At 41.0% G+C, this 60948-nt stretch overlaps 1 protein-coding gene, 3 long non-coding RNA genes and 1 other non-coding gene across 7 annotated transcripts; 2 read left to right on the top strand and 3 right to left on the bottom strand.

Annotated features, from left to right (window-relative positions):
- Nucleotides 1–5121: 5121 nt before the first annotated feature.
- On the top strand, nt 5122–29160 carry LOC114090506 (ferroportin-like). The gene is made up of 10 exons (XM_027932739.2): nt 5122–5326; nt 5924–6035; nt 10984–11051; nt 14357–14516; nt 15758–15873; nt 16285–16411; nt 18050–18304; nt 20185–20895; nt 24865–25163; nt 28652–29160. Exons 2-9 carry the CDS (start codon nt 5936–5938, stop codon nt 25158–25160), a joined length of 1833 nt encoding a protein of 610 aa, XP_027788540.2. The 5' UTR covers nt 5122–5326; nt 5924–5935; the 3' UTR covers nt 25161–25163; nt 28652–29160.
- Nucleotides 16785–18111, bottom strand: LOC114090507 (uncharacterized). The gene is made up of 2 exons (XR_003582363.3): nt 18025–18111; nt 16785–16843 (listed from the first exon to the last, which is right to left on the bottom strand). It is a non-coding gene; the product is annotated as an uncharacterized lncRNA (long non-coding RNA).
- Nucleotides 29161–30973: 1813 nt separating the features above from the next.
- Nucleotides 30974–35007, bottom strand: LOC139706084 (uncharacterized). Of its 2 annotated transcripts, none has more exons than XR_011707803.1 (3): nt 34924–35007; nt 32332–32365; nt 30974–31782 (listed from the first exon to the last, which is right to left on the bottom strand). It is a non-coding gene; the product is annotated as an uncharacterized lncRNA (long non-coding RNA). The 2 variants fall into 2 exon arrangements; XR_011707804.1 differs by lacking the exon at nt 34924–35007 and adding an exon at nt 34588–34664.
- Nucleotides 32205–32278, bottom strand: LOC139702954 (small nucleolar RNA SNORD93). Its single transcript, XR_011705524.1, has one exon. It is a non-coding gene; the product is annotated as a small nucleolar RNA SNORD93 (small nucleolar RNA).
- Nucleotides 35008–35101: 94 nt separating the features above from the next.
- Nucleotides 35102–46743, top strand: LOC114090521 (uncharacterized). Of its 2 annotated transcripts, XR_003582366.2 has the most exons (3): nt 35102–35281; nt 35410–35695; nt 46603–46743. It is a non-coding gene; the product is annotated as an uncharacterized lncRNA (long non-coding RNA). The 2 variants fall into 2 exon arrangements; XR_011707806.1 differs by lacking the exon at nt 46603–46743 and adding an exon at nt 42503–42943 and having other exon boundaries at nt 35102–35695.
- Nucleotides 46744–60948: the final 14205 nt, after the last annotated feature.

The following is a 60948-nucleotide window of genomic DNA, read 5'->3' as shown; positions in this document are numbered from 1 at the left end:
CTTTTCTCCTTTGGTATCACTAATGATAATATTTTTATATTCCAAAAATGATGATAAAAGTAATACAATGATTATTGTTAATCCCTTTCCTCCCTTACTGATTAAACATTAATAGTGACTTCAGTGAGGAAACTCATTAATAAGACACACCAACAAGCATCTTTCCAAGGCCTCATCAGAATGTTCCAACAGCAAATAAATACCTTGGTGATAGGTTGAGAAGCAGGAGAACCACTCCATAATGCAGACACCCTGTGGGTGGAAGACAAGCGATGGGTAGCATTTGGGAAGCCAATAATGATCTTTTTTTTTTTATTTTAATATTCCAATCTCTGGATGAAGTAGGTGCTCAAGAAATGTTGAACAAATGACTATGCATTCCATTCCCTCCCTGTTAGCACTTACTTTCTTCCCCAAATTTGCCATCCCCCAAACACTGTCCCTAATAAATAATCCAGCTGCAATTACTTTCAACCACGTTCTATCAGAAGAATTTGAGTATGTGGGACTACTTAAAAATATCTTGACTCATGCTGTCAAATAAAGCCCACGTATTATTGAATATGATGCATACATTAAAAGAATGAGGTAATGACTGTCTAAAGGACCTAACTTTGTGGGTAGCAATATTCTGATTATTAAAAAGGAACTTCTCGGAAACCACCAGCTTTTGCCCACTCACACAACTTCCCTCCTTCTGACATTTGGAAAAAATAACTTTCTCTGTCTTTGAACTCAAAACACTGATTATCATAGTTGTGTGGGAATTTAGAAACCATATAATCTAATTCTCTCATTTAATAAATAAGGATATAAAGATTGGAGTAGCTTAATAATTAGCTCAAGATCTCACTTCTAGTTAGAATTACTAGAGCCAAAGGACAATGACCAGTATCTCAGACTGGTGATACTTCTCCCACAGAGTACTGAATTTTTTTGTAGGAGATCAGGGATGAATATTCACCAGATCTATGGAAGCAACCTATTATGGTTATTAGGAGTAGGCACAAATGGAAAAGAATGAATGAAATAGAACTATTTATATATAATAACTTGGAAACACCTCCAGAGACTATTGAATGAAGAAAGTAGCTGCAAAACAGTGCACAGGGTAGGAATCCATTTATGTGAATAAAAATGGGGAGAGCAGATTTTCTCCAGACAAGGTATGGAAGGATGGATTCCTCCCAGAAAAGAGTGCAGAGACCTAAGGAAAGTTTGCCCTCATCTGCATTGTTTGAATTTTTGCAAGGAGAATCCATGTATTAATTGTTTAAGAATTAATTTCAAAGAGCAAAATATTATATATTTTATTTTGCTCCATGTCACTCTAATCAATGGCTTTGTTCTTACCTCTGTGGATCATACTTAGCCTTTTGTATTTTTTTTTTAATTTTAATTTTTGTATTTGTAGCCTTTTGTCTTCATTTAGTAGAATGTAGTAGAATTCATCTCATGGCTCTAGGGGTCATGGTCAGACAGAAATGGAAAGGAGAGGGAGAGAGTATTTGGAGCTTATTTTTTCAAAAAAACATCCATTGCCCTCTCCTTCGCCTTGATTGCCATTTTATACATCTAACATAATAGTAATGAAAATGATAATACTTGAATGTGTAAATATTATTACTAAAAGTGTCAATAGATAAGCTCTTCTGAGCACTTCTACCCAAAGGGGCTCCTAAGTGCCTTCATGCATATCCTTCTCATCTAATCTCATGAGCACTCAGTGAGGTGAGTACTGTTATTATCCCCACTGAAGAGATGAAAAACTGAGAGTCATCATGAAACCAAGAAACCTTGTGGCCTTGTTGTGACTGGCAGGTGGAGGACCCTGGATTTGAACCGAGTCAGTTTGACTGTAGAGTCTGTGCCTGGGCTTGGGGGTGGGTAATTCTTATTGAAACACTGACCAGCAGTGTCTGTTGGAGGAAAGTACAGATTGGAAAACAGAATTTGATCCAAACCAGAAATCTCAGGACTTCTGAGAATCCTTCTGTCTGAGCACCTTCCCCCTTGCTTCTTCCCTGGACTCCTCTGAGCCTTTTCACTTAAGATTTCAATTGCCCTGGGTTACTAAGTCAAGCACATAATTCTATCAGGCAATGTGTAGCGAAGGGGAAAATATTCTCCTCTGGAGAGTGAAACCCCATCTACTGTCATGACAAGCCTAGCAACAATTTCTCAGTCACCAGTTTATTTTATTTAAAACAAGCACAGTAAATCAAAACAGCAAATGTCTTTTAAATGGGATAAGGGTTGGTCTGCCTGGAGCCAGTGAATAATTCCTTTTCTAATATTTGATTTGGATGTCTGTGTTATTCCTTAAAGGTATGGAAAGAATAAAGTGACAAATTTTGAAATTATTTTTATAGCTTATATAGGCAGGTACTTTTCAAGAAACTGATCATCTTATGCTAAATAACACCTTTCTCCCTGATTCCCACCTCTGTCCAAATTTCAGGAATTTATTTTACTATTCCTCTATTCATGACCAAAGCATCTCTGATTCATCACTGAAAGTTTGAGTAAGAACACAGAAACTGTTAAGTATATAAATGTATGCTTAGGTATTTATGTATATTATACATGTATATTTATTTATATATTCATTTCTGTAAGTTTATCTGTTGATAAAAGAAAAATTCTGAGATATCCTAAATTTAATCACAAGGGCTGGAGAAGGGAAGAGAGAAGACATAAGGGAAGTTAATCAGTTAACAGCTATGGGGCAAACCACCAAAGTATAGTTTCATATTCCCAAATGTAGTTTGCACCCTTGACTTATATCTCCAGGCATCAACCACCAGGCTCCCCTGGTCAGGCTTATCAATGGACCTTCTGATCTCTTAACCCCAAACAGTCTTTAAGAAAGAAACACATCTCCTTAAGAACTGTCCCTTTCTTCTCATTATCCCAACCCTCTTATCTATAGCCAAAGTAGTCTCAATATAGACAATTTATACTTTCCTCCTCCACATATTCATTATGGAAACATTGCTGGTTCTTAGGTCAGGCAGACATATTCCTAACCACTATCCAGCCCTGCTGCTGATTGCTGCGGCACTTGTTCCAGAATCAAGTCCTTTTCTTGCTAGCATCTGTAAACAGCTCAATAAATCCTTTTGTTTCAGAGACCCCTCCATCTTAAGAGTTTAGTTAAATTATCTATCTATCTATCTATACATATATACACACACACACACACACACACACACATATATATATATATATATCTTTAATTGGGAAATTTTGCATAATTTGGGAGCCATTTGATAAAGTATATCTATATCTATATCTATCTATCTATATATGTGTATATATACATATATATATATAATATATATACATGTGTATGTGTATGTAGACACACACAGTCATGCATTACTTATGAGGGGGACATGTTCTAAGATATGCCTGGTTAGGTAACTTGTCTGTCATTGTGGAAACAGTATACAGTATCCTTATACAACTAAGGTTGCTATGACATTACTAGGCAATAAGAGTTTTTCAGCTGCAGTAAAATCTTATGGAGCTGCCATTGTACACATGGTCCATGGTTGACTGAAATGTTCAGTAAACGTGTATTTGATGTGCACACACATATATGTGTGTTTGCATTTTGCTCTAATTGGAAAATTTTTTTTTGCTTTAACTTGGGAACTATTTGATGAGCTATTCTACAATGCTTCTCCTGCCCCCCTAGACAATCACATTTTTGCCTAGTGTGCTGAACTGATTTTTTTTCACTCCTGCTGACTCCTGCCTAGAGAAACCACCAGTAGTTTCAAAATTGCACTAATTTTTCCAAATATCTTGTTAATATTTTCCTTTTTGAGAGAACAACTCTGCTTTCTCCTTTTTTCTACCATGTGGTGTGGCACATGTGTGCATCAAAGATGAAGCTGAAACGTGTCTCTCTCTTTTTTTTCTTAGCTCCTCTATTTCTACACTTGTAAATATAGTAAGTGGGTCTCTTTCCCTGAGTGCCTGCTCGGTGCTCACTCTGTGCCTGGGCCCCAAGATAGGAGGGTGATTTAGCGGATGTGAGCCCCACCATCATGGAGTTTCTGGCACACCCTGCCAGCCTGCAGGACTCTCGGCTCTGCTGAGCTCCCTGGTTACCAGGACTACAGCACTTCCACATGGATGAGGAGTTTTGACAAATGTGTGGTACCCATTCCTGCAAACAAAGCCATTTATTTTAGGCTGAAGCATTTGCAGGAAAATTTAAATAATTTATCTAGAATGTGTCAAATTGAATGCTTTCATTAAATCTTCTTGGATTTCTTCTTTGGAACATTTATAAACTGAAAGCCTTGTTATCTTAAGTTTCTCAACTTACTCTCTGCCTTTGACTGCAAACAGGATGTTCGGACTAAACATTCTGAGCCTGAGAGAAATGTCTTAGGTCATCACTGAAGTGAGTAAGGGCCCCACTCAATACTGAATGCTTGGGACAAATAAGAGATTTTTTTTTTTTTTGAGCCACAACCACTGCTAAATGGTTATGAGCCAAAGACCAGGAGACATCCCCAAACCCATTCTTCTCCAAAATACTGTATTTCATGAAAATACGTGTTCCTGAAAATCCCAATAAAAAAATGGAATCCTCTTGGAAGGAAGGCCAATCGACCCAGGAGGACCAGCCCCAAACTTGTGCTTGCATTGACTTTTAGTAGGATTCCTCTGTTTGGGGACTGGCCAGCACAGGTGACCTAGGGATGAGACACTGCCCTTGATAGTCAGAACTTCAGAGGGGGAAGGAAGGAAAGGGAGAAGTGCTGGGCAAACTTCCCCTGGAAAGTTCTGGAAAGTCAAGGCCTAAGGGAACTCTCTCTAAACATGGAGGGGACATGTTATCTACTTTACTCTGCAGAGGGTCAGCTCCTGTTTGCCTCTAAGCAATTTATGACACATTTCAAAGTACAAATAGAACTTTTCCCTTCAAGAGTCTTGATGAATGTTTCTGCATGTGACCAGGGTTTAATGTGGCAAGGATATTTTGAAGGTGTCTCATCCTTACTGGGGCCTTCAGGACTGGTTGCACTTCATGTCCCCTTCTCCCAGTGCACTGACCTACCATCCCAGAAGGGCCCCTGCCAGAGCATATTGTGCTGGGCGGTCACGGGTGGCAGAAACTGCTGGCCTCTCTTTCGATAACCCACAGGACACATTTGCACCTCCAGCACTTTCCGCACAAAGCGGTGCGTGTAGCAACCCCCATGTGTGGTTCAGAAGCCGTTGGCTACGCTGCTTTATAATTCATCTTTCTCTTCGGCTTCTGGAGAGTCCAGTGAGAGATCCAGACCCTCCTGCTGTCTGTTCGGTGAGCAAACTATTACAGTTTTGGGAATTCTTCATTTTCACTCTTTTTAGAAGTAAAATAGTCATTAACAGAAATAAACCTTGGCTTCACCAGGATATATGTTAGTGAAAATCCAAGGAAGATTTTAGTTATCACTTGAATTAGTTATAAGCATAATAAATTTACCCTGTTGAAAAATTAAAGTTGGAAAAATAACATATTAATGGAGGACAAATTACTTACACCAGTGTTCCCAGGTTGAATGGCAATAGACAATTTAGTCAAAATATATCTTTACCCTTTTTGTGTGTCTGATTAATCTGCTGAATCTCTGATTATAGTGAGCTGATGTTTCCCCCAAAATAATTGGTTTTGAGAATTGATAATAGGCCTCTATTTGTCTATAGCACTTGCTATGACTTATTCACGTGCAATAAAGCCCTTCAAATGGATTACACAATTCATTTTATGTAGTTGAAATAAGTACAATATAAGTGGGCTCAGAAGAATCCAATTGGAAGTAAGTCAATTGAGCACATTGACTTATTCCTGTTTTTGACCATAAGTATGGGAGTTGTTTGAATGTATTTTTCATTATTTGAAACCTTTCTTTCCCAGCATGTAGTTATTATGGTGGGAGAATTGAATGACATTGAAAATCCTGGAAATGAGGAGAAGCAAACTAAAACAGCAAGCACCAAGCACATGAAGGAAGAGACGAGTTCTTTAGGTAAGTCTCTGGTTAGGCATCATTGTAGGCTCTCCTTGAGAAAAGGGAGCACATTACCTTTGGAGGGGCAATACTGCTGCATTCACAGTGCTCTGGAGTTGCACAATTCCTCTGAGCACAGTGGCTTTAATTAAGTAAAATGGGAGGTTAAGAAAAAATAAGCAAAGATAATCAAACAACACTTGTCTTTTTTAGGTAGCAATGTTCTAGAAAAAAATCTCAACTGATTTTACCAATTTAAATGGCACAAGGCATTTATCTTTGTTTTCTCATCTCTCTTTTCCAGAGTTTGGGTGCATCCTAACTTTTCTTGATTATACTCACAAAAAATGTTGACTATTATATATACACAGTTAATATTATAATTACCACGACTATCATCTCCTGTGTTCATTTTCTCACGCTGTTTCTTATAAATCATGGAGTGGGATGCATGGGGCTATTTGTGGGAGGAGGGATCAAGCTAGAACCACAAGTCAAGAGTCCTGCCTCACTGAGTGGGCCCCTGACTCCACATTAGATGTTCAGGGTCCTTTGCCTCGCTGTCTAATTGAGAAGAGCATTAGTATAGCAGAAGCTCCATCCCAAATAAGTTTCCAAATGGGAATTTTTGCAACATTCTTGAAAGATATGTGCATGAGGCTCACAGGTTATTTGTTGCAGTTGTAACACTAAAGCTTTATTCCAGTCTTTCCCGGCATTTCAACAGTGCTCAGAAGCCATCATGAGCTGGAAAATGAAGCTTGGTTGTCACAGGTCAATCTTCCTTTTTGAGTAAAAGAAGAATAATAAGTGAAAATACCCCAAACTCCCACTTGTCCTGTTTAAATGGCAAATTTCTCTAACCACAAAAACATATTTGGAGAATAATAGAGAAGATAAATATGGAGCAGCTCTTAGATGCTCTTAGAATTAGTAGTATTGGAGGGAAAGATAATGACACTGTAGTTATGAAAGAAAATCTCCTTATTTTTAGGAGTTGTGTGCTGACAAGAGTGACGTTTCATGATGTCTACAATTTATTTTCCAAGTACGCTGAAATTATAAATACAGAGATAAAGCAAATATGGTAAATATTAAAAATATTAAATTTAGATACTGGGTGTATAGGCAGTCACTGAACTAATAATTAAAGAAATATTCCTGGATACTAATAAAACTCAGCTGTCAAGGGCTTCAACTTTGAAAACATTCACTCTTTTTTAAAAATATTTTTTAGTTGTAGTTGACATAATACCTTTATTTTATTTATATGTGGTGCTGAGGATCAAACCCAGGGCCTTGCATGTGCCAGGCGAGTGCTCTACTGCTGAGCCACAACCCCAGCCCAAGAACATTCACTCTAGTAAACAAGAATTTCAGTAGCTATCCAGTTTAGAGCCATTCAGAGATGCCTTCAGAACCCAGCTTGTTCTGCCCATCTGCCTTGGCATCCTTGGTGGCTGGTTGTAGACACTGTCTGTTCATGATTGCAAGGTAACTGCTGTGCTCTAGGTATCATAGCCATGTTCAAAGGCAGGCTGTAGGTGGGAAGAGCAAGGCAGGCTGTCTTCTTATCAGAAAGCACATCTTTCCCAGAAGCCCCCGAAAGAATTCCATGGAACCTCATGAGTAGAAGAACAGTCCTGTGGCCAATCCTAGCCACGGGGGAGGCTGAAAATAGAACCACCTTCAAAGATTGACATCCACTGTGATTCATCCCCTGGGATATGGGTGCATTGTCACCCTGCACAAAATCATTATGCTGTCAAGGGGGAAAAGGGAGAAATATCAGTGACTGGTCATTTGCCAAACAGATGCTCTTTCCTCTAGAAAGGAAATTGTTCTGTTTCATTAGGTACAGAGGTGATGTTAAACGAAACTTAAAACTCAAACTCATTCTGCTCTGTATCATGTTGAAGTTTAACTGAAGATAAATGGTGTCCAAAAGGACACTTTAGGTTTCTCTTTTTGTGTACACACAATCTCTTTTGCTTAAGGAAAGGTGAACTTTGTACCATTCATGAAAACTATCTTTTTGCTTCACTCTCAATTTTAGTAACACATTTCAATATACAGTTTACTTGCAAAGATTGTTCTGTACAGCAGAATGGAATAGATGCTCCTGCCTGTCATATTATTAGCCATGGTGTGTTGAGTGTCTTCTAAATGCAAGTTCTAATATGTGGGTTTCGTGTCCCCTCATTTATGCAAGAAGGAAATGCTTAGCTGTTACAAAAAGACTTAAATTAAACCTGAGTCATCGGACTTAATAAAGAAAGAGAAAACTGGAAGTCTTCAACAACATTTTAGTTTCTATTTCCTTTGCAGCCTGTGTGAGACCACTACAAAAGAATACTCTTGACATCCAGGTTTTTAAAGTGGAAACCCATCTATTGATCATAATGAATAATAGGTACAATGAAACTTTTCTAGAGTCTTCCTGTTCCTTTCACTGTCCATTGGTTACAAAATAGGCTTTCTTTTACAAAAGGTGAGATACCCTCAAGGTACGTGGATTGGAATAAATCCTCCGACTAGTAATAGCCACCTAAACATCACTGGGGGTCATAGTTGTGTATCCTGGGAAGACACAGCAGGAGATGGACTACACTCAGAGGTCTTGGTGCATAAGTCCTTCATCCCTATTAGTGCACTTGTCTGATGATCTGGCATATGGGGTTGATGGTTGAGGTCTAACTTATTATACTATGATTGACAGCTGAGAGCAGCTGTGAGGTGCTGTGCTTTTCTCTGGAGGCTTAGTACAGAGAAGCATAAGCTGACAGCACTCTAGGGCTGTGACATTCTTCTAGGCCATTTATTGTCTCAGGAAAATCTAATTGAAAAGAAACTCAGCAGAGCCAAGGGTGGTTGAGATGAGCCAATATGAAGAGACTAGAAGTTAGAGGTCAAGGTGAAGGTGGTGAGTATGCCATTGGGGAACTAGAACAAAGTGTACGAATGGATGGACAGGTCAGTGAAAAGGGCAGGGACATCAGGCAAGGAAATGAGATTTGGAGTAAGTCAGCAAAATAGCAGAGAGCAGATCCAGACCATGGCCAGAGGAGAACTTTAGGTTCTTTTATTGCACCTCTATTTGTTCACTTAACAAATATTTTTCAAGTGTCTACCATGAGCTGGGAACTGTCCTCAGTGCTAGGAAGATGGTAGTGAATAAGAAAAAAATTTTCTCCCTCAATGGAGCTTAACTTTTAGCAGGAAGAGCAAATTATAAACAGGGAAAAAATAAATTATAACTAAATTATATAGTATGTCAGGGACGAAGAATAAGGGGAAAATCAGCAAAAGAACTGAGAAATACAAGTACATAGTTGCTGCACTTATAAATCATAGCCATGAGCCTGGTGTGGCTATTAAATTAGTTAAAATTCAAAATTCACTTCCTAAGTCTCACATTTCCTGTCCTAGGTAGATAGTGGGTATCCTGTTGACAGTGAGGTTATGTTCCCATTATTGAAGAAAGTTCTATTGGTTAGCACTAGTTGGTCTAGACAATACACAAATTTTATTTCTATATGTTTACTTTTTAAATGTTGAGATGTGGTGTTACTACATTTCCCAGGCTGGTCTCAAACTCCTGGACTCCAGCCATCCTCCTGTTTCAGCCTCCAAATAGCTGGGACTACAGGCATGCACCGCTGTGCCCAGCTCCAGTATGCTATTTTTACATTGAATAGAAAGAGAAGGTGCCAATGAAGAGAGAACTTTTGATGGTTGATGGGGTAAGTCCACGTGCATGCCTGGAGGAGGAGTATTCCAGACAGAGGGAACAGCCAGTGCAAAGATTCAGAGATGAGAATTAGGCTCATGAGGCTGGAACATAATTCATGGGGATAGAGTAGTAAAAGATGAGGTAAGAGAAATAAATGGAGGGGAAAGGATCCTGTAGGAGCCACTGTAAGGACTTTGGATTTTGTTGAGTAGATGTGGCCACTGTTTGAGGTTTTAAGCAGAGGAGTTAATAATCTGATTGAGGTTTTCTATAGGACCACTCTTGCTGCTATGATCAAAATAGACTGAAAGTGGGGCACGGTAGAAGTTGGAGATTAGTTAAGGGACTATTGAAATAATCCAGGTGTAAGATGGTGAAATGGAGGTGGGGAAAGTAATTGGATTCAGGAATTGTGTATATATTTTAAGATTCAGGCAACATGATGAGTGTAAAAGAGAGAATACAAAGTTTTCTGGTCTGAGCAGCAGGAAGGATGAGGAGGAGGCACCCTGTAGCTGGAAATCCATGGGGGAGACAGTGACTTTGAGGATCTCCCTCTTTCCTGTTTCTTCTAGGTAAGGAGGCGTTTCCCTGTGGACTTGCTTCCTGCCCTTTATTTCTTCTTATCTTTCTCCACCTTTTTTACCCAACCTCCAGATTTTATTGTTAGATGTTTTACTTTTTCTTTTATTCAATCTTCATATCATAGGTCTCCTGACCTAGAGAGCAATGTCCATCTCAATTCTCATCAGTAGCTTATCTCCCTTGTGACCCTCTGACTTTGCCCAGGGGTCACTTCTACTGAAAGCCTTCATCCTGCATTTTCAGTTTGGGACAACTGACTCTTGTGTGTTTTTTCCATCACACTCTGGGCTTCTTCCTTTAATGCTTCTTTTAAGCCTTTAGTAATGGCTTGCTTGCTTCTCTATCTCTAGACTTGAGAAAAGGGACCTAGCTGAATATTTCCCCAGTGGTCACTTGGTGACAATGAGTGACGAGGGCTTCAAGTCAAAGAAAAACAAACCGAAAACTGAGAATTCCCTGGCTTGTTGGGCAAACCATATACTTTTCTGTTTCTGGCATTTCTACTTAGCATTTAACTACTTTCTGAAGCATATTCATGCTAAACAGCATTTTACTTTCTCTGCATTAGTGGCAAAATTTGCTTTAAATAAATCTTTAGATGTATTTTACTATTTACTAACATCTATGATTTGTGTATGTGTGTTTTAGGAGCAATTTTGATCTACCTCATGGGCCCAAGATTTTTGATTTATGTAAGCTGTGCCTTATCAATATGGGTAAGATGAATCAAAATGAAATTAATATTTTTGAATGGTTAAGAGAACTGAAATGTTAAGGACATTAGAATGTCTCAAAATATTGAATGCAAAGCATGTGCATATTTTTGTTTAAAGATGTTTTGAATTACCAAATATAGGACAAATAGAGGAAAAGGCATAATGTTTATAAAAGATGATAATGAATAATTACAAAATGAATATCATTTAAGCCATCTCAATGGAGACCTATGATGTTGCCAGCACCTAGGACGTCCCTCATGGGTCTTTCCCAGTCACATCCACTTCCTTACCAATGGGAAGTGGCTATGAGCCTAACATTATGGAATTTATTTCCTTGTTTTTCTTTAGTTTTACCACTAGTGTAGTCATCCCTAAATGATATTTAGCTTACTCTTTGAACTTTACATAAAATAAATCCTACCATATATATTCTATCCTGCCTTACTTTTTGCTCAAGATTATGTTTTTTAATATCCCTGTTTTTGTAAAAGTCCTGGCTTGGTACTTTCCATTGCTGTATTGTATTCATTACACAATATACCACAACTTACATTATTAGTCCTTCCAAAGACTCAGCTTTGGGCTTTACAAGCCTTTTTTGTGTGTCTTCATTTTTCCAGTTGATTAATTTATGATCTTAACTTTTATTATTGCCTTTTTCCTACTTTCTTTGGGTTTCATTTGCTGTTCCTTTTTAAGCTCCTCCTCCCCCTCCCCCTCCCCCCTCCCCCTCCCTCCTCCCCCTCCCCCTCCCCCTCCCCCTCCCCCTCCTCTTCCCTCCTCCCCCCCCCTCTTCCCTCCTCCCCCTCCCCCTCCCCCTCCTCCTCCTCCTCCTCCTCCTCCTCCTCCGGATTGAACTCAGGGGCATTAAACCACTGAACCACATCACCAGCCCTATTTAGTATTTTATTTAGAGACAAGTTCTCATTGAGTTGTTTAGTACCTTGCTTTTGCTGAGGCTGGCTTTGTAACTACAATCTTCCTGCCTCAGCCTTCTGAGACGCAGGAATTACACGTGTGCGCTACAGCACCCAGCCCTTTTTTAACTTCATAATAAAGATACTTGGCTCATTAAATTTACCCTTTCATTTCTAATATATTAATTTAAGATTAAAAATTTTTCTAGCAGTGCATAGGCTGCATGTGGCAAGTTTTGATATACTTAGTTAAATATATTTTATAATGTCCTTCGTGATTGCTGGCTTATGACCTATGGATTATTTAAAAATTTATTCCTTAACTTACAAATAAATAAGGGGTTTTTGATTTTTGTTTTTGTTTATTTGGAGGCTTAACTGTCTTGAGTTCAGAGAACATCCTCTCTCAATATACTGAAATTATGATTTTTCTCTATAATCCATTATATGGCTCATTTCTACAAATATTTCATGTGCTTAAAATAATACGCGTTCTGAAGTTTGATGGGTACAGTGTTTTGCTGTGACCTTTAGGTTGAATGAACACACACAAACACACATGCATTTAACATATTTATATACGTATATTTTAGCTTTTTCATCAATTATGGAGAAAAAGGTGGTGACTTAAAAATCTCCCACAGGGATTATCTACTTCTCATTTTAATTCTACACTTTTTTGTGTCATATATTTGAGCCCTTATTATTAAGTGCATATAAATCAGAATTTTTATATCTTTCTGGAAAATTGAACTTTTATCATTATAAAGTGACCCTCTTTATTTCGAGTAAGGCTTTTTGCTTTAGAGTATTTTCCTTGATATTAAATTAGTGATGTGCATTCATTTTGATTGGAATTTACATGATATCATTATCCATCTTCTTATGTCTGCTCTTTTTTATTCTTTTGCTTTAATATTTTTGTTTAAACAGTATATAATTATATTTTAAAATCCAATTTGTCAATCTTTATGCTTTAACTAAAATAGTTAATTTGTAATTAATGATATGTTTAAGCTAAGTCTACCATGTTACTTTGTGTTTTCTATTGGTTTGGCCTATTATATTTCTTTTTCTCCTCTTTCACCTTCTTGTCATCCTTCCCCTTATTTTGTCTTTCTCTGTTTTATCGTTAGTTGTTTCTTCAGACATATCTAAAATTAACTGAATTTTTTATGTTTAATCTACTATGGAACCAAGCAATTGAATTTTTAATTTTAGTTTCTATTGTTGTATTTTGCAGTCCTAGAATTTTTATTTAGCCTTTTTCTAAACTTGCCATGTCACTCTTTTTTTTAGTTGTCGATGAACCTTTAGTATTTATTTATTTATATGCAGTGCTGAGAATCGAACCCCATGCCTCACACATGCCACTGAACTACAACCCCAGCCCAAACTTGATTTTTTTTAGATTTAGTAAGCATAATTGTTTTATAGCCTATGTCTAATAATCTAAATACACGAACTCTTAGTAGGTCTGTTGTGCTGACTGCTCTTTATTGTAGATTTTGCTCTATTGCCATATGCTGGTTGCCCTTGACCATGGGCTGGGCATTATACTTGAAGATTTACTACTAAGATGATGGCATCTGACTTTAGGGAGGGTTTAACTGCCTTCCCTAGGGTACCTAGTGGGCATTGGCCATTTGTCTCTGACTTAAGCCAGCAATTGGTGATGGAAATGATAGTGCTGGTTAGCATAGGGATTTAACCCAAGTTCAAGGCTTGAGATTTTCTGGAATATGCAGATGAGGTACAGCTGAACAATGAGCCCAGGCAAGTGGGATTTACTTCCAGTTTGCCCTCCTTACCCTAAGGGTATAGCTGACTATGTGGGCTCTTGGCTTAAAGTGGTACCCATCTTTGGTAGACTTCTGTCACCTAGCTTTCTGAGTCCAGCAGAGCTACAATTCTATGTCACAGTTGTTGCTTCTGATCAGCGATGTGCTCTTAGAGTTCTCATCTTCTCCCAAGTGTATGCTTGATTTTTCTCTAGATTATTGGCTCTTTTTTTTTTTTAAAAAAAAATTGTTTTTAGTTGTCAATGGATTTTTTTTAACTTTATTTATTTATTTATTGTGGTACTGAGGATCGAACCCAGGGTCCTACACATGCCAGGCAAGCGCTCTACCACTGAGCCACAACCCCAGTCCTAGATTATTGGTTCTTTAATGCTTTAGAAATTTGTGAAAATATTCTGTCTGGCTTTTTAAAGTTGTAAGTATATAGAATAAAGTTATAGTTCTTCACAAAAGTGTAATTTGATTATTCTGTTTTCAAAGTTTGCACATAGCATATCCTTTGGGAGAAATGTGCCTTTCTGGATTTTAACTATTCTGTCTTTCAGTCAATGACTACAATATGCTTTGCCCTACTGCCTTGCAGGGAGATCGAATGTGGCACTTTGCCATGTCTGTGTTCCTGATAGAATTATATGGACATAATCTTCTTCTAACAGCAGTGTTTGGCTTAGTGGTGGCTGGATCTGTACTAATATTTGGGGTCTTGATTGGTGACTGGATTGACAGGAAGCCAAGAAATAAAGGTAATGCTTTTATTTATTTCACATATGATTATATTGTTCATCATGGATTTACTAGATTTTTTTTGTTTATTTAGTGAAACAAAATTATAGATCTGAGCTGACTAAGAGTGGAACATAACTTGAAAACTCTAAAAGAAAGCCTTATATAACTTTGTGTCATATTCTTTGGTGCTACATTTAAAATACTTTAATGTGGTTTTTATTTATTTACTTTTTTGTGGGGCTGGCGATTAAACCCAGAGCCTATGCCCACTCAGCAAATCCTCTCCCATTAAGCCATATTCCCAGCCTTTTAATGGTTTTTAGAATCTTAGTAATTACACCTTTTTAATATTAAATTATTGAAAAACATGCTTGTTTTCTTTCTTTCTTTCTTTTTAATTTTTAATTTTTTTATTAGTTGCTCAAAACATTACAATGTCTCTTTCTTTCTTTTTTCTTGTGGTGTTGGGGATTGAACCCAGGGCCTTGTTCATACAAGGCAAGGACTCTACCAACTGAGCTATATCCCCAGATATAGCTTTTTAATATTCTGGTATTACCTATGCATAATAAAACTTGTGCTATTTTTGGTAAAAGCAATTTCTATGTGTGAAAAATATCTTTTATATGAGGTAATCCATCTAAGCGAGGAATCAACGTGGATACTTATTTCTTCAAACATAGATGTTCTTTTTAACTTTAAACTTTTGCCTATAATACCTTCTTAGGTCTCTTTGCCCAATAAAAATGTTGGGTCTCCCAAGTTGTCCTGTTCTTTTGATGACTAGTCAACATGATTATTTTCATTATCTCTTGGAAAATTGGAAATGAGTTTGCAAAAACTACACTAATGTGTTTAAGCCTGATTTACTTAAAATCTGTAGTGTTGCTCCTTAGATCCATTGGATAGCTTCAACCATAAGTGAAATCCAAGAGAGTCAAATGAAGCAATAGAAAAAATCAAGCTTCTTAATTTATCTGGAATCTGGCTTTTCATATCACCTTTCTCTCAAAGTATGTTTCATTCACTTGCAAAGCTCGGCTTTTTGTCTTTTGGTCACAAAGGCTTTGATTGTCCTGAGCACTGAGCCTGCTCTTTGCTTCCTACCCAAGCCTGCAATTGCTGATGGAAATTACAAGCCTGGTTGGCCCAGGGATTTGGTCAGATGTAATTGCTCTGCATTACATGGTGACATAGCTGTGACTTGCGTCCTAATGCCAAAAGTAAACCTTGGGCCCCCGGGCATTTCCCTTCACAGTTGCTCATGCCTCGCTCTTCATTCAGAATGCCTCTGTCACCGCCTGCTGTGTGCTCCTCATGCTCCTGTTCTCCTACCGAAGGGAGATGGAACAAATCTGGCACGGCTGGTTCACTGTGAGTGTCTCTCCCTCCTAAGCCATAAGAGCGAATGTCATAATCATAGACAAGGATGTCCATTAGGGAGTCGTCTCTGCACATCCCTGCTTACTGGTTTGAGATCTAGACCATCTTTCCATCAGTGCTCTCCTTGCCCCTAATTTGTGAATCAAGCCCAAATCTCACAGACAGGAAGCAATATAACAGCAGAGTCTGTCTGCAAGGTACAAATTAGCATCTGATCTGTAACGGGCTGAGAAAATGCTTAGCGTTAGCACACATTTGGCTTCCAACTTGCATTGAGCCTCTTTCTCCCACAGGTCTCTTTGCTCGTTTAGATGATCCTCAAGCTGCCAGATAAATAACTTCTGTGTATGGCTGTGGGTTGGAAAAGTATTCTTGAGCTCTGAAGTCCCCTTCCTCCCACAGGTGGCCTGCTACACAGTGCTGATCACCCTGGCAGCTGTGGCGAACCTGGCTGGCACAGCACTGACCATCACCATTCAGAGGGACTGGATTGTGAGCCTCACAGGTGGCAACGGAAGCCAGCTGGCTGGTGAGCAATCCCATCCTACGCCTTACCAGTCTTCTGATCTTCTGAAAAATGGAATTGGAGAGCTATTTGGGGTTCTGAGAGAGGCAGAATGATAGCCTGTAAGAGAATGGTATTTGGAGCCCACAGAGGTGGGTTCAAATTCAGCTAAAACCAGGTATGCCTCTTCCCAGCTAGCTGCCTCCCCTGGAGCAAGTTTCTGCACTTCTCTAGTCTTGACTTTCCTCATCTGTAGGATGTGGGACACACACACACACACATACACGGAGCATTCTGGAGGACACAGGGTTTGAAAAGCACTTAACCCTGTATCTGCATGTAGGAAGCCCCTAAGAAATGGTTGATATCGTTATTGTTGAAAGAAATAGACTGTGCCTTCAGGAAAGAAGTCTTCCATTTGCAAGTTCATCACCAAGTTCCTTGACAATTTTAGACCTGGAAAATAAATGAATGAAAAGATTTCTTAATTCCATCTAGTGATAAGCGGACAACAAGACAAACAGTATCTGCCAGTGTGATTGTTGGTCAGCATTGATATTCCAGTGAAGGAATTCAATAGGATAATTGGATGCCTTCTTTGTTTTTTCCCCATTTACAAAAATTGGGTCCCTCACATTGTGATATATTCTAATTGCCGACTTCAAGCTGAAGACCTCAGTCTACCCTGTATTTGTGCAGTTGAAACTCCCTGCTAGGAAATGTGTACAAGTGCTGATGGCCAAGATAAAGAAAGCTATTAAGGAGGAGTCGATTCAAATGTATGCCTCATGCAGAGTAGAAGCCCCTTATAATCATGTTTTCCTTTAAACTGCACTTCTTTGGATGTACTGTGGCTTAAATAACAACACCCAAAATAAAACAGCCAGGCGAGTGGAACTGGGTGACATCGTGTTGAGGTGTCCTCCATCTCTGGGTAAAGAAAATCTCCCTGTTCTCTGTTAATTAATTTTAAGGAAATCTAAGAAAAGCATGGATTCTGGTTCAAGTTCATTACAATTATTAAAATGAACTCTTCAGTGATAGCAGAAGAGGGAAGAGAATAAGCTTTGCAGTCGGACTGCCTGGGTTTGAGTCTCAGCTCCATCATTTTCCTCCTGTGTCCTTGAGCAAATATATTCACCTCTGTGTGTCTCAGTTTCCTAATTTGCAAAAGAGAAATACAGTTACCTCCTAGAGTTGTGATGAGGGTGGAATGAGATAAATACAGGTAGAAGGTGTGGAACTATTTTTGTGGCACAGAGTAAATATTCAACTCATTCCTCCTTCTGTCCTCCTTCGATTACCACTCTTCCCTGTCACCACATTAGCTGTGACAGTGGCTATTAATATTATTGTTGTTAAGATAGTGGGGTATGATGGGAAAGTATGCTGAGATGGGGGATAGAATAACTAGCTCCAAGTAACCTAGTCTCTCTAGTCCTGATTTTATTAATTGTTAACTGCTCAAGTTCCAATAGAACTGATCTTAACATTTTTTTTCAGGTTGAGAATCGTATTGCTATAGTTCAGCCAAAGGGATCTTTTCCTGCTGTTAATATCATCCACCCAGGGCGTGGCTGGCAACTCCAGCAAGTGCGTGTGGTCAATTGACTGGAAAGAAGGAGTCATCCACTGACCTGCCATATTTCCTTCCTCTCACAGGGATGAATGCAGCAGTCCGGCGGCTGGACCAGATCATCAATATATTTGCTCCCCTGTCTGTGGGCCAGGTGATGACATGGGCATCTCATGTGATCGGTTGTGGTTTCATTCTTGGATGGAACTTGGTTTCACTTCTTGTAGAGTTTCTATTTCTGTCTAGGGTTTATCAACTAGTTCCCCAATTGGCTGTAAAACCCCAGCAACAAACAGGGAAGCCCTTCCTAGAAAAGCAACAGGAGGCTGTGAATGTTCAAGGTAATGCAAACTCAGAGAGAGCTCTTGTTCTTTTCCCCCTCTCTTGGTGTTTCACTTCTTCTTTTCAGAACTTAATGTCTGATCCTAATCTTGACATTTTCTTGGCAAATGTGCCAAACAGTGATAAATGAGCAGTCTCCAGCTGTGCCATTGGTTGTATAGTTCACTTGGCTGATCTTATTGGTTGGGACAGGCAGGGCTGCTTTATACAGTTATACAAGTTGTGTACTGCATAACACCAGGGCTCCATTCAGAGAGACTGCATTGTAAGTAGCACCCCCATGGGACTGTACAGTGTAAAAACTGTACAACCTATCCCAAGGTCCCAGAGGGCAAATTACTCCTTCTCATCTCACTCATGCACATCTTCCCCAGGGATGTTAAATTGAAAAAGGCAAATGTGTCAAAAACTATGGGTTAATCTTTGGTAAGGATAATATGATAAACTGTCAATCCTGCTCCCATAGTTTTTTTTTTTTTTTAATTAGAAATTCCCCAACAGTATGATGAGAATGAAAGGAAGGAAAACCTACCAGTAGATATGACCTCATTCTCCCAAAGTGAGAGCCATCCCTGCCTGTTGACAAGGTTGTCCATCTGCCTGGTACAAGGCAGTTTAGTAATGGCTTCTGACCGAAGTTCTTCTTTCTTAATTATCATTAATTAATTATCGTTAATTCTCTTTTCTCTCAAGTTGTTTTGTACCTAAATCTCACCAATCCCATTACATGAGTAAAATGTATATATTTGAAGAGATAGATGGATGTACATACTTAAATGATGAATGGATGGGTATGTGAGTAGCTAGACAGGTAGATACAAATCGATAGAACTACATCCTTTTCATCTCCCGTGTATTACCTGTGTGACTTTGCAAGTTTAATTTATTCATATTCTTTGTCTTGTTATCTATAAAGCAAGGACAATAATAAAACTTATTTGATAGGATGTTGTACAATTAAATAGATGCAAAGCATTATTAAACTCACTGGCATATAGGAGAACTTCAGTCAATTTAGCTATGTTTTCATTGTTCTTGTTATTTTGTCATCTTTAAAAATAAAACTGCCTTGGCAAAAAATTCCATTCTGTGAGGAAAAGACTCACTTTCCCTTGAGTCTTGATCTGGAATAGACTTGGCTCACCTGCCCCTTGTCCCCTCAGAGCCCTACTGGGCCCCTCCAGCCCTATGCAGGACTGGTCAGTCTCTCACCAATAGTTTAATCTGCTTATATCATTGTCTGATATATCCTGGAAGACCAAAAGGTAATATATATATATATATTTTTTTTTCCCATCATAAGTACCTGTTTCTTCAGAAAAGTAATCAAAGGAGGTACCTATCACTTTTTCTGGAGCTCATTACCAAGTTTCAAGCAAGTGAAATTTGCTCTCCCACCCTCCCCTATACCCACTGTCCCCATCAATGCCTGCCTTCCTAATGGGATAGTGTGTCTTGTGGGTTTCTTTCAAGTGCCTCTTGAGACAGATTTGGAGTAGAGAGTCATCTCTTTGGAATGTGACCTCCGGAAGGATGCTGAGGGGTGGGAAGTAAGACAGGAAGGGGAAAGGAGGCTCCCAGAGATTACTACTGAGAGATTTGGGCTCAGTCCAACTGGGGAACAAGGAATGTTCCTTCAAATTGTCCCAGCAAAGGCAAGGAAGCTGGGGTATCCCTCACCGGCTGAGAGCTGTCCCCAGAGCACTTACAGCCTATCCCTCCTGTTCCAGTGGCTGGAGAGAGGTCTTCAGGCAGAGACACAGGTGGTTGGGGACAGGAAGCCACCAGTGTGCACAGGAAGTATCCAATAAAAAGCAGAGGTTGGGATGGGCTGAGGGGACACAGGTATTGACTTTAAGTTATATGAATTTTATTTTAGGTGAAATAGACTCTTGGGAAACCACTGATGGATTTATCCACAAGCCTGGAACTTCAAAAGAACCAAAAGACTGCAGGTCTCACCTTGAAGGACAATGGGTCACAACTAAAAGATTTCTTCTTTGCCTTCGAAACACTCAGAGGCTGCTGCACACGTGCAGGGAGGGCTGGGAAACCTACTGCCGGCAGACCATCTTCCTGCCTGGCCTGGGCCTGGCCTTCCTCTACATGACCGTGCTGGGGTTTGACTGCATCACCACAGGCTATGCCTACACCCAAGGCATCGGAGGGTTCCTGCTCAGCATCCTCACGGCCCTTTCGGCTTTATCTGGCCTGATGGGCACAATTCTCTTCACCTGGCTCCGGGGGCATTATGGCTTGGTCACCACAGGAGTCATATCCAGCTGGCTCCACGTAGGTTGTCTAACGCTCTGCGTGTTTTCTGTCTTCGCTCCTGGAAGTCCCTTTGATACAGCTGTTTCCTCACTTCCATTGAGCAAGAACTCTTCTTCAAGTCCCAAGTTACTAAAAGATGACCAAGTGCACATTTACCCTTTTGAAAGAAACCTGAACCAACCCATCCTCCCGGACCGTTCTTCCATTCATTGGACCAACAGCACTGTTCTGTTCGACGGGCAGCAGGACCTTGAGCAGCCAGAGTCTTACGTCTCCATTATCTTGCTCTTCTCTGGTGTGATCCTGGCCAGAATTGGTGAGTAGTGGGTCATGCATGGTGTGGGTTTCTGCAGGCTGGGATGTTGCCAGATAATCTTAGAAGTGTGCGATTGTCCCATCTCTATGCTTCTGTAAGTCTTCATCATCCATTCATTAAGAATGAGTTCTAGTGATAAGAACTGGACCAGAATGCGGAGGCGGAGGGGGGGAAAACCAAGAATGATTTAATCAGACAGTGCTTTAGTCATGGTGCTTACAGCCTGGGTGAGGGAACAGTAAGCAGCCAAGGATAGGCAATGAGATAGAGGTAGGGAAGGACAGACAGATTGAGAGCAATAGGAGGAACACCAAAACTGGTCTTGAGAGCTGGGGAAGCCATCCTACAGGGAGGCACAACTGAAGATCTCAGATGAGCAAGCAAGACATGTCCAGAGAGGGATGCCTGCTCCAGGTTGGGGCATGGTGGTGCTGAGACAAGGCTGAAAGTTGAAAACTTGGAGATAGAGATTTGGAGAAGCGAAAATATTATAATTATTTCCTGGGTGTCAAACATGTAAATGCCATAGATAGTGTCCGCATGATTGTAGTGTTTGGACCTGGATCCTTTCTTTGTGGAGGGGATGAGGAAAGAGGAAAGATGGCAATTTCTTGGGACAAAGGCATTCCTTAGCTGTCTGGGGAGGGCAGTATAATCCTTTCCCAAAGATGGGGTGTCTGAGTTTGAGTGCCTACAGGTTTGTCTGCCACAAGTACTTCATCTCTGAGCTCTGTCACTACCATATCTCTACCATATGTGATTTCTACCATATGCCATTCTTATCTAGTAGTGAAAACATGGCTAGAGTGTTTATTAAAACATTTTTTAAAAAATTGTCATTTGATGCCTGACAACCCCAAAAATGACCTGCTGGGGATCAGTTGTGATGGCAGCAGAAACTTCTTAACAGCACACTGGCTCTTGTGATCAGTCAGACCTGCAGATTCTCATCTGGGAAGAATCTGGGACCTTGTTCTTCATCTCAAAATTCCCATGATTGGTTTTCTACCTGGAAAGCACCACTTCTTGCTCAAGCCCAATTTGCTCCAAATTCAAATGTACGCCTTTGAGGCCCCACCCTGGCTGCACAGCTCAGAGCCAGGGGAAAGTGTGATGGCAAGTGATGGATGTTATGGATCAAAAACCAAGCATGTCTTCCCCATTCATCCAACCACCCTTCCCACGCTACATTCACCACTGCAGCCACTGTGCCAAAGCAAGGTCTTTGCCCTCTTGGGCCTCAGAGCATCATGTGCTCACCTCTGAGGGGTAGGATCATGTAATTGAGAGGATGTACCATGGATACCTAGAATCTCTTGAGTTTTTGTTTTGTACTGGGGATTGAACCCAGGGGTGGCTGACCACTGAGCAACATACCCAGTCCTTTTTATTTTTTCTTTTGAGACAGGATCTCACTAAGTTGTTTAGGGCCTTACTAAATTGTTGAAGCTGACCTTGAACTTGGCAATCCTCCTGCCTCAGCCCCCCGAATTTCTGGGATACTTGCGTGTACTATCATATTCAGCACTTGTTGCTTTATAAAAGTGTGGACAAGAGGAAATGAGGATTCCGAAGGCCCAATTCAAGAGACTATAAGATCACAGGCTAGTCTCGGAATCTCATTTCTGATGTAATGTATTTACAGGAGAAAGACATGTTCCTAGTTCCAAATAACTGATTTAGAAGCCCATTCTTTCATGTAGAGATTGCCTGAGCTCTAAAATATTTAAACGAAGTACCTGATGAGTGGATTGTCTTTCATTAGTGTGTTTGATTTGCACATCTACCCTTTCATTGCACAAATAACTGAGAGTAGATTGGCCCCTTAAGCTTTGTGTCATTAATATTATATTATGATTGTTTACTTCAAAAGGATCCTGTCTACCAGGATCACTGGGCTTTCCTGATACAAAGGAAATGATCACATTTGGAAAACATGAAACTGCTTCAGAGGAGCCTGCCATCTGGACACACGTCCTGTGTGAGAGAACCTTGGCCTTTTTCCTATGCCAATAGCAAGTCTATTTGTTGTACCCCAGATGAGGATTGCAGAGACACAGAACCCTCTTGGCACTCATGAGCAATACAGCTCAGGACCTGGAGCCAGGCTGCCTGATGATGTTGGCAAGACACCTAAGTTCCCAATGTCACTGTTTCCTGATCTCAAGATGGGATGATAATAATAATATTTCCCCATGAGAAAGGTTCTGAGCAAGTGCTGAAGAATCCCTGTAGGCAATGTGGTTAGCACAAAGTTTTCACAACTGTGGGAGCTACCTGCTGGAAATGAACATTAATTGTCATCTTGGGTCGTCGTCATCATCGTATTTTAGCTATAATTTTGGTGCCTTTCTGAATGTTGCTGTGTGAGGCTGAGGTGTGGGTGGGCAGCGAGACACAGGCAATTGCAGTGCTAGGTGATGTGGATGCTTCTCAACTCCTGCACATGCAATGTCAGCAAGGACCCTTTACATTCATTCCTATTGGGGTCACACTTAACCTTGGGGTTGATGGTGTGGTATCAAAACTTCAGACATTAAGAGCACCAGTGCCCCAAAGGATATATTGTGCCTTTGTTAATGCAGTTGGGCCTGGGGCTATGATGACTGGTCCTCTCACTGGGAGCAGTGGCCTGTGGCCTGACACAATAAGTATCCAACATGTATCACCAAGCTTAGGGCTCATCTTAGGTGTGTGTTCAGTAGATACTTGTTTCTACTCTGATGGAAACTAACTTGCAGAACTATGCCTACAATAAGATTTGGCACATTGCTTAAAAGTCACTTTGCTTTTTAAAATCTAAGAACTGTAACTCTTTATGCCCTCAATTTAGAAATAATTCTCAATGCATAATTAGCCCTCGCTTCCTTGAGCACTTCTCATAGTACCACTGCAGCATTTTACAGATACTTTCTAACTTTGTAAGTGCTGCTGGCAAAGGACCAGCAGGTGTGGAGATATTACAGGTAAGCTCTGGGTCAGAGTCCCCTGCAGGATGGGGTTCTTGGCAGGAAAGCCTGGAGAGAAATTGAGGCATTTGGGGTGGTAAGAACACCCCAAGAGGATGGGGGACTGGTCAGGGCCTGTGGGTGGTGGCCACAGCAGGGTGGCTAGGGCAGCCCAGGAAGACAGAGGTCCAGACAGTGCTCTGCAAAGGCAGGCACCGGAGGACATAGTACATTACCTCCAAATAATTATTGAGTTCAGAGCTAAGTCCATGGATTGGGACAGTGGCACCAGGAGGCCTCTGCAGAGCCAATGCTGAATCCTGGGAGAACCCAGAAGGCTAGTTGGCTGGAAAACCAACTGAACAGGAAGAAGTTGGGTTCAGGGCCCACTGGGACAGGCACTAGAACCCCTAGGGGAGATATTGCCACTGAAGAACAGCACTGTCCTCAGCACTGCTGGCTTCTGCCCTTGCTGATGGTTACACAGCAGATCCTGGAGCTGCTTCTGAAACAAATTCAAATGTGTCCTCTTTAGGTGTTTGAGAGTGGTGGGCAGGGTGAAGAGTGGAGCCCAATTCTTTCTCAGCTAAGCCAGGTGTGAAGAGGGAAAATCTGGAATTGGAAGTAGATTTGAAGCTCAAGATTTTGCTCTCTGCCTTAAACATGTTTTTGCAATGAGGAGGGGACACAAATAAATACATCCAAAATGAAGTTATTGTGCATCTGATGACAATGGTAGTGATGGTGATTCAAAAAGATAATTATAACACCATAACTTATGACAGTAACTGCCATGCACAGGTGGTCAGGCACAGCACTACATTTTATTGTACAAGTTCATGGAATTCTCCAATGAGCCATTAGTGCCTTTAATATTCCCATTTCACAGATAAGGAAACTGAGCAGCAGGAAGTTGCATTTATCCAAGGCAACAATGCTCATCAATTCCAGAGCCAGAATCTCACAGAGGTCCTCTGACATCTGTTCATGTTTATTCTCTCCCTACATTGCTGTCCTGCAGGGCTCTGGTCCTTTGACCTCACTGTGACCCAGCTTCTCCAGGAGAACATTCCGGAAGCAGAGCGAGGGGCCGTCAACGGTGTGCAGTGCTCCCTGAACTATCTTATGGACCTCATCCACTTCATCCTCGTCATGCTGGCCCCGCAGCCACAGCAGTTTGGCATGCTAGTCTTCATTTCCATGCTGTTTGTAACCACAGGCCATGTGCTGTATTTTTTTTATGCAAGAAAGTGTAAGATTGAAAATTCCCAGGTGAATGAGACAATAAAGAAGGGCACTTGGACACCTTTAAGCTGAGAGGTAGGCAGTACTTCCCAGAGCAACTCTGGCCCCATCTCCACTGAGTGTGTCCACTGACTTCCCTCATGGCTACCGTGTCTGCCAGTGCCAATGCTACACTCCAGAGCAACAGTGACATCACCTCTTGCCAACAGCACCATCTGCTTACGTGTGTCTTGGCCCTGGTGGTACCATCAGCGCAGGAAAGGGGGATGACTCCAAGTCAGAGAGCCCCCCCAGACAACTTGAAGAGGCTTGTTTTAATTTTGCCAGTATAGTAACTCAGTGTTTTATTGTTCTTCGGGATTTAAAATGAGTCAGAATCTTCTGGTTAGTGTTAAAATTAGAGAGGTGGAGAGTGGTCAGTAATGTCTGGTTCAATTCTTCAGTGTGAGTTTACTTTTTTTGTTCTTCTGCTAGTTGGTGACTGTTCTTTGGTTGAGCTGAATACTCCTAGTGAGGACTGAAGCTATTGATTGGAGAAACAGATCATGAGAATAACCTGGGTGTGGCTTATGGACTCTGCAGCCAGACCACAGATACGGTGGTCCTTTGGCGAGTGTGGACAAGCTTCGCCTCATGAACACTCTAAGAACATACTTGTTTGTGATGAGCAAATGGGGAGTTGCTGGTCACTTATGAACAATTAACACTAAAACTAGTTTTATATGTTGACTTAAGACTAATAATCAATTATTATTTTATAAGTGCTGTGATGTGTAAGTTTCACCTGGAAATGAAAAACAATGGTACTAGCAATAAAATCCCCTTAAGACCCATGGTCTAGAGAAGCTTTCTATGTCACATTTGGGAAACAGCCAATAGCATACTCAGGAACACCTTAACAGGTAGGTCTTGAAGAAATGACATTCTTTTCTTTTCTTTCTTTCTTAGGTATAGATGGACACAATACCTTTGTTTTATTTATTTATTTTTATGTGGTGCTGAGGATGGGACTCAGTGCCTCACTTATGATAGGCAAGTTCTCTACCACTGAGCTTCAACCCCAGCCCCAGAAATGACATTTTCTAAGACAGTGATTCCCAATTTTGTACTACGGACACTCTGGGTCAACATTCTTTGTTGCAGGGGCAGTCCTTTGCATTGTAGTATATTTTGTAGCATCTCTGGTCTCTACCTACTAGAAGCTGGCGGCATAGCCCCATCAACCTAGTTGTGACAATCAAGAGTCTCCAGACACTAACAAATGTCCCCTAATTAAGAACCATTATTTAAGAGAAATGTGAAAACTACAGGAGGAATTCACTTATTCTTAAAAATAAAATGACAGAGGCTGGGAGAGCAGTGGTAGAGCACTCGCCTAGCATGCGTGAGGGCCTGGGTTTGATCCTCAGCACTTCACAGAAAGAAACAAAATGACAAAAAGTCATTATTAGTAGCAAGAAAATGACACACTGGGATTTTACATGGATCTGCTTTTTTAGAGCAAACAGTTAAGTGAAAACAAGGGAAGGAGAGAATTCTGTGGAACATTTTGCCTAACATAAGGTAGTTTCAAAAAAGAGTACTTTATACAAGTTCTAGTGATATTTGTGATGCCACCTCCTCCAATCTCTCCCCTTCCATTACTACATTACTACTACTACTCTACTACTACACACACACACACACACACACACACACACCAGCAGAAGAATTGGTCAGGAGACCAAACCTTTCTTCATCTGGATTCTTTACTAGGAAGTCATATTTGACTAGATGTAGCCTACCAAACCCTCCAGCCCTTGATTACTCCAATGAACACACAAATGTTTGTGCAGGGCAGGTGGAGAACAGAAGGAGCATTTAATAAATACATTCTGAAGTCTTTTTCCTTTAAAATCTCTAGCGCGAGACTAGACTCTATGTGGAGTCTTCTGAGTAGCATGAGCTCCCTACCTCTGCAACTTCTGTCCTTAGGAGGGAAAATAGCTGCTTCCTGGTAAATTCTTCACTGTGAGTGCTAATTTTACTCTTCCTTTTCCTCAAGGTTCTGTATAGTATAGCAACATCTTCCTATTACATTGTAGGTTGCGATTTGCATGTTTCCATGATGATTTTGATTCATGTTTCACACCCATCCTGTCCAATAGAAATATAATGCAAATCATATTAATATCACTTGAAGTGTATTTAATTCAACCCAGTCAATTATTGTGGAACTTAAAATCATTATAAAATTGAAAATTTTATATATTCTTTTTTAAAAGTTTTTTTTTTTTTTTTTGAGTCATGGATGGACCTTTATTTTATTTAGATGTGGTGCTGAGAATCAAACCCAGTGCCTCACAAATGCTAGGCAAGTGCTCTACCACTGAGCCACAACCCCAGCCCAAATTTTTATATATTCTTTACATCTGAACTTTTCACACCTACAGCACATCAGTTTGGACTAGTCACATGTGACTGGTGGCTGCTGTATTGGAGAGCAGTTGTAGACAATTATTCCCTAAGTCCCACATATTTCTTCACTAGGAGAGGCCTGTGACACATAGGTTATACCTACCTGAGAGTATGGTAACAAGTCAGGAAACTTGTCCAATGTTAATGGTATTAGGTTTCATTCATCAGCTATAATATCCTGCTACTCCCCAAAACAAATCAAGGTGACATGCATCAAACTAATTTGACAGTTTACCTCTTATCTCTGAAACTGACTGGTATGGAGGTTCATGTGGCAATAGTGGAGGGTTCAAGATAATTGGCCCCTTGTAGTATAGATAAACTCCACTAGAGGGCCTTCTAGTCACAGTTGCCTAATTCCATATTGTGATAAACTACAATTTTATAATAAAATATTGGAAGCAGAAATTTTAAGTTTATAAATACAAAGTAAATTTTGGAAAGGCAATCTTTATTATGAGTACAAAATAAATATAAGACTTTCGAACACACGTCTGGCTATTTATCCATGCATACAACCTGGAAGTAGCTTCTCATTTTACCTCTGACTTTGGCTGGCCAATCAGCTGAGCAGGCCCAGACTTCGGAGTGGGCAGCTAACAACTCACCTTCCTGCTCTAGAGCCAAATGCATCAGTCTCCACTTTTTCTAGATCCTCCTTTTATCTAGATGCCTTTCTGTTCTACTTTCTTCAAAGTACTTGAGATCAGGAGGGAAAAAGAGCCTGTTCTCATTTGGGTTCAGGATTCCTCAAATGTGAAGGACTGCTCCCCTCCTCCATTTTGAAGTGATATTCAACGGCTAATTTGTCAGTTGTCTCTTTTCTCTGCCCTTAGGAAGCTCAAGAGCCAAACTGGCTGGAGCAGAAAACATAAAGGCCAATGGCTTACTTTTGTACTCCTGCTCTCTTCTTACTGGGCTTTTATTCTCTCTTATGGATTACTGTATTATTTAAGATGCTTTTAAATGACCCTGAATCATTTTGGGAAATGTGGTATTGGGGGGTATAATAAGATATAATAGTTTCTTCACTATTTGTACTAACAATTGACTCTTTCAGATATTGTATTGACCCAGCTACAAGGTGAAATTACCTCTTTTAACAGAAGTCAATGGAAGCACATGCCAACCAGCTCCATGTCACATTGTGCAATGGATATCACTGCGCAAACTCCATAAAGGAGGGAGTCATTGCTACCACAGGACTTAATATATTTGCCAAGAATATAATTATTTAAGGCCTGAAGACCCTCAAAAATACACGTATTTTAGTCTGGAATATTCACTTGAACTACAAGACTTGCTTACCTTTAAGAAACAGAATCTACTTGGACTCAAGTGCTTAGGAACATGGGGTATGTCTTTTCTTGAAATCAAAGTAATGCATCTCAACCTACCTGAATGACACATCAATGGTGTTAACTGGCATACTGGGTGAGTTGTGTCACTATCTGGAAAAGTTAGTGACTGGAGTTCTGAAAGATTTTATATTTTCAGTGAAATCATAACCTTTAGCATAAAAATTGTATTCCAATTCCAGTTTTATCATAATTAAAGATAATCATCAAGCCCAAGTCTCTCATTTGAAATGAATAAATCTTGTGAAAACATTTCATTCAACTTCAGACTTGCTTCTTCTGTTAGGGCCCTGGAGCTCGAAGGACAGTCTGGTGGTTTAATAGTCATGTTGGCATTTGTATATTGCTGCCTTAGCTGTTTTAACATACAGGGCACACACTGTGCCAAGGAGGGAAAGTTGATCCTACAGAACTGATGCATGACTGCAGCTCCTTAGCCCATCTCACTGATGGTGAGAGGAGGGCAAAGGACAGGCAGCTGATAATCAAAGAGAAGAAAATGGGTAGGTAGCACTCCCCATCACCTGGTTGCTAACAACCTCCAGGGGAGGGGAAAGATCACATTTTCCAACCCAAGAAGTCACCCCCTAGATGGCTCTCTTCCTGCCCTTTTGGTCAAATAGGCAAGATAAGAGGAGGAGGGGACACAAGAAAGGAAATCTAAAATCTATAAAAAGGCCAACACACCCCCACTCCCTCAGGAGTCTCTGTTCTATCCTTTAAATAAAACCTATTGCCTTGGCATTTCTCAAGTGTTCAATCTATAACACTGGGGAAACGAGCCCCATTCTACTTTTTAAGACTGGTTTCAATTCTAACTCTTTAACCATGTTCAGGTATAGGGACATGGATTTGGTGGAGGTGGGGATACAGCAAGAATGCATCAAACCTTGAACCCCAATGGGTTCTGGAAGACATACAAGATGACAAAACTAAGCTCTATACCCTTGGTCACCAGGAAAAGGCTCAACAGGCTCAGGGGTAGAAGTCTGACCTATAGGGAAGAACAATGACTCAACTAATGTTTGAACCCATCTTTCTTTTTAGAACCCATTTTTCTTTTTAGGGGAAAAGAAGATTGATTTTTTTCCAAACTGCATTTTTTTTTCTTTTTGGTAGTACTGGAAATGAACCCTGGGGCACTCCACCCCTGAGTTACACTCCCCAGCCCTTTATGTTTTGAAACAGAGTCTCAATAAATTGCCCAGGCTAGCTTTGAACTTGTGATCCTCCTGCTTCAGACCCTCCCCCCACCCCATGGGTTGCTGGGATTACAGGTATGTGCTACACCTGGCTTCAACCAGCCTTTCAGAGGAGCACACCAAGCAGTTCACATACCTTCACATTCTAGAAAACTTCCTTGGAGTGAAAACCCGGTCAATATAGGAATCAGGATTCAAGGAACCCAAAGTAGAATTAACAGCACTGGGGCACATGGTAAGAATCTTCACACCCCATTTTCTGCTACCTTGTTGTGACTATATGGATTTTCAAATTGGTGAAAGTACCATGGCATAGTTGAGATTCAAAGTGCAGCTGTTGAGCAGGTAGAGTAGTATATGCTGCTGCCTCAATCATCCATAAATGTAAAGTTCATATCTTGGATGGGTGTGTCAGTATCTTACTTTTCTCAGATATTTATCATGTGCATGAGTCACTTATACCCTAAAAATGATCTTCATGCATTTCTGTTGCTCTTAATGTCTCAATAAAATCATGTTAAATGGTGATCCCAAACCACTCTCCCATAGATTGCTTTGGAAATGTTATTAAGATACCAGAAAGGATGTTTTTAAAGTCATGCTTATTTTAGTATGAATTTATATTCAGTAAAATTCATCCTGTTAAGTGTGATATTTGACAAACACATAATCATGCAATCACCAAGATGATCAAGATGTAGAACAAGATGTAAAAATCACTTTGAAAATCCCCTCCTAGCCCTTTGCAATCAACCCCTTCCTGTTCTTGGAATCAATTGATCCGTTTTCTGTCAAGAGGGTCAGATCTAATCACCAAAATGATCGGCTGTGAAAAAAGATGGAAGCATACAAAACACACAAAGCCAAGTTTTTGAAAGTATTTTCAACTTTTCTTTAGTCAACCAACAATGAGGACAGTTTCAAATTTTGCTATGATGTACAGATATTTTGCTCAGGTAAGAGGTAAATCTTAGAATTTAATTCTAGTCCTACCATATTTACGCCTCTACTAATTGAGTATACCATAAAAGCACATGATTGTCTGGAATAGTAAGAATAATTTTATAATGACTTTTGTACATTAAAGCAGTCAACAATTTCTTAAGATAGTTTTAAAATAGCTATTTAATTTAGAATTATTCTAACTGATCTTTTTTTCTTTTTGGTACCATGAGTTGAATCCAGGGGTACTTAACCACTGAGCCACAACCCCAGCCCTTTTAAAATATTTATTTAGAGACAGGGCTTCACTAAGTTGCTGAGGCTGGCTTTGAACTTGTGATTCTCCTGCCTCAGCTTCCTGAGCTACTGGGATTACAGGTGTGTACCACCCCTCCTGGCTCTGATCTTAATGAACCAGCCTTGGTCATCTTTGTAGAGTCTGTGAACCAACAATGAAGACAATCTTTAATGTTAATTCTGTGTCAAGTTTCAAACTAGCCTTGCTAACAGAAAATCTAAATGTGGAACTAAATTCTACAGAAATGACTCTAAGAGTCCAATTCAGCTACAGGGCAGAGGTACAATTCTCAGATATGCTCATATATGTAATTAGGACTGTCTCAAAATTCACCTCTGTGACCACCAAGAAAGGGACAAAGACATCAAAACCTCTATTCCATACAGCCATATACCTTATTACTTGAACAGCTTTACTGATTCTTTCATGCATCAGACCTGTAAAAGAAATACAGTAGATTATTAGGTCAGCAATTACTAATCAATAAAATAATATAGTAGTATCTAAACTATGTTCTTTTGTGTGTGTGGTGCTTGGGATCGAACCCATGGCCTTGCAAAGCAAGCACTCTACCAACTGAGCTAAATCCCCAGAGCCCTTAGACTATGTTTACAAAAACTGCAGAAATAAGAAACAGAATCCCTAATGTACCCATTGTTGACACAAACATTTTAGTGTACACACATGCAAAAACAAAACAAAACAAAAAACCCACAAAATTTTTAACTCAAAAAATTTTAACTCTCTTGGCTTGATGAAGCATTAATCCATTTACTAGAGGCTTTCGCCCTCTTCTGTGTAAAGCAGAATTTTAAAAGGAATGGTGTGACTGCATTTACTAAATTCCTGTACACCAAGTTGGCCTCAGGTAAATCCTTTAACCCATCAGAGCAGAAGCATATCCAATCAGGTTAGAGTTCTCATCCTTGGCCAAGAATTCTATTCCACTATGAACTCAAGCCAAATTGTTTCCATTTGGTCCATACCTTTTGTTCTTCAGGATCTTGATCACCACTGAGCCTGGCAAAAAAGTAACAACAAGGTTAATGTTAAGAATATCCGACTGAGTATGATGGTGCATACCTGTAATCCCAGTGGTTTGGGCGGCTGAGGCAGGAGGTTCACGAGTTCAAAGCCAGCCTCAGCAAAAGTGAGAAACACTAAGCAAGTCAGTGAGACCCTGTCTCTAAATAAAATACAAAATAGGGCTGGGGAGGTGGCTCAGTGGTCAATGCCACTGAGTTCAATCCCAGGAGAAATAATAATAATAATAATGATAATCCAGCTTTGTTGTTTAAAGAGTGGCCTGTATTGTGGCTATCTACTAGCTGTCTTTGATGAATAGATAAAATACAAAGCTATGGTCTCCAAATTCCTGACAATTCCAAAGATTTTATGTTCCTTATACTCTGGGAATCAATTTCACTTTAGCAGTTGCCATCTTTTCAACTTTATCTCTTTGTTACATTAGCACACAATAGTATTAAGTTAAGAAAACAAACACTACTTGGATACAGTATTCTCCTAAAAAACTGAAACAAACTTTTCACAACAGATTTAAAATAAAAAGAAACATGAAACTTGTTTACCGTGAGGCTGAGAGCCCAGGGTTGAGAAGTTTCTAGTCCTGGGCACTTGCTCCATTTCTATAATCCTTAAATAGACACTGGCTCAGGGCTGCTTCTTTGACATGCCAGGCTCTCAGCCTGCATCAAACTGAATGTTAACCTAGTTTGGTTCAACAGGAATCCTCAACACCTAAATCAATGGTAAAACAAAAAATACCCATTGGAGGTTCCTGTGTCACTGGGCTATTTGACAATCTGTTCGTTGCTTGGGTCTAGATTTGTGGCTGAACAAAAGGTGCCTAGAACACAGGTTACATCACTGCCCTTCTTATAAGACTAATAAGTCTTATAAGACTACTGCCATAATGTGCTATCTTGCCACATACCCCAAACAACAGAGCCAGTCTATCAAGAACTAGAACCTCCAAAACTGAGCCAAAATAATTCCACTCTTTATAAATTAGTTGGTGTGTGTGTAATACTAATGAAAAGCTGACTAAAATAAAAAGCGATTATTCTAATTTTGCACCAGGCATACATGAGAGTGTCAGTTACCCTATATATATATATTTTTTCATTACTTAGTGTTGTCAGTAGATTATTTTTAGCAGTATACACAAGTAGTTTCTCATTATTCAAAATATTCTCTGGAAAAGTTTACAAAATGCTGTTGATATTCCTTGAATTGCACTCATTAAATAAACACAATTAATTGAATATTAATACCTCAATAAAGATGTCATATGCATTGAAAAACAAAAACAAAAGATTACTAAGTGGTTCCTATTACAGACACAATGAGTCTTTCATTCACTTGTCTAAATTTAGATCTTTATAGTTTTTGACAAATTCAGAAAATATCCTTTTGTACAGCAGTTTAGCGCCCTAGAGTGCATTACATTTAGAATTGTCAGGATGCTTAAAAACAAACAAACAAACACACAAGCCCCAAGGCTTGGAAATTCTTCCTTCAGACAAACTTTCTCAAGGGCAGCTTTGTATGCTTCTTACATCTTGGGGACAGAAGTTAGGTGTCTAACCCCTTGTCCAAGCACATCCCCTCTCCACCCTCCATCCTCCATAGGACCAAGCAAGACAGGCCTGGCCCCCAGCACATTTTGCAAGGGACCCTGTGCAGCACACCAGCCTCTACAGGTGGATCTGGGGGAGAAAATTGTGGGATCCCTCAGGAAACCTCCCAGCTCTCTGCTTGACTCACTGCAGTCATCGGCTACCGGAAGATTCACTCAAACCTTTTTAAAAATACAAACAACTCAGCAAAGTGGCAACTGGAAAGCATTTGTGGCGGGAAAGTGGCAATGTGGGCGAAATTACCTCCGCTTGTTGCTAGCACTGGAATTATACTGTTCTGCTCGGAAACTTAAAGCGCTTCAGACCTCAGATCTCATCGATTTCCTAAGTAGGCTATGTCGCGGTCCCCAACTACCGGGCAGGCGGGAGCCCCAGGGGCGCTTAAAACCCGGAGGGGGTCCCTGGATCTGCGCCTCGGTCTTGGTTAAGTCCAATTGTTGGACTTCTGCACCTACAGGGGCCCCGCCCTTGGCGCCGAGCTGAGGCCGAACCCCTGTCCCGGGCTCGGGAAAGGGCCACCCGCCGGCGAGACCCTCAGCCACGTGGCGGGCTCCCACGCTTGGCGGGTCGGTACACACTTACCGAGCAGCGTGCTGCGACCGAAAAGAGAGGGCGCCTGGGAGATCAAGTTTAAAAGGGCCCTGGGCCGTTCGCATCCGCGCAGCAGCCAACCAAAAAGTTGCCAAAGCGCCCCTCCCGCCCCGGGACCCCGCCTGGCCAGCGGGGCCCTAGGCCCTCGCGCGCCCCCTGCCGGCCTGCGGGGAGCGGAAACCCAAGTGGCCGGGAAGCGGCCCGGCCCTGTCCAGGTCTCCCGGGTCCGGTCTCCTGGTCTCTCCGCCCCGGACCCCTGAGTCTGCAGAGTCTGCGAGTTCGGGGACATTTGCCCCAGACACTTCACTGGCTGGGACGTCCCCTTACCTGGTTGAAAGTTAGAGGAAGCTCTGGCACTCAATGTTGGTATCTCTGCCTGCTCCTCCCTTCGTTCTTCTTAAAGTCTTCAGCCACACCCATTTGGGCTTAAGACTCTTGCCTAATCCTGTAACAGAAGTTTGGCTTCCGTTAGAGGAACTATGAAATCAGGTGGGGGTGGGGTCTCTCTAGGCGAGGAGTGGGGCAGTTGAAGACTCCAAGTGCCTAGAAAACTCACAAACGGTTTATAATGATGACCAAGGTCTAACTATCTTGCCCCCACAGCACCTCTGGCTGTCCGGATTGGAGGAGCAGCGGTGTGTTTTGAATGAAGAAAATTAAACAGTTCCATTGTCTGGCTGCCTAGGTAACAGAATATGAGCGTCGTGGACTGAATTTTGTGCCTCCTCTCCAAAAAATATGTTGGAGTCCTAACCTCCAGCACCCGTGAGTTTGGAAATGTGAATGTGATCTTATTTGGAAATGTCTTTGCAGATGCAATCAAGTCAAGATGAGGTCATTGGGGTGGACTCTTCTAATGCAACAGGGCTGGGTCCTTATAACAAGAGAAAAATGCACGTGAAGACAAACATACAGGGGGATATGTGAGGACAGAGGCAAAGATCTGAGTGATGCTGCAGTAGACCAAGGAATGCCTCAGTATTGTCAGCCACCACTGGAAACTGGGAAGAGACAAGGACGGATTCTCCCCAACAGATTTCAGAGGGAGCCTGGTCTGGGCTGACACCTTGATTTTGGACTTAGAGCCACCCAAATGAAGGTAACATATTTCTGTGTTTCCAAGTCACCAGGTACTTTTTTAAGACAGCCTAGGAAAATAACACAATGACTGGGAGTGGGAGGTATGGGGTAGTAAGAAAGGAGCCAGCTGTGTCTTCCAGGAGTTAAGATTGACATCTCCTATAAGCCCTGTTCAGAGGAGCTTGTTTCCCATGTTTACCATGGAAGGCACTTGCTGGCACTTAATAAGCTCTCCATAGATAACTGCTAAATTAGTGATTGTCTTCATGCCTTGCAGTGCAGCAGGCAGTGGGAATATAAAGGTGAACACATAGTCATGCTTTCCCTGTATGTAGGGACTCTTTCTCTGGACATTTGTAAACCTGAGAGAGATGAATCTGCACAATCAAAGCTTCATGTCCATGTCACCCAAAGGGCTTACCTTTTATGCCAAAGTAGAAATTCACTGGAAGGAAAGCCAAGTGGAGAGGTTAGGAGTGGGAGGCAGGAGGTCTATGATAGCAGTCCTAGAAACCAAGTGTCCATCTCCTTCTTCAGGGTGGTCTGCAAGGCACCACTGGACAGCATCCCTAGCACCAACTACTCTTACATGTTCTTTTACCCTTACTCTGTCCCTGGAATTTTGAGATTTGAGGTTTTCTAAGGACTGCAGCACTTGAGATCATTTTGGGCAGAAGGATTGCCCAGGGCAATGAATATTTGAATGCCTTTTGTGTGCCAGGTACTGTGATTGGTGTTGGTACTGTAAAGTTTGGTGAGAAACTGCCCCTGCCCTGAAGTGAGGATTTACATGTTAGTAGAAGCTTGAGCACCGTCCTGAGGGAACAGGATCAGCCACTGAGCCCAGCCTGCAAAGGATGGGAGGAGGCTTCCTGAAAGAGAGGGTTCCTAAGCTGAGTCTAGCATTTCATGCAGAAAGCTAGGAGTATATCACACTTAGGAGAACAAAGAATCAAAGCAGCCAAAAGTTAAAGAAAAATTTAGAATAGTAGAATAGAAAGGACTTTAATTATCCAGGATTTTCTCTGATGAAGTAGACTTAACCTTAGGGTGTTCTCCAAAAGCAGAGTTATCATGAGTGTATGTATAAAGTGAGCTCCATGAGAACTCTATTTCCTTCTCTACTGAATCCCAAGAAGATAGAGTAGTGTCTAGAATATATTTGAATAAAGGAGATAACTCCAGGGGAAAAATTGCATTTATTCCCCAAATTAGTTAAATATTCATACCTAAGATTCTTTAGTGTTCAAAATGGGACTTACCCCAGCTGTAGCTTCCTGGGGTCACCTAGAGTATGAATGTATCTCCATATTCCCAGAACTTGGCCTGGATCTTGGTGCATGGTAAAGGATCAGTAAAAGTTTTATTTTACTTTTTTTTTTTTTTTTCTCATTTTGGGGACCAAACCTAGGGTTTTGTGCATGTCAGGCAAGTGCTATACCACTGCATCCTACCTCCAACTTTTGAATTTCTTTACTTGGTGCAGGTTTGGCCTGCCTTTCACACATGGGATGATCTACTGAGGGTAGGCATTCCAGGCTGTTGGGTGGGGTTTGGCACTTCTCTGGCTAGCTTTGCTGCTAGTGCAGGGGAAGCTCTTTTCCTCCAGCCTAGATTTGTCTATGGAGGAACTTCTGCCAGATAATGTCCTGGCCTCTTGCACATCCTTTCCTCCTTTTCCAGAGGAGGAAAGAATTTCAATAAAATTCTGTGTTAATATGAATGTCAACAGCATGCAAACTGAGGCACTCCTGTTGGCCTCTATCCCCTGCCCACCCTGTTCTTAATGGAAACTGCTAAGATTCCACTCTGATGGGGGGTGGGGGGCGGAGAAACAGGAGGTATTAAAGAGAAACAGAAGCCATTAGGAGCTACCTGTTTCAGTGTGCAGCCAACTGGGCACATTAATAAATGTCATCACCTTAAACTTTTGTGCTTTTTAGATAGTCCAAACTGAATGAAAATTAGTTTTCTTGTTAACTTTGCAATAACATAATCTTGCATTTTTAGTCAATTTAAGATTTTGGCCCTTGCTCATCTTATGGCAGGTGACCTAAACTGGCTCATCTTTCTCAAAGAAGAGCAAATCTATCCAAAAGCTGTGAGGATGCCCCCCACTTTTCCCTCACTTCTCAGGGCCAGTGTGAGGCAGGGGATATCCAAGGTCCACACTGGGATGGGAAATGGGACTAGCTCAGTTCTGAAGACACAATCTGAACAGCAATAAAGCTGACACTTCAGTTTCCATTCTGTTTTATGTCTGAGTTGGTACTGAATGTTGGAGGAGAGGAAAATATTATTCTTCATTCTCCTCAAATCCTACAGTCACTTGATCCTTATCTCCATGAGGATCTGAGATTAGGGAATTTGCTTTCATGAATTAGTGAGCTCAGCCATCTCTTCTTGTGTCTATGTTTAGTGCATATTTTAGTATGTAGTTGCAGTGTAGGGTCAGAATATAAAGCAACTGGAGACATTATTTATGGTGTAAGGGGTCCCTCCAGTTGGAGGTTAGCATTTTAATTGGAATCACTGGGCTAGTTGCCATGTGCAGGTCTCTCTGCCCAGCAGTTTGCATGTTCCAAGCAGCTGTAGGCTTGTTTTCAAGACAAGAAAGAATGTCTGCCCTCACTGAAGCATATTGCTTCATCTGCCTAAGTAAGCCCGTGTGGCTCATCTCAGCAGTTAGAGGATATACAGGTGAGCACCCTGGAAGCCCTGGAAGATGAATACTCTTGTTTCTGATCCCCACATGGGTACCAAATAGTGTTTTGTTTTTTAAATCCCCTCAAGTTTATTATTTACAAACTTATTTTCGCAATACTTCTAGGAAATGCATGAATAAAGTATAAAAAAGAACGAAGTTATGTATTTAATATATCAAATATATGACCTTTATTGATGAAGATGATCTGGTTTGTTGTTTTAGTCAGCTTTTTCACTTCTGTGACTAAAAGATCCAACCAGAACAATTGTAAAAGAGAAAAGTTATTTGAGGGCACATAGTTTCGGAGGTCTCAATCATAGACAGCAGACTCGATTCTTTGGGGCTCAAGGTACAGCTGAACATTTTGGTGAAAGAGCGTGGCAGAGGGAAGGAAGCAGCTCACAAGGTGATATGAGAGAGATTCCACTTGCCAGATACAAATATATAACCCAAGCTGTGCCCCCGTAAACCACTTCCTCCAACCACATACCTCCTCTGCCTCCAGTTACTACCCAGTTAATCCCATCAGGGATTAATTCACTAATTAGGTTAAGGCTATAACCCAATAATTTCTTCTCTAAACCTTGCATTGTCTCACAGATGAGTTTTTGGGGGATACCACATCTAAACCATAACATTTTTGTAAAACAAATTTTAAAGAAATTTAACTCTATATCCTTCAGCAACTAATCCCTCTTTTCCTCCCCTGGAGTGTTAGTCAACTTTTTGTCTCTGTGACCAAAATAACCTATGAGAGCCTTAGAGAAGGAAAAGTTTGTTTTGACTCCTGGTTCCAGAGGTTTAGTCCCTGGTCAGTTGACTCCATAGCTCTGGGCCTGAGATAAGGTGGAAGGACATGGGGAGGAAAGCAATTAGCTCATGTTATCAGGAAACAGAGAGAGCATGAACAGCCAGGGGCAAGATATATATTCCCCAAGGGCACACCCCCTGTGACTGCTTTCTCCAGCCATGCTTCACCTGGAGGAAATAATCCATCGGATTATCAATCCATCAAATGGGTCACTCCACTAATGAAGTCATAGTTCTCATGATGATTTCACCTCTAACATTCCTGCATTATTTAACATGAGATTTTTGGTGAACATCTTATATCCAAACTATAACCCTTGAAAATGTGGGCTGGGCAGCAGAAGGGTTGAGATGACATATGAAAAGAAGCTAAGTATCATATATCATTAGAGAAATGCAAATTAAAATAACATACCACCGTGCACTAATTGGAATGGCTCAACTACCAACCACTGACAACTCCAAATGTTGGTGAGAGTATGGAGTAACATGGGACTCTTGTTCATGGCTGGTGGGAAAGCAATTTGGAATATTTGGAAGACAGTTTGGTAGTTTTTTACAAAACTAATTTATTTTACCATAAAATCTAGCAGTAATGCTCCTTGGTATTTACCCAAGGGAGTTGAAAACTTATATTCACATGAAAACCTTAATTCATAATTGCCAAACTGAGGAATAACTAAGTTTTTCTTTAGTAGGTAAATGGATAAACTATGGCACATTTAGACCATGGAATGTTATTCAGAACCAAACAGAAATGAGCTATCAGGTCACACAAGGACATGCAGGAACCTTAAAGGCATATTACTAAGTGGAGGAACTCAATATAAAAAGGTTATATACTGTATGATTCCAACTATATGACATTTAGAAAAGGTAACACTGGAGACAGTGAGAAGATCGGTGGTTGCCAGGGGTTGGGGATAGAGGAGAGGAATGAATAGATGGGACAGGGGACTTTTTAGAATAGTGAGACTAGAAATAATGCATGATAGGCATTTCTAGATGCTGAGCCACCACATACTTAGAATGCCATATGGAATCCAGAGCCATACTTCCCACATGGTCCCCTGGCTAGTAGGTCCCTCAGATGACAGCTATACCCAAGCCAGCACCAGTGGCTCATCCCCACCACCTGCAGTTGGTTCACCTGCTGCTGCACCCTGGCAGCTGGGTCTGATAGCTCAGATGGCAACCCCTGCCGCTGGTGTGGCTGTGGGCTCTGTGGTGTGGCACACACTGGGCCATTACATCACTGGGGCTTCAGTGGAGGAAATAATGCTGACATCACTTACTGGGAGCCTCAGGGAACCCAGCCAGAACAGCAGCAGCAACCTAGTGGGCCTCGCTTTTAGGAGAGAAAACAATTTTTGGAGTGTACCCAGAACCAGGGTGAGGTTAAGCTCTGTGAGGGTTTCAATGAGGAGCCGGCACAGTGCAGAAATGCAAATGGATTAGTCTAATCTAGAAGTTCAAATTGAAGAAGTAGAAAATCAGCTCTGATGACCAAGTTCCGTCAGCATAAAAATGTAATTGGTAGTGAAAGTAGGAAATGTAAAACCATAAGTTAGACCTCTTTTAATAGCTTCATTGTTTCTGAATGGCAATGCAAGAGTTCTCTAACTGTATTGAAGTTCACCAAGTAGATTCAGGATCTGGGGCTGGACCAATGTTTGTGCAGTTTCCTTAAACCATCTGTTTTGATGTTATTCTTTGTGAGTTAATTAGAATAAAGTGATTTTCTCCCAAAAACAAAAACAAATTTTGCATTGTAAACGTAGATACATATCATTATACATGTCAAAACCCATAGAACATAGAATACAGAGTGAACCCTAATATAAGCTGTGGCTCTGGTTTGTAATGATGTGTCAGTGTTGTGTTAGAAATAGGTACCACAAGAAATCAGGCACATGATCTAAAGTTACTCCTTAAGGCAAACTGTACTTCTGCAGAAGGGAATGCTACTGAACAAAGTCTGCAAGCAAGCACTCTTGGGCGAGCAGTATGCCTATTCTTACCCCTAATGCAGTGCTGCCCCTTGCTCTGATAGGAGTAGTTTGGGATTACAATTTACATGATGGGCTAATTTTAAAATTAGGGCCGGCAGCTGGGCATGGTGGCTCAGGCCTGTAATCCTAGTGGCTTAGGAGGCTGAGGCAGGAGGATCACGTGTTCAAAACCAGCCTCAGCAAAGGCCCTAAGCAACTCAGCAAGACCCTGTCTCTAAATAAAATACAGGGCTGGAGGTGTGACTCAACTGTTAAGTGTCTCTGGGTTCAATTCCCGGTACCAAAAACAAACAAACAAACAAAAACTGAGGCAGACAAAAGAAAGAGCTATAGTTAAAATGGCTACGATTGTATTTTGCATCCCAATTTCACATTTAAGGCTAAATACTATATTCTGAAAATGGACCACTGAAGTTTCTGTTTCTCACCAACTATAACGAATGCACCGCTCTAGTGCGGGATATTGCTGGTGTGTGGAGGGAGAGGGGGTGGTGAGAACTCCCCTATTTTCTGCTCAATTTTGCTGTGAATCTAAAAAGGCTCTTAAAAAAAAAAAAAAAGTCTTAAGAAAGAGTGATGTAATGTCACTCCCTGGAATAGGTTAAAGAACACAGCTTCCATTTCAGCCACCTTCCATCCTGCGCGCATTCTGTCCCGTTCCATGTTCTGTAGGAAGCAAGCAGCTGTGCTGTGAGCTGCCCTGGGACAGGCCCACTTGGTAAGAAATAGAAGTCTCAGGCCAGCAGCCAACAGCCATCTGAGCCCCCACCGGGAGCCATGTGAGCAGACTTGGAAGGGGATCCTCCTCCATCAAGCCCTGAGGTGACTCCAGCCCTCGAGGGCACCTTGACTGGGGCTACCAGTGACACCCTGAGCCAGTGACACTGAGCTGAGCTGCAGCCAGATTCCAGACCCACAATAGCTGTGAGATAATAAGTGTTCATTGCTTTAAGCTGCTAAATATGGGGTAATTTGTCATGTAGCAATAGATAACAGTGCACCCGGTTGTCCTCCTGGAGAGAGCTCAAGGTCAGCAGAAACTAACTGGTGCCTTGATCTTGGACTTTGAGCCTCCAGAACCATGGAAAATAAATTTCTTTTTTTTAAGACACCTAATCTGTGGCGTTGTGTTGTAGTAGCCCAGCAGACTGATGCATAGCAGAAGGGAGGTCTTATGTGAAGGCTTAGTGTCATCTGCCAGTGTCTCTCATCTCTCCTGCATGTCTAACCCCCTTAATCTGTTTTTTTTTTCCTTTGCATCATCACTTTATCCACCTTTTCTTCCTCTAACCTGAAGAACATCAGCACCACGAGGCAGAAACTTGAACCCACAACAACCAGACTGTATTTGACGTGGCTTAGGCCCTCATTTCATGATTGTTAAGTGCTTATGATTGAATTAGGGCAAAAACTCCACTGTGCTAACATTGCTGCAAACTCTGCAAACTACTGGTGCTCAAAAGGAAGAAAACACTGTCAAAAATTGAGCTCTAATCACAGTGGTCCCCTAATTTATGTAGTCTCATCTATATTATTCTTAGAATCAATTAGGGATTTCATTTGAAATAGAATTAGGTAATAGAGGGCTGGGGATGTGGCTCAAGCGGTAGCGCACTCGCCTGGCATGCGTGCGGCCTGGGTTCGATCCTCAGCACCACATACAAACAAAGATGTTGTGTCCGCCGAAAACTAAAAAATAAATATTAAAAAAAAAAAAAAATTCTCTCTCTCCGTCTCTCTCATTCTCTTAAAAAAAAAAAAAAAAAAGAATTAGGTAATAGAAATCTGATGACAGGGGCTTAACCAAATAGCAATTTTATTTTCCTCTCTTAACATTTCAAAGGAACCTAGTGTCTTTCTATCATTCTGATTAGCCACCCCTAAAATACAGCTTCTGTTTTTTTCTAATTGACTCCTCATAGTCACAAGATGGCTGCTGCACATCCAGCAGCTCATGGCTGCTGTACACCCAGCAGCTCATCTGCGTTCCAAGCCAGTAGATTGAAATGGCAAAATTAAATGACAACCGAGTTAGCCCTTTTAAAAATTGCTTTCTCAGAAGCCTTGTCTGGTGATTTCACTTACATTTCATTGGTCAGAACTATGTCATATTCCACCTCTACCTGCAGGTAATACTGAGAAATGCCTTTTTATAAATGCTAGGTATACAGCTATCCCTCTCCTCAGGCTAAACCCAAAGGACTTAAAAACAGCATACTACAAGAGACACAACCACATCAATGTTTATAGCAGCACAATTCACAATAGCTAAACTGTGGAACCAACCTAGATGCTCTTCAGTAGATGAATGGATTAAAAAAAGTGGTATATATACAGAATGGAATATTACTCAGCAAAAAAAAAAAAAAAAAATAGAGAGAATAAAATCATGGCATTTGCAGGTAAATGGATGGAGTTGGAAAATATAATGCTAAGTGAAGTTAGCCAATCCTCCAAAAACAAATGCTGAATGTTTTCTCTGATATAAAGAGACTAATTCATAGTGGGGTAGGGAGGGGGAGCATGGGAGGAATAGACTCTAGATAGGCCAGAGGGGTAGGAGGGGAAGAAAGGGGGCAGGGGGTTAGCAGGGATGGTGGAATGTGATGGACATCATTATCCAAAGTACATGTATGAAGACATGAATTGGTGTCAACATACTTTGTATACAACCAGAGATATGGACAATTGTGCTCTATATGTGTATGAAGAATTGTAATGCATTCCTCTATATTATGTAAATTTAAAAAATGCTGGGTACACTACTATGCTAAATTAAAATGGGGATTTTTATTTATGTTTTGAATCTGGAAAGTCCTCCAAAGTCTCGTGCATTGAAGGCTAGGTCCCCAGCGCAGCAATATTCAGAAGTGAGGCTTTTAGTAATGATTGAATTACAAGAACTAACTTCACCAGTGGATTAATCCACTTAATGTATTAATTATCTCAATGGACTACTGGGAGGTGGTAGAAATGATAGGTAGTGGGACATGATTCTAGGAAGTAGGTTACTGGGGGTGTGCCCCAGGGGGCTATATCTTGTCCCTGGCTCCTTCCTTGCTGTCTGTCTCCCTCTGCTTTCTGATTGCTGTGAACTGAGCAGCTCCCTGCATTATGTCCTTCTGTGATTTTTTGCCTCACCTCAGACCCAAAGCAACTAAGCCAGCTGACCATGGACTGAAACCTCTAAAATCAAAATAAACATTTCCTCTTTCAGGAATTGAATACAGGGGTGCTTAACGACTGAACCACATCCCCAGCCCTTTTTATATTTTAGAGACAGGGTCTAGCTAAGTTGCTGAGGCTGGCTTTGAACTTGTGATCCTCCTGCTTCAGCCCACTGGGATTACAGGCGTGCACCACTGCACCCGGCTCTTCCAAATTGTTTGTGTTAAGTATTTGGGTCACAGCAGTGAAAGCCCCTGATGAATACAGAGGTGTTTGGTAGAAAAGAAGTGATGGAATAATGGGAATTGGCCAAGTGTCCAACCGTGTGGCCCCCCTCCCTGATGTACAAGAAAAGCAACTTCCCACTTTTCAGTTCCTGAAAGAAGGTAACCCAACACCATGTTCCATGTTTGTACTTTAATCTAGAAAAAGGTCCAGGTAGGGAGCATAGCACGTACAGAATTCCATGTTCGGTGCCCGTGAGAAAGAGCTTCCTAGGGCTGGATCCGGGGGTGGGGGGGGTGGGGGGGGGTGGATGGAAACTAATTGTCATATCAGCGTGTGATTGTTCAACTCAACATTGTCAGGTTTACATTTCAAGAGGGTAGGGATTGTGGCTGCTTAATTTTCGTATATAAAAACCCAATCTGCCAGAACAGGCAGTTGCTAATAAGTGCCCTTCACAGAAATGACAGATGATGTGAAACCACTTGATTGCATTGTCCTTTCTGATTAATGCATATTTATGACCCACATTTGGAAGCCTGGAAATAGCTGCCAGGCCTATCCAAATTTGTGCTGGGTAATTGAATGCAGCAATGTCACAAATGGCTTCTCCTAAATCATGCTTTTAGCTTTAAAAAATTATAATGAAAAAAATGAATAATGCTTTTGTTCCTCCCTGAGAAGCACATAAAGTATATTTAGTTTCTACCCCTGCCGTGCTTAAGCCCCTGGGCCAGCGTGACTCTCTGTCTTAGAGAAAGGCACAAGGCCTACCTGGCTCCCGTTTGCTACATGCTGTGTCCTTTCCTGGCCACGTGGAGTTTGAAAGTTGGGGCAGCAGATCATCTCCACTGTGTGGAGAACACAGTCACTCTGCATTTTCCTGGTGTCCACTTGTCCCCCTTTATGGGGCAGCATGCTGTCAGAGAAGGTCACTGGATGCCTGGGAGGCCTTGTATTTTAGACCAATTGAGTAAATTTCTTCAGACTCAATGTTTTAAACGGGATTTTGAGGTAAATGTGGAGTCTATTTTTGTCAAAGGCTCAGTCCTTTGGACTTTGGGTTTCTGCTTGTCCTTCTCTTGTCCTCTCCAGAGGCATCGGCTGCGTGTGTGTGGGAGGAAGGGACCCACAGCTGAGGAGGGGCAGTGGTCGATACATTCTCTGCATGCACAGTAGCCTCTGCTGTGGTATGAGCTGCCCTTAGGACAAGGACCGCCTGAGAAGCCACTGTTCCCAGCCCTAGGTCTTTTCTGGAGTTGGCTGGTGAGTCCTGGGGCCTGCTCACACATGGTAACACGTGCTCTTGGTTTGAGCAGATTTTGCATAACTGCCCTGGATGACTCCAGGGTCACCTACAGTGGCCACCCTATCTTTAAATCTCCTTTCCTCTACTGCTTTCTATTTATTACCCCACTTCTTTATTGGACAACTATCTATCCATCTGCCCCCTCAAATGGCTTCCTCCAAAAAACCTAAACAGATGGATGAATGGATAAAGAGAATGTGGTACATATACACAATGGAATATTACTCAGCCTTAAGAAGAATGAAATTATAGCATTTGTAGGTAAATGGATGGAACTAGAGAATATCACATAAAGCGAAATATGCCAATCCCTGCTGGGAGCCATTAGCCAAGTAGGTATGACAATATCCTTGCCAGCGTACCCCATGTTGCTTAGTGGAAGGACTCGTGGAAATAGGACATTTTGCAGTGACATTGCATGTAGGTGACCTTGCTCAAGGACCAAGGCGGATCCGAGTTTAGGGCGTTCCCTGTTTAGGTTCCAGGTTTAAGGTTTAAGATTATTCCTGCTGGGAATAGGGCGTATCCTGCTGCCTGAGTTCCCCTTGAGTTCTCACGGGATTCAGACAGTATTTTTTGGGAGACAGAAGCCCAGTGGGGGTGGATTTGGGCAGAGAACGTGGATTTCCCCAGAACGTGATTGTAGACGGCTGGTGTGAGTTCGGGAATAAAGAGTTGCTGTTTGAATCTACAAGCTGTGTGGTGGCTCGTGATTGTGTGCCCAGCCAGACTGCGGCATTTGTGCCCAGCCAGACTGCGGCAAATCCCCCCAAATCAAAGACTGAATGTTTTCTCTTATAAGTGGATGCTGATCCATAGTTTGGGGGGAAGGATAAAGGAACTTTGGATTGTGTAGAGGGAAGTAAGGGGAGGGGTGGGGGGATGGGGATGGGGATGGGAAGGATGAGGGATGAGACAGACATTATTACCCTATGTACACTCATGATTAAACTATTCGTGTGACTCAGCATCATGTACAACTAGAGGAATGAGAAGTTATGCTCCATATGAGTACAATGTGTCAAAATGCATTCTATTGTCATGTATAACTAATTAGAACAAATAAAAAAAGAACTTCAATTCCCTTGTGCCATTATCCACTTCAGTCTCTATCCTTTAAGGAGGTACATCATTACATACTTAGATGTCTCTTGTCTCTCTCTCTAATTTCCATCTTCATCTCAGCACCCACAACCACACCCATCCCCATAACCATGACCATACTTGCACCTATACTCACCTACATTATTTAAATGCACATATTCCAAAATTCAATTTCCTTCCTTCAAAACTCTGCTCTGCTCTATTAGCTGTGCATACTTGAGCAAGTTAATTAGCCCACCTGTGCCTCTGTTTCCTTGTTTGTAAAATTGGGATAATAATAGTAACTACTGGATAAATTAGGATAAAGTGAAGTCATACACAGAAAGCATTGAGAAGAGGAACTGGCACATGGAAAACACCATGTAAATATTTGCTGCTATTATTATTATTGGCTGTTTTCCCTACTGGAAGATAAAATCCACATTATGCTGCATCTCCTGGTGCTTAAACAATGCCTGACACATAGCCGGCCTTAAATGGTTGTTGTATGAATGAATAAATGAATGTATTGAGGAATAAAAAAGAGGGAAGAATTTGATCTATTTTAAAAAAGATTCTCACCTTTCACCCTGCCTCTGGTAAAGATCTAGGTCCTTCTCAAGGTAACTTACACCTGTTTGGGGCTTTCCTATCATCTAGGGAGGTGAGAACCAGGTCTTACTTCAGTGGGTTCTTCTAACCCAATTTACCCTACCTCCAGGTCCCCAAGCCTGTTGGGTGACCTGGTACTGGGAAAGTCTCAGCTTTTACCTCTAAGGAATTCCTGCTCTTTCCTCACAGAATCTTGGATACTTCCCAACATTGAGGAGAACACTAAAGTTCCCAACTCTGAGAACCTAGTATGTGGGCAGTAGATGAGAGTTATTGTTTGGTTGTAAGGTGTCCCCCAAAAGCTCACATGTGAGACAACACAAGAAGGTTCCGAGGAGAAATGATTGGGTTGTGAGAGTCTTAATACAATCAGTGATTTAATCCCCTGAGGGATCAACTGAGTGGTAACTGAAGTGGTGGGTGTAGCCGAAGGAGGTGGGAATTGGGGCTTGGCTTTGGGGTATATATCTGTAACTGGAGTGTGGAGTCTCTCTCTGCTTTCTGATCACCTTGATGTGAGCTGCTTCCCTCCACCATACTGTTCTGCCATGATGTTCAGCCTCACCTCCAGCCCGGAGAAATGGAGCCAGCCTTCTATGGACTAAGACCTCTGAAACTGTGAGCCCTCAAATAAACTTTTCCTCCCCTACAGTTGTTCTGGTTGGGTCCTTTTAGTCACAGCAGTGAAAAAGCTGACTAAACCAGTGGGGACATCTCCAGTGGGGAGGGAGGGAGCAGTCAAGTTCAGCTCGTGTGGGTGTGTGACTCTGAGTGGCTCTCCCTGCCCGGAGGCAGCCATTTTTCCCGCCTGACTTCCTCCCACTTACTGCCATGGTCTTCTTCTCGTTGCTGGCCTTACCTGTGCAGTCAAGGGTGACCTGTCCTGATGGAACTAGCTCTCCCCACTCTCCCTACTGTTGTGACACTCACTGCTCTCCTCCCCTGTCACCCTAGCTGCTGTCCTTCTACCTGGAGGCTTTCATTCTAAATCATCTCCCCCAATACATCCTGGGTGACCCTACTAGACTCATGGAAATGAGCCTCCCTCTTTGATAAGAAGCTTTGATTCATTCCCCCCCCCCTCACCTTTCAGTCTGATTTTTTGTTTTTGTTTTTCAGTACTGGGGATTGAACCCAGGAGCCCTCTACTACTGAACTATGTTCCCAGCCCCATTTTATTTACTTTGTATTCATTTATTTAATTTTGAAATGAGAGTCTCATCAAGTTGCTGAGACTAACCTTGAATTTGTTCTTCTCCTGCTTCAGTGTGGTGAGTGGCTGGGATAACAGGCATGCAAGATCACCCAGCACCTTTCAGTCTTTCTCTTCCTGACTTTTCTCTCTCTCTGCCTCAACACAGGGTTGGACTCCAGATGGCTTGTTTATTTAATTTTAATCTAGAGGGTTGTAATAAGCCCCTGGGACAAAGAGGTGAGCCCCACAGGTAGCAGCAGAGCATATGAGTACTGTCTGGTCCCACCCAAGTAAGGAATTAGGGCTCCATCCCTTGGGGTGTTAAGGTCCTGAGTCTGGTCAGTGAGTGGCCAGGTAACCTAAGATGGGTTCACATATAACAGTTTAGAAGGACTCAAAGTCTTGGAGCACAGGTGAGTTTCCTTCTGCTAGAAAAGCCAGAAGCATCATGAAAGTCCCCCCCCAACCCCCAGCAAAGGAGCAACTAAAGCATCTCTTTCACCCGCATGTTCCCAATAGTCAGGCTGCCCTGTCGATGCTGGCTTTGGCCAGAGATGGGGAGAGTCCCTTTCCCCTGATGGACCTTTACATTATTAATTAATTTGTTTTTTTATAAGACAGTAAGAGAGGGATTCTCTCTAGGAGAAAGGTATATAAAAATGTCTCAAATTTGAAAAACGTTTTTCTCTTCTGAGGAAGAATGCATGCTTACTACGACATAATATTCCTATTAGAAGAAGACAGAGTGTTGACTACTTAATAAAACATTGACTGCCATGGCTTCTCAGCCCTCTGCTAGAGAGGTGATTTTTGTTTCCGAAATCTGAATGGGGGAACCTCTGCTGTCAATCTGCCCCAGTCTCAGTGGGGGTGGACTTAGCACCCCTCAGGGTGAAACCTGGCCACTGCTTCCCAAGGGACGAAAGGACCCAACCTGCTCTTTTAAAACCAAAATTACCACCTGCAATAATATTTCCAAGTTCAAGTTTTCTTTCATCCTTTAGAGGTCCTGAAAAGGGAATTTCTACCTTCCATAGAAATGTTTCCCTGTAGTGCGTATGTGGCACTTTTTAGAATAGAGAGCGATACATAAGTAGTATTGCAGCCGTGGTATGTTTGTTCCTTACTCTTTTGATTTTTTGTTAGAGAGAGGAAATCAGACAGGAACTCTGGTGGCAGTGTGTCCCTTGACCCTTGTTGTATGTGTAGGAAGGTGAGTAGAATCAGGGAAATGCGGTAGTGATGGGGGAAGGAGCTCTTAGTTTAGACAGGATGGTCAGGGGATGCCTCTCCAATATTTATGAAGAGACCTGAAGGAAATGAGGGAATGAGCCATGGGAAGAACATTCCAGTCAGAGGGAACATAAATGCAAACTCTGAGGAGGAAGGTGAGTGACACATTGGGGGGGTCACCAAGGAGGTACCAATGTGGTGATCTCTTGATACAATCCCCCCTAGGTTGAATGCCCCTGAACAGGCCCTGTTATGTCCAGATCAGGGTTCCTGGCCTCCATCTCTGACCTTTCCCCCACCCCTAACCCTCCCCAATGGCAACGATCCTGGGGTCAGGGGCCTAGCAAACCTGTTCCTCTGCTTTTCTCTCCAAGACTCAATTGCTTTGGTGTTAGCTCAGGACCCTGTTCTCCTCCCCCTTCCCAGGCCTGATATTTTAATTCACAAAACCACCTGTAATTTTTTTAAAAATAGCTGAAATTGACTTTTTCCATTTCAGTTATAGCAATTTTGCTTTTCTTTGAGGCAAAGCAGATGCCTTGCTGCAGTCCCATACAAGGCAAGGCGGGGACAGAAAGAAGCATAGCTTACTACTTTGGCTATTTACCACCACTCCTTCCCCAGTCCCTGGAGCTCTGGTTTGTATACCTTCAGTTCCACAAAATTGTCTTCTGGAATTATAACCACCTGTGACTTTTCAATTTCCAAAAGCAATGACTGTTTCCAAGTCCTCATCTTAAAGGACTTACCTGCAGAATCAGGTACCACGGACCACATAATGCTTCCAGAAACTACCTACCTTACTCCACTAACTACTTGCTAACTCAATGTGCATATAATGATGGCCCACCATGAGACACTGATGCAAATTCTGGGTATTGAGATTAAACACACACACACACACACACACACACACACACACACACCACACACTTTTTTCTGGAGGGAACCATAATCCAGTAGGAGCTGAGCAGGCAGGGGTGCTGAGGAGGGCACCTAACCTGGCTGGTGATGGGTCAGGGAGGCTTTAGCATGCTGTGACTAATTTTGCATAGCCTGGTTCTTCCCTGCCTGTGCTTTCTGCTCGCTTTGATGGCTCAGTCTTCTTGTCCTGCCTCTTGACTGGACATTTCATGTTTCCTCTGGCATGTTTCTCTTCTCCATTTTCTCCCTTGAAGGTCTTGTCCTTTTCTTTTCTCCCACTTTTTTATTGGTGCCTTGGAGTTGTACATGACAATGGGATTTGTTGTTACATATTTGTACCTTCACACAATATAGCAATAAAATGCAGTTCCATATATAAATCACTTCCTCAAATCTCCCTCCCCGCCTCCCATCTCTTGGTGGCCTTTCCTCTACTGATCTCCCTTTGATTTTCATGAGATCCATCCCCACCTTTCTTATGGCTTCTGCCTTGCACATGCCCTCCATCCTTGTCTTCAGTCTGTTCTTGCATCCGGAGTCAGACCCTAACTTATCTGCCCTTTCAGCTCCTCATGGTAGGGTTTCCGGAGTCTCCTTCCTTTCCAGCCTTTATAAAAATCAACTCTGATTAAATTTTCTGTCCTGATTTAAGAGAAACAATTTGCCCTGGGCACTGAGCATCCCCACATGTTCTTCCCAAGCATTCCACGAATGGGAGTCCCCGATTGTTCTTTGCCAGGTCATTATTTGGGATTATGTTTCTAGCTAACAACCAGGGGAGGTGATATCTCCTCCGAGCCAAAGAGCAGGTTTGCTTCTGCTCACTGTAACCGCCGTGGCTTCCCCATCTCAGGGTTCCTCTCTCTTAGCACCGTGCCCTGCATGTGCCGTCATCCTTGATTCACCATCATGAAATTGGGTGAGCATGGGGAGCCAAGCAAATCGACACAAAGTTCTGGTTATTTCACCAGATATAAGAAAGCTCTTGGCCTCTGGCCCATGAGTCTCTTATCTTTTGAAAGAATAACTTGTGTTTTAAAAAAAGGTGAACTAAAACGACTGGCGATGTAGCTTGCCTAACATGTGCAAGGCCCTGGGTAAGGAAGGAAGGAGAGGAAAGATCAGAAGGCAAAAGGATAAAAATGGAAATTATATTCTTGGAGCAAGTGTTCCACTATTTTAAAAAATTTAAAGAGTTGGTGGAGCAAACAGGAATTCATGTATTGAGTAGCACCCCAACTGAAAGTGGTTTGGAAGCTCCACCAGGGGAATGCAAGGGGGAAACTTTTATAGGAGGAACAGAGAAGAAAAGCCAAGGAAAACCCTTGATGGGTTGAAGTCATACAGTTGCCTTATTTGGTCTATCCCACGGCAGAGTGTCTAGTTATAGGATTATAAGTTGATGGCCGCTTCTGAATAATTGAATTTAAATTCTGTTTTTCTTTAATATTGGTATTTATAAGAAATAAGCTCAAATTAAGTTTTGACTTACATTTACAAATCACGCAAGGTTAAGTTATTTATGAGGCCTGTTTTGTTTTGTTTTTTTCCTGCTTAGGGATTCTTCAGGTCAATTTCCATTTTAGTTTACTTTAACAGTTGTAAACTTATAAGACGTGTAAAATTTGAGACCTTGCATCATTCTTAACAAGTGTCACCTCTAAGGTGCTAAGTTAAATAGCCTATTTATTATTGCTAGGCAACCAGGTTGCTCTTTTTGTCCTAAGTGGCATCTGAGCATTACTTTTCCCATGGCAACCCCATTTCTTCCTCTCCCCACTGATCACCACCTTTGGCCTGTGTCAGTCCTTCTCTAGGTTCAAGCTGAGTATTTTCCAATTACTTCCTGGGCTAGAGTCCTGCTCCCTAAATGGAAACCTGAAACTCTATTGGAAACCAGTGTGAGCTGTTGCTCAGATTTCAGCTGATCTGCCTACTCACTCACCCAACACTCTAGGGCCTGTTACAGTTTAGTGTATCTAAGTAGACTCCTTTATGCTTGTCCCAAATGTTCCTAAGCCACCCCTAAAGCCTTGTCCTGAAACCAGCAGTCTCGCACTTTGGTTGGCCAATAATAAAGGCTTACATTTATCGATCACCTAACTATATGTCATCCAAGACTACACAGTTGGTGAGCTCTAAAGGCAAAGTTTGCTCTTGGATGGTCTATCTCCAAGACCCTCTGATGTCTCTTGCTGAAAGGAACTTTCATGTATATGTCTTGCCCTCATTTCCAGCTCCTGATCTGTCTTTCTTAGAAAGGAAACCATTTCAAAATGCCATTTGGTCACTTACTTGAACAACTTGTAAACCTCCCTAATCAAATCATTTTAATTATTTTTATTAGTATAATATTAATAATCATTATTAATATCCTTTAATAATAATGGTTTTCAGGGAAGAATTTGGCCATGAAATGAGAGCTCAATTTATCAATATGTCAATAGGAAAAGTTTTTCAAATCATATCTTCACCTTAATATTTTTTGTTTTTTTTTATGGAAAAATGAATAGTTGTACTATATTCCACACCAATATAATGTATATAAAGTACTCTGAACTTGATTTTAAGGTTCTGGATCTACCAGGTCTTAGCTATGTGACTCGGTGGGGGCCCATTTCACTTCTGGGAACTTCATGCTTCCCATTTGTAGAGTGAAAACCAGAAGATCTCTAGGTTTGTTTTCGGAGGTGACTCCGTGTCTAACAAAACAGTGTTAATTCTCCCATAATAGCAGAACACTTGCTCCAAGAATAGTACTTTCCATTTTTATCCTTTTGCTTTCTCATTTTTCCCCTTCCTTCCTTTCCTTTTTTGTGTTAACAGCATTAAAACACTTACAATCACCCAAACATAAAATCTCAGTCATATTTGACTTTCTGCTTCCCTATCAATGCTCTGTTCAATTCATTACCCATATCCTCACTTTTACTTCCACTCCCATTGCCACGTTCAAGTTCAGGTATTTACCACCTCACGTTTCCACTTCCATCTCTTCCTGTGTTTTCTCTTCAAGCTTTTAACATATTTTTATAAAAGTAGTAATCCTGGTGCTCATGAAATTTAGTATTGTGCCTTGTTATCAGTTAACAAGCCTTTAACTCTGTATTTACATGGCCTGTGGAATATGTGTTTTAAGAGTGTGTGTGCGCACCTGTGTATGCCAGCACTGATAATGATTCCACTGAGGAACATTAACATTGCTTTGAAGCAAATGAGTATCTTGTTAGGCTGTTCTCTAGCTATAATCATTAGATATAAGAAGTCAACTCAAATTACCTTCAGCCAACTGGAATTTTCAGTGATGATGGGGTATTACGGAAAAGGAGGGGAGGCAATGGACCTTGGTAAGGTCTGGACCTTGGTAACCTCATCACAGATGGGCTTCTTCTGGGTGCTTCTGGGCAGAGGGTGGGGGTATACTTCATTTTTCAGCCAATCTGCTTTCTGTTGCTTGGGCCCCCTGGTGGAAGAAGATGGATGGCTCCCTCCCTTTCATTTCTATACATTATATCTCTTTCTTTCAAGAGCCCATTTTTGACAAGTATAGTCTCTTTGTCCCAATTCCACATTCTGGGAGAAAAGCTCAGGTTGGCTTTGTTTGAACTGGCAATCTATGTTTTGTCAATCACCTTGGGACACACTGGACAAAGGTCCTGGGGCTCATTTCTGTGGGTGAGGAGGTCAGTGAAGATGATCATGGTGAGCTGACAGCCTGCTCAAGATGTCTGTACTTTCCTTAAGGTAAATTGTGAGAACCCTATCTATGTCAACAATGGGGAGTGGCACACCACAAGGATTTGAAATAACAAGTTGGTGTAATCACTGGGAGAGTGGGTGTCAAATCTGGACAAGCTATGTATAGCAAATAACTCTGCAGGAGAGATCCATTGTTCTTTAGAAAAAAGTCTTTGGGTCTTTCCAAGTTCTGTGCCATAGAATATTAAAGAGAAAATGTTTAGCTTGAAAAAAATAAAAGAGAATTGTTGGTAACATAGTTATCTTGCTCTTAGAGAAGGTCAATATGAAATTTTCTTTGGGAGAAAAAAGTAAATAAAACCTGCCTTCCACTTTACAGTCTACATGAACCTGTGTGGGTTTGCCATTTGTTAAGCAGTGGGGCCATTCAGACTAGGGGAAACCAATATTTTTATTGGTTTGAATAAGGCCCTTTTGGAATGTTTGGTTTTTAATTAATATTGCTTTTTAATATGTCCAATAGGATGATTTGCCTTTGTATTAGTACAAGGGAGTCACTTTGTTGGATGGGGTTATTAAACTGTCCAGTTTAGTGGTGCAGAATGGTTATCAAATGCAAATATTTATTTAGCTTTATTACTATGTTACACACCGTCTGGCAGTAACTGACAATTTAAAAATAAGAAAAGCAGAAGGGCCCAAATAAATTTCATTTATTTGAAATGAAAAACAATATGAAACAGGGTGCAGCCCCCTTTGACACTCCTAAACCTGAGACTGAAACTGCCACAAGATAAATTCTACTGCTTCTGATTAGACAGAGGGCTATGAGACAGGCTGTACGTGAAACTCATACCTGCCAAGCTCTTTATTTGCCCAGTGGATGCCACTTGAATAAAACTTGTAGAATTATCATCTTATTGAACTCTCAAAATAATTGGGTAGTAACCACAGCAGATGGTCCAGTGTTGTAGAAGAGGAAACCAAGACTAAGGGCTGTGATGTGTTCAATGTGGAGCAGCTAGTGAGCAGCCCGACCAGAATGAGAACTGGGAGCTCCTGATTCTCTGGCCCCTGCTCTCTTGTTGGAATCTTTTTTTTTTTTTTTGTACCAGGGATTGAACACAGGGGTGTTCTACCACTGAACCACATCCCCAGTCTTTTTACTTTATTTTATTTAAAAAAAAATTGAGACAGGGTCTCCCTAATTTGTTTACAGCATTGCTAAATTGCAGAGACTGGGAACCTGTTATCCTCCTTCCTCGGCCTCCTGAGCTACTGGGATTACAGGCATGTACCTCCATGCCTGGCTTGGAATCTTTATTGTGGTTATGTAATTGGGTCCATTCTTAACTCTCAACCATGGAGTCAAGATTAGACATATACTGATGAACACTCTTTCCAGTTTTCAGTGCTAAGAAAATCTGAAATAGCTTGCTTTCATAGAGGATGGGTTAAATTAATTATCAGATGTATTGCTGCATCTTTAAAAAATAAAACTGTATACTGATATGGAATAATCACTAAGAAATATTTACAGTACTTTTTATTTTTCATGTACTTCGAGACTGATAAGAAATTCCAAAATAGTAGAGTTTCTGTGTGTTTTTCATTCAGTTTTCTTTAGTTACAATATTATATGTAACCATAATACATTGTTAAAACAATTAATGGACAATTAATTGTGCAATATTATTCATGCAAACAGAAGTTGACTTTGCATGAATTTCTAAAAATATTTTTAAGTAAAAAGAAAGGTGAGAGAGTGTATGCTATGCACCGTATTTTATTTTAAAGTGAAGGACTGTGGTTTATTTATTTCCATATGCCTAGCATATCTTTGGAAGTATATATAAGAAACTAGACACGTTGGGTAACCTCTAGAGAATACTGGGAAGCAAGATACAGAAGAGGCAGAGAGAATTTAAACTATGTATTTTTTTTATTCCAATCTATTTTTTAAAAGTAAATAGGGCTCTTTGTATGTATTCAGACAAAGGATTTCTAAATTATATTTTTGAGTGACAAATGCAAGATAAATAAGTGTGCATGTACACCATTTACAAAAAAGGGGGGAGGGAGTGGAATTTATATGTGTCTGTGCTTCCATATGCATATATAATAAGAAAGAAACTGGTGACATTGGTTTCTCTCAGGAGAAAGCTAGGCAGCAGGGGACACAAGTGGGAGGAAGAACTTCTACTATACATCCTTTTCAATTTAGACTATATGATTTTAATTTCAACAAAATAAAAAAAAACTGAAAAAAGTTAAATCCTAAAAATTATTTTACTTTGTAATATGTTTTCCCTCTAAAATATTCAGCAGCTTTGCAGCTATTCACTGGCTGAAACCCAAATTCCTTGACATTCAGGTTTTTGTAACAGGGTCTCATTATTTCTTGCCTGGAGCGTTCTGTTCTACCTAAAGTGTTTTATTCTCTTTCCTTATAACGGTACACATCTGGCATTTTTTTTCTTCTCTTCTGCTCCCCAACCATTAAGCATCAGCTCAGGGGATGCAATAGAATGCTGACCTAGGCTGGGTGAGGCCCTGGCCTTGATCCCCAGTTCTAAAGAAAAAACAAAAACAAAAACAAAAAGTCAACTTGGGCTTACTTTTGTGAAGTTTCCCCTGCACTCTCCAGCCATCTGTGATTTCTTTCTCCCCTAAACTCCTGTAACAATGTAGAGTCTGCCCTACATTTTGAGGTTCTTAGCCTAGGTTCTCCAGTGTTCTATGTACTCTATCTCCAAATAAGATGACCTAGATCCTTGTGGTGTCTGAGCATGACTATTTCCTGAAACTCCCTTTTCACGGCCAAACCTTACACTTGGTTGATGTTCCTGTGACTTTTTTTTTTTTTTTAACTAATCTCTTCTTTGTGAAAATTTTATTTCATGTATATGTTTGCTTGATGTGCTTGAGAATTCTGGAGCTGAAGTTGTAGCTCAGTGGTAGAGCACTTGCCTAGCACTAGTGAGGTACTGGGTTCAATCCTCAGCACCACATGAAAATAAATAAAAGTATTGTGTCCATCTACAACTAAAAAAAAAAAAGAAATACTTCCAAGCTATATCATGGGAATAAGAAATTGTTTAGCAGCTCAAAAATGCCCTAGCAGGAAAAAAGAGGACAAAGTAAGAGATAAAACCCAAGAAATAAAACATAGTGTTTGAAAACTAATGTAGTTTTAAATATAACATTTCTGAGAAACAAGATACATAATAAAAATTTCTTTTTTTCATTTGGCTCATTTAGTTGGCAGCCTTTTAGAAACTAGTCCCTATTTTCCTGGTAACCATAGTGAGTTAATTAGCCCTTCTGATGTGTTATCCACTAGTCCTCAAGGTTCTCATTTTGAGTGAATGGCAACATTGGATTTAAATTTTGGCAAATCTGATCTTAGATCCACATGATTTCTAAGTCCTTGAGGACTATATTCAACTGATCCTATATTGCATATTCCTTTCTGTACCTACTTCAGGGCTGTGTATCTATTAGGTGCAGACAATTGACATAGACAGTTTTAGAATTAAAGAAAAAAACCTTCTGAAAAAAAATCTTGATCTTTGAAACTGAAATTATGCAAACAAACAATAATACTAACAGCTTACTTATGATTAAATCTTCACTTAGATAGGCACTGTATTTGAGGTAGATTAATTTTGTATTTACATTAAGTGAGGGAAGTGGCACTGTTGTTATCCTCCTTTGCAGATGAGACTCAGAGGTTAAATAACTTGACAGCTAAATGAGAGAACCAGGATTCAAATGAAAACCTTTTGTCCCCTACTGGGTCTCTGGGCTTAATCTTATGTTTATGTTATTGTTTTCCCAAAGTTTAGTCACATGGACAAGTAACTTGTTAATAATACTTGTCTTTGTTTCCAAATAGATGGGAAAATCTTTAAGAGGGGATCATGCCCCAAAATGATTATTACAGAAATATGACATACTCAGTACTGAATCTTCCAGAATGAATAAATATATAAAAACTTGGTTACAAATGCATAGATACTTTTTCTGATTCAGCTCACAAGCTCTTTTCCTGACTTGGTTTATTTTCTTTGTTGTTTCTAGTAATTTAGCATTTTCTGAGTACTACCTTTATCATCGACTGTGATATTACAACTTGTTTAACACTCTAAGGTTTGCAATGACTCTTCATAAATATGAACTGCTTTTATTTCTTACAATGATATCTTGGGTATTACACTTATTTTTAGAAGAGAAAAGTGAGATTTAGGGTGGTAGCCCTTGGCAACTCATTGGAGGTTTTTGGAAAGGGGAGTGACATGAGCAGAATTGTGATAGAGATTAGTGTGGACCACAGTGTGTAGGTTAGACAGTCGGGGTGGAAGCCACATGCAGGCAGACCATTTATCTTTTGATTGCTTTGACTAGGCAATGTGAACCTGAACCAGGAGGGCATATCAAGAGTGAAACCTTTTTTCCTTTAACAAGAAATGTTTTCAAGGAGCATAATATCCTCCAGCCAAAATAATGTTGCTCCCACTTAGAACCTATGTGTAGGAGTCATTGTACAGGTGAAGCTACATAATTTAGACTTTGGAAATGAAGGAGTGCTACTATTAGATCAGTTAAGTTGCGCATACTCAAAACTAGGTAGTCATCCTTGACTATCTCTTTCAGCTTTGCTCTCCACATTCATTTGACCCACAAATCCTGCTGATTTCTCCTCCTCCTCCTCCTCCTCCTCCTCCTCCTCCTCCTCCTCCTCCTCCTCCTCCTCCTCCTCCTCCTCTTCCTTCCTCCTTTTTTGAACCAGGGATTGAACTCAGGGTCACTTGACCACTGAGCCACATCCCCAGCCCTATTTTGTATTTTATTGAGAGACAGGGTCTCACTGAGTTGCTTTGTTTCTTGCTTTTGCTAACGCTGGGTTTGAAAACTCACCATCCTCCAAAGCCACTGTGCCCAGCTGATTTTACCTTCTTAATGATGCTCAAACTTATTCCCTCTCTCCAATTTATCATTTGACTTCTTCAAAAGTTCCTTGACTTCCCTAGGCAATGTTAGGTGTCTTACATTTATTTGCTGATCATATTTATTTGATAAATAATTTTATTGTAGGACCAAGAATATATTCACATTGCATTGGATTCAGTTAACTTATTTTTCACTTAACAATTAAATTAAAAAAAATTAAGTTGTAGATGGATACAATACCTTTATTTTATTTATCTTTATGTAGTGCTAAGGATTGAACCCAATGCCTCACTCATGTGAGATGAGTGCTCTACCACTAAGCCACAACCCCAGCCCAACAATGAAATTCTTAAGAGTAATGCTTCCTTAGAAAATTTTGGGCTTGAGCCCTTGGCTCATGCTCTTGATCCATGCTCTTGCCTGAAAAAAGCAATGAGGGCAATGCTAGAGCACAGGAAAATATGTGAAATTGTGTAACTCTGCCCTGGCTTCACCTCTAGTCCAGCTCCTAGCAACTGTCCCTCTATAAATATTAATACCACACATCATGGGCTTGTTGTTTCTCCCTCTGGCAATGCCCACATTCTCGGTCACATTTATATTCCTCGCTTTATCCTCAAAGTTTTTCATTCTTGAGATAGTCCACATTCTCCTTTGAATGTGCCTCTATTTTCCCAAATAAACCTCTATGTCTCTGAAAAAATAAAAGAAAAAAGAAAATATTAGACTGTGTTTATAGCTCAGTGGTAAAGTGTAAGCTTAGCTAGTGCAAAGCCCCAGTTTTCAATTCCCAGCACATACAGACATGCATGTAAAAAAAAATTATACATCTCTAGTGCCTAGCATACAGGAAGGCAAATGATCTCAATATTGTTTAGCCTAACTGATAGAATAGCACATTCACTGCATTCTTACTATGTATTAGGCAGTTCATGAAAAGATTAGAAAGAAATAGTTTCTTCTGGAAGAAATCAGATGACAGCATGGAGGTGATATGATTAAGAGCACAACCAACTATATCATCTTGAATCAATTATTTAATATCAGAATCTCATTTTCCTTATTTGTAAAAGGAGATCTACAACATATATAGCTTAATAAAAACAATGCAATTTGCAAATTCTTCCACACACTAAAATGAACGATTGTATTTAAAGCACTTAAGGTAGTGACAGTTGTAGTAGACACAGGTGGTTGTTATTATGAAGATGAGCCAAGCACAGACAAAACTATAATGCAAGGGTAAATTTTTAGGTGCTATTGAGCATTTAAGAGTTTCACAGAAAATGTGACTATATAGCTTGGGAAAGACTCATGAAAATATTCAAGGTCAAGCCTTAGA

This window comes from Marmota flaviventris, chromosome 1 (genome assembly GCF_047511675.1).
Source record: "Marmota flaviventris isolate mMarFla1 chromosome 1, mMarFla1.hap1, whole genome shotgun sequence".
Classification (NCBI taxonomy): Eukaryota; Metazoa; Chordata; class Mammalia; order Rodentia; family Sciuridae; genus Marmota; species Marmota flaviventris.
This window is presented reverse-complemented; position numbering and strand designations above follow the sequence as displayed.

Excerpts from the sequence above, each read along its gene's own strand:
- LOC114090506 (XM_027932739.2), top strand. The coding sequence starts at position 5,936 with ATGGTGGGAGAATTGAATGACATTGAAAATCCTGGAAATGAGGAGAAG. Across the intron at positions 6,036-10,983 it reads GGAAGAGACGAGTTCTTTAG|GAGCAATTTTGATCTACCTC; the intron begins GTAAGTCTCTGG and ends TGTGTGTTTTAG. Across the intron at positions 20,896-24,864 it reads TGTGATCCTGGCCAGAATTG|GGCTCTGGTCCTTTGACCTC; the intron begins GTGAGTAGTGGG and ends GCTGTCCTGCAG.